Source organism: Cibotium barometz, chromosome 2 (genome assembly GCF_041138505.1).
Source record: "Cibotium barometz isolate CiBa-2024 chromosome 2, ASM4113850v1, whole genome shotgun sequence".
NCBI classification, from domain to species: Eukaryota; Viridiplantae; Streptophyta; class Polypodiopsida; order Cyatheales; family Cibotiaceae; genus Cibotium; species Cibotium barometz.
Window position 1 is genome coordinate 14,720,448 of NC_141047.1, and position 72,089 is coordinate 14,792,536.

Below are 72,089 nucleotides of genomic sequence, written 5' to 3' on the forward strand. Positions count from 1 at the left end.
GTGTTCCTTCTAGGACACGTATATGAGACTCAGCATTGCCAATCAAGCTTCCCACAAGGAAGAGTAATCCTCCTCATAAAGAGGATTTACAGGTGGTAATCTTCGTGCCATCTAGTAAAACAATGACTATGAAAGAACCATCAAAATAAAGAAGTAACATACACAAATCAGTAGAACACATTCTTTTAATAAAAAGAAAGAATACAAGGACTACAATATCGAGACTTGCTTTCCTTGAAGTTAAATAAAACAAGGTTACATTTTTAAAGAATGGGTTATCATTTGGGTTTGGATAAACTATGCATATCTAGCAACTAGGACCTAGTAAACTAAGATTGATTTTTAGGCTAGGTCTATGTAGTAAATCAAGACTATGTAGTAAACTAGATTTGTGTAGTAAACTAGGGGTAAACTAGGCCTGTGTAGTAAACTAGGGATAAAATAGGGTTGTATAGCAAGCTAGGGTGTTGCATTTGAACGAGTTTACACTTTGTAGCTATGTCTACCATGATACAACGTGTATGATATGCATGCTATAAAACAAGAGGCAAAAATTAACTACAAGTAGGAGGAGAAAAAAAGAGAAATGGTTAAAAAGTATTACTTAGCATATAAACCACGAGCCTAGCATGGCAATAAGACATGCATGCAACAAGAGACATCATAAACAATCAATATCCTAATAGCTTAAGAAAATCATATGATTGGTTGCAATAATTTGACAAAAGTGAAGACTCGACCACCACACAAACCTCATGACACAAATGCACACAACATTGCCTAAAGTCCCACAAAAATGAAATGTTTAAAGTTGTAGAGAACAAAAATCCCATGATTGACAAGCATGAATAAGAATTGAATAAGGAGTCAACATAAACTATAAAAATCTCATGATGTGATAAGCATGAATAAGAATTGAATAAGGAGTCAACATAAACTATAAAAATCTTAACCCTAATTGTCTAGGACATAGTAAAAAACAACATGATAAACATGAAGTATGAGATACCATCAATAAGCAAAACCTCCAACCTAACTGAAGATCAAAAGGTTGGAGCTTTAAGTACATCATGCATACTGATATATTACTAAAATACGATGTGTGACTTTTTTTTTCATATGCTTCATCCCCTTTAAAAAGAAAATGTTTCGATTAAAGAACTCATGGTTAACTTAACTAAAATATCCAAGGAAATACCATTTCCTTCATCACTCTGGAGTTTTTCGAGAACTATATGTCTACCATAACATGTCTACCACAACACTACATGTATGATACGATAAGGAGATTCACGATGCCATGAAATAAGAGGGAAGTTGGAAAATTGCAAGCAAGAGGAGAAAAGAAAGAAAAATAGGGGAAAAGATACCTATAATCATATAAACCAGGAGCCTTGCATGGCAATAAGGCATGCATACAACAAGCAACAGTATGAATAATCAATACCCTTAACCCAGAGAAAAAGCAAAACCATTTATTTATATTGCATGTGTAGACAATATAAACCATAGATGAAGTCATTTCATCATAAAACCATAAACTACTACAAGCCCTAGGTTTTACAAGGAAGAAAAATAAAGATGTAAGCCTCTCTCTCTCTCTCTCTCTCTCTCTCTCTCTCTCACACACACACACACACACACACACACACACACATTCAAAACCTTTTACAAATAGCATTAAGTGAATCATAACAAACAAGAGAACTTTGTAAGATCGCCAAGGGCAAGAAGCAATTATCTGTGTCATGAAGGGGTACTTGTGGAGCATGAGGATATGATGAAGAAGAAGATGAGGAGGGACGCTTATGACTAAGGTTTCATCTTTGCAAGCTATGAAAATCCACAGAGCTGAGGATAGTCAATCTGCTTTTTCTCTCCAAACCCTAGTTATGGGGCAAAGTACAACGCAACCCTAACGAGATGGCAAACAACACAACTCTGATAAGATAGAAAATCCTAAGGAGGATATCCAATTTTTGCCTCAACCTTAATCTACTTCAAACCCCCTAAAACATAGAGAAACCACGACACTACACTTCTTTCTCTAAGCCCCTAGAATAGAAAAACTAATGAGCTACCAAAACACAACATAATTTGATGCATCTTGAAATTTTCCCTAGTTTACTACCGAAAGTTGCTTGACCACACGGCTAAGAAATTCTTGATTTGACTTCCAGCCCACCTCCACCCTTGATCCCACTTAACGCCCTTCTTAAAGGCACCATGCCTTTAAGAGCTGAGAACAGGGGAGGGAGACCATGTTTGAGGGGGGGGCACACCATCTTTCAAACATGAAGTGACACTTGTTCATCGAGGAATCTTTTAGCTTTTCAATTAGAGGGATTACAATACAATAGGATTGCACATTTTGAAGGCATGTTGCTCTCATATTACTGGCAAAGAGGGGCCTTCCACAATATCAATTCTAGTGGACATTTGGGGCGACATAATACATGTATTGAAGGATGCTTGGGATTAGATGCAGGGTATTTCCACGTCAATAGAGAGTAATGGATTCAAATTTTTGGGGACTTGGGGTAGATGGAAGTTTTTATCTCTCTTGTTGTTGAAATTTGAGCATAATGATGAGCTAGGGTGGATCATACACTAGAATCAACATGATTAACAAAGTGATTAAGAAATGATTAAGACGTAATTAGTGAATAATTAGCAGATAGATTAATGTAGGCATGGATACTCAAAAACCAGCAAATTCTCATTAGGGCTATGTCTCAATTTATAGAGTTTACATCAAGCATCAAATCCCATTGATTTCTCCATGATTCACTCCCAGAATATCTCCACCTTTTGCCTGATTCTCTCCACCTCTTCTCTTTTCCCTGAATATCTCCCAGAATATCTCCACACTCCTAAATTCCCTCATGCTACCCATTATTCTCTCCCAGTAGATTCTTCTAACCTTTTCACAGGTTCTTTCACAATTACATCTCCTCTTTTACAGCCTCTATCCAAGAGCTTGTTTCCACACACACCCTATTCACTTGTATTTTTCAACACCTCCCCTCAAGTGAATAATCCTAGTACACCTAGACCCTATACCAAGTTTGCCTCCCTTTACTTGGTAGTCCGCGACCAGTGTCTACTCCTCCCCTCAAGTTATCTCAGCACACCTGGACCCTGTATCAAGTTTCTCTCTTACTTGACAGCCTGCGACCAGTGCCTCAGATCCCTAAACCCATAGTCCTTGACACTCTCTCTCTCTATGTGTCCAAGGCTTACTATAGTTGCCCGCAACCTTGACTAAAGTGCGCACACATACATCTACCACGTGGCCTACATCATCGGTGGCTCAGAGGTGGTTTTACTTTATTGGGGCAGGTTACATTGGGTTGTGGGGTCTCTCTCTCTCTCTCTCTCTCTCTCTCTCTCTCTCTCAGAGATTTTCACATGGCTCCTCACTCTTTGGAGCCTCACATCTTCTCTTTTCTTCAGTCTTCTTCTCGTGGCAGCATCTCTCCACGCGTCCGTCTCTTCTTTCAGTCTTCTTGGGGCAGCTTCTCTTCTCGTGGCAGCTTCTCTTCTCGTGTCCATGTCTTCCTTCAGGTCTTCTTCTCGGTGTGGATCCTCTTCTTGGGAAGAGATATTCTTCTTCTTTCATGGCTGGGGCCATGAGCTTGTCCGTCAGGTCTTTTTGCTCCATGTGAGCAACATGTTTCAATGTTTTGCTGACAGTTCCTTTGGGATTTTTATGTTTATTTTTTATCATTATGCAATGCAAACCCAAATTTATGCGGGAGGTCTTACCTCTTGCCTTAATCTGGACAAGGGCAGTGTCTGTTCCCATTTTTACACTGATAAAATGTGCCCAATACATAATGCGTATAGCATTCATTCTCATGCACATTCCAAATGCAACTCTGGCTGTGAATAATCTTGAATTTGAGTGAGATTTACAGGCATTAACCAAGGGTTGAATGCAAAATGATGATTTTCACAAATTTATCAGCACAATTTTACTAGAAATTACACTAAATTAAGGGTAACCAATTTGTACGGGATGGTTGGAGTATCAAACCAACTCCGATTTGCAATCTGAAGCTTTAGGGATCTGTATCAGATACCTAATGGTTAATTTGAACCCTCAATTGCACCAAAGTACAGTGATTAGCACTGATTAATCACTGATTAGCAAATTAATGCTCTGGTTTGTGTGCAGAAAACAGAGTATGCGGGGAGTCCAGATCTGGTGTCTTCCACTTCAAATGAGCTCAAATGCTTTCAAAGGCATCAATAGCAATGAGTCTAGTAGAGGATTAAGCCAAGAACCACAAGATTTGACCAAATAATGAAAGCTTAATCTCTGTTTTACCAAAGTCACCTGTAGATTTGATGAAGAGCTTGGATCTCAATGTAGACTTGATGAAATTGATTTCTGTCTTCACCAGCTTGTAGAGCATGCTTGATTACCCCTTGGGCTAGGAGGAATTAGCTCAATTTGATTGGAGCAAGGAGTAATGTCAAAAATAGCTCAGAAAAACGGCGCCTGTTAATTAGCGAAAATTCAGTGCTTCCGCCGGCGGTTTGCTGCGTGGAGTAGATAGGCTTGAAGCTAGGGATGTTAGCTATTATGTGCTAGAAGTTCTAGCCCTAATTTTGAGTGTGCTAGATGCTAGAGACCCTCCACTGGCTGGGGGTGAAGGGGAAGAGTGAAAACTCACTAAAAACTGATTTTTTTGCTAATTACTTACTAATCCTGATTAATTCACTAATGGGCTCATAAATCTGGTTGATTCTAGGCATGGCTCTGATACCATGTTGAAATTTGAGCATAATGATGAGCTAGGGTGGATCATACACTAGAATCAACATGATTAACAAAGTGATTAAGAAATGATTAAGACGTAATTAGTGAATAATTAGCAGATAGATTAATGTAGGCATGGATACTCAAAAACCAGCAAATTCTCATTAGGGCTATGCCTCAATTTATAGAGTTTACATCAAGCATCAAATCCCATTGATTTCTCCATGATTCACTCCCAGAATATCTCCACCTTTTGCCTGATTCTCTCCACCTCTTCTCTTTTCCCTGAATATCTCCCAGAATATCTCCACACTCCTAAATTCCCTCATGCTACCCATTATTCTCTCCCAGTAGATTCTTCTAACCTTTTCACAGGTTCTTTCACAATTACATCTCCTCTTTTACAGCCTCTATCCAAGAGCTTGTTTCCACACACACCCTATTCACTTGTATTTTTCAACACTTGTATGGTTCTCCTAGATGGTCTTGTATTCCCCCAAATCGGTTGTTATCCCTAGTCCTTCCTTATCTACCCTAAGGGCTTGTATTTATTACATGAGAGGCTTGTATTGTAATTTATAATTATGGTTAGCCTTAGCAGTGTTGATGGTCTTTTTGATAGCTTTATCATTTTGAAGGTTATTTTTCCTTTACAATGGAGGAGATTGCTTCTCCAGAGGGCCGACATAGATGTTTGTAATACATACATAAGCTGTCTCTAACAACTGCAATACTATTTGACGAGGATCAAGTATATTTTGCAACCATTAGGTCAAGATATTGTACCAAGAGCATCATTAGTGAAATGAAACCATCTTTTGATTAGTTTTGAGGTTGGGTACTTTTAAAAGGCAAAATATTGTACCAAGAGCATCGTTAGTGAAATGAAACCATCTTTTGACTAGTTTTGAGGTTGGGTACTTTTAAAAGATAAAATATTTTCTTGGTAGGATTGGTGTTTCATGGGCTCCAAAGCTTTACCCATCATGGCCAAGATGAGGAAGCCTGCGTGTATCATACTGTATCATACGCGCGCGCGCGCGCACACACACACACACACACATGCACAATGCATACATACATACATACATAAATATGACAAGATACATGCACACACACACACACAATGCACAATGCATACATAAATATGACAAGATACATGCACACACACACACACACAATGCACAATGCATACATAAATATGACAAGATACATGCATGCACATAATTAGAAGACAAGGGGAGATGAGATTTCCCAACTATAGTCGTTGTTTCTGACTTGGAGTCATTAGGAAACCATACATTTCTTGGTATTGCTTTGGTGAAGTTGTATACAAAATGAAGGGGCCTGCTATAATGTGAAGATGGCCAAGGAAAAGAGGTTTCAATTATCTAAAGGGATGCCAAAGACTTCTCCTTTAAGGTAGCAAAGCTTGTGGCATCATAAGAGCAGCTCTGCTGTCGAGTGGCAATCAATTCCTTATAAGATCTGAGAGACAAAGTTTGACATAAAGTAGTACTCTGATTTGATCTCTCTCTCGCTCTCTTGTGCGTCCATTGGCTATGCATCACTTTCATCACCTAATTTTTTCTTTGAAAAGGGCATTATGGAAAAGTCCTGAAGGACTCTCTCTCTCTCTCTCTCTCTCTCTCTCTCTCTCTCATGAACATAGATGCCCTGTGTGAATGATGGTTGTAGGAGGTGTTTGTGTCTCCTAGATCTTGATGAGTATGTTAATGCAAGTAGGGAAGGTTTTGTATATGAAGCAACAAGAGTTATATCTATGATAGCAGAGAGGGAAAAGGTAAATATGAAATTTTCTCGTGTAAATGGAGTTAATCAAAATGGCAAAAACTTAAGAAATGGAATCAATTAATTATCCGAGTTTTGAAAAAACATCCAAAGTTGAGCTTAAGGTGAGTGTGGGTGGACATATAGTAGCCGTGGGGATTTTTGGGTGTATCATTGTCACGTATCATGCATCGCTCTATTCATTAGATGAAACATCTCCTTTCCATTATGTCAAAACTCACTACCAATGCACTTTCAAAACTTGGCAAGTATTGTGAGAGCTAGATATGTAGGTTTGAGGTAGCAAAACGAACCCATATTAGAAATACTTTGGTACTGCTAAACAATGGGCAAGATTTGTCAGTACTACTCTCCTTAACAAAGGAGAGTATTATTGCATTGGTTTCTTTTTTTCTTTAACACTTGTAGTTAACTATAAGACTCTTACTTAATTGATAGATACTACCTCTCTCTCTCTCTCTCTCTCTCTCTCTCTCTCTCTCTCTCTCTAATAGAAACTACCTCTCTCTCTTAGTGTATCTGTTAAACGGATTGTCCATTCATCCCCTGGGGTTATTGGGGACACCCAATAATTTACTATGTGTCCATGCCCCCGCCCCCCCGCCTCCCTCCTGGGAGCGGGGGGCGCGCGGCGGAGCTGGCTGTCCGTGCGCACGTCCCCCTCCCGCCCCACGGGGCGACGGCGGGGCGACCGTGTCGCGGTCGGTCGACCAATGAGAGACATCTTTGGATAGTGATGTATATGATGCTTACCATGGAGGACCATACTAGCACGGCATGGAGGAGACGTCCACTCAATGCCCTCCATGGTGAGTACTCACCATGGAGGAACATACTAGCACGGCATGGGAGACGTCTAGTCAGAGTACTCACCATGGAGGACATTGAGGATATCAGCCACCACTAGGTTTAGTCCTTATGTGATCCTTGTTGGCAATCCCTCTATCGTGGCCATGTCAGAGTGCACGCGGGTGATTCCGTACATGCTTAGAGTAAGACATATGGGGTTCTCATGCATGTGTGTGCATGGAGAATTAGAGATAGCTAGACTTAAGTAATTATGGTTTTTTTATTTATCATTTTTCATTTATTAGTAAGCATGTGTGCTACTAGTGTGTACTCGTGGACAACCCACAGGTTGGAGAGAGTGATGGGCGGTGTAGTTCATATAGGCGGGATGGCTTGCTTATAGTACATGAGGTAGCGAAGCTATTGTGCGATGGACTGTGATGGACTGTGATTGCACTCCATTGAGGAAATTATTTTTGGGATTGATTAGTCTTCATGGATAAATTTAATTAATTTTATACAAACATTCATTTATTTTGCCCAGATTGTAATGTTTTGTTGTGATACACGTGAAAGAGAGCTTGTAAACAGCCTTAATTTAAATAAAGAGTCTTGGATAGGAAGTCAAGCATAATTTTAGGAAATATGCTCTCTAGTTTTGTAAATAAAGCCATGCCAATGCACGTGCATCTATTTCTGGCACAAGGGTTTTTCTTAATAAAGAAATACTCAAGTGTGGGAGTTCTCTAACACCTTGAGGGGCAGATTCAACCCAATAGTTGTGTGATGCTTTTATTTTGTCAAGTTATACTATGTGTTGGTGGTGGCTAGGGTTAATTCTTTGCAATCATCAAGGATACTTTAAGTCCAGCTATCCCTAATTCTACATGCACACACACGCATGAGAACCCCATATGTCTTACTCTAGGCATGTACAGAATCACCCATGTGCCCGTCATAACACATAGTGAATTATTGGGCGTCCCCAATAACCACAGAGGGTGGACGGACAATCCGTAATAGTATCACTCTCTCTCTCTCTCACACAATCTCAACATCTCTCTCTCTCTCTCTCTCTCTCTCTCTCTCTCTCTCTCTCTCTCTCTCTCTCTCTCTCTCTCTCTCTAACAAGGAGAGTATTGCTATGCATAGCACAACTTGTTTTGGTCTCATTGTGAACTCCTTGCTATACAAAATTTGTTTCTAGTGCATGAGTATGGTATGATGGCCAACAACCCTTGATTATAAACAAATAGTTCCTTTTGACACTGTGCTTTAATAAGCCATTGAATCGGAATCTTTTTGCAAATCTTTGTCGATAGCTACACTATTGGCATGGACCTTGAAGGGTTTATCCCATGAAGCGATTTCATATTGATACTTTAAATGCCTCCCATTTTTAAGGCATGGAAAGATTTCATCCCGTTTCGTGTCATTTCTATCTTTGGGTCTCGACTCCTTTTAGCAAATCCATGAGAGGTGTTGCCAGGTCCAAAAGTACTTTATGTGCCCATTATATGTCTGGCATAGACCAAGAAATTACAAAACCTCCAAGGGTGTCTAGGGAATATCCTAATCCAAAATGTCTTAGGTCTAGAAGATGATGTACTTAAGGTGGGATAACTCTTGTTGCTTTTCTCTTCCTTTCCATAAAGCTAATTGAGTTCCAAAAGCTTAAGAGCCTTTTCCACATTGATAGGCATATAACATAAAACTAGATAATTGGATTTGATTGTCATCCAAGAGTATAAGCAGTAATGAGTCTAACAAAGATGTGACATCATGTTATTGTTGGTTGATGAGGCATCGGTGAGACCAAAAGGTATCACCACCAAATTGTATTATACTCGCAAGCCGATTTTAGGAATGCTCATCTTGCAAAAGCAAATTTGGTGGTATCCATTCTCCAAATCACTCTTTGTGAACTACTTCGCCCCATCTAGTTGCTCCAATATTGGTGGCATAGGCAATTTATTCTAAATGCTTTTTAGGACTATGTAGTCAATAGAGAGCTCTGCCAACTTATCCCACTTTTGAACAAAAAGCATAGGTGTTGTCTATCAACATGATGAAAATGGTCTATAAAAGCTCTAAGATATGCATGCCCAACGCTTTGGATAAACTATAGGGAAACTTGCTTGGGGGCTTCCCTCCTTGTACCAAGTTACTATGGTGATCCTCGAGTTGATGAGAGGACACGATGGAGCCACAATGGGAGGTCATTGCCTAACATGATGTGATGTAGCACCAACAAAGTGCCTTCATGTGTGGGTCCGTTTGATATTGTTGTTGAAGATACTACTGCAAACTAAAGTGACTAGATTAGATTGCCCTAGATTGGTGAAATTATCCATTGGAGCTAATTCTCACACCACTCCCTCTCAGATGGCTCACCAGGCCTAGAGGTGCAAGATGAGTGCCATGCTCAAGATCTACCAATCACATCAAAATGATGCATGCTCAATAATAACCACAAACAAAGCTTAATCGCTATGTGGATGATTAAAGTGTGGACATGAGGTGAATTCGTTCACCCATTGTTGTGGGGTTGACCATCTGCATCAACTAATGCTCCCATTAAGGCTGGCACAGTGTGCCAAGGCTCGAGGAGCAATTACGTGGACTTTATTCTCTACTCATTCATAAGTAAAATAGATGACAAACTGATGAAGAGACTCATTAGCAAACAATGGTTGCACCTTTTCCTTGGTGAAGCTGGATTAAGAGCGGACCAAGGATGGTGCTACAATGCCCCACTAGTGGAGCCACCAAGAACAAGTCCTACTCCTTCAAATTCTACTCATATGAGATCCTCTAGAGCTCTCTGCTTGAGAAAGCAGTCATAACTGGCCATATTGGGTGGCACGGGCCAGTCCATCCTCTCACTTATGTCATTCCAAAAGGACTCCAATCTATCATACATATATCTATATATCTTTTCCCTTTTTTTTTTTCTTCTTTTGAAAAGAAAAGAATCGTGTCATCTTTATAACATACTTATCACCCGCTGCCAAAGAAGTCTAGATGATAGATCTCCTGGGTGAAAGGCTTTAAAGTCTTTTACAATCTGCTCCTTTTTTATGAGCTGCCAAGGGAGACCAGTAGTGAAGAGGTTTCATTGATGGAAGAGGACTCTGTTCCTGGCCAACCAAATAAACCATACAAACCAAACTTTGATGAAGTGTAGAGTGATTTGGAGCTCTTATGTTGCTACCTCCAAAAGTGATTGCAAACTTAGAAAATTTGTAGCTCTAGGTATCATATATAATCTTAATCAATTGCATCCAACATTCCTTCACTATTTTATAGTTCTAAAATGCATGTTTAAAAGGTTCTTGAGTGTGGCATCTAGCACATTTCCCATCTGCGAACCCTCTCAACATAAGTGTTGGAGCTAGGGGGAGGGAAACTATGCATACTTTCCACAAAAAGATCTTTTGTTTTACGGTAATGCTCAAGTCCCAAATACTTTTTAATCTAGTGCACCACCAATCAAAAAAAGGGGACGTAATTTTTACTTACAGACCAATGAGCTAAGTTTGTATCACCTTTGGAGGTGTGGGGCAAACTCAACCACGATGGAGGCTAGCACTTACAAATATATTAGCAAACCAATCACTACCCTATTAAAGCATTGACTAGAAGCAAAGACAATAAACAAAATAAAATTACAAAGGTCTAAAAAGAAAATGGGCTTTTAAACTCCTCATTTTTATGAAACCACTTACAATCCTAAACATTCCAAAAAACGGAAACATTAAAGAACAACAAACTTTGTTTAAAACCTTCCTAAAACAATAATCTTTTTGCACAAGAAAATTGATGACTTGGCAAGTTTAAGAATTCAAAGCATATTTTCTCGAGCAAATACGAGAGGATCTAAATAACTGAGAAGAGATGACAACATATTTAGCTATTTTAGAAATGTTAGAAGTGAAGTGAGGCACTCTTATGATATTTAAGTTGGAATACTCTGGTTGTAAGAGTTTATCATATATATCTACATCTATACAAACACAAGATTGGGAAATCTTAAGGTTCAGAAAAAAACAATGGTCATTATATGCAGTGTAATTAAGTTTGTAAAACTCAGAAGGTTTATTGTACTTTTGTTTTAATATTGTTATTTGAGAATACAACAAAAGTTCTTAAACCTCCCACGATTATAATTAACAAAAAATGTAAGACCGTAAAGATCTTATGAGCATACTAAGCCCCCCCCCCCCCCCCCCCTTACACCTCTATTGTGCTAGAAGGCCCCCTCACATTGTCTCACACCCACACACTCTCCTCTTCTTCTCCACCCGTGTCCATGCCTTCATGCCCTGCATTACTCCCTCACCCTGCTCTTCCTAGCTTCCTAGCACCTCTTGTTTTGCTGTGAGAGAGAGAGAGAGAGAGAGAGAGAGAGAGAGAGGTAACCATCTGTGTTTATAAGAGAGGAGGCTCCCACATGGATGCCATGCCAGAAAGTTGGGCACGCACATAAAAGCCTCAAAAAAACTTTCCTTTGAAATTCCACGTTCCACATGTCACCTCCACAAACTTAACTTTAAGCGAAGTGTATCCTTTACAAAACAAGACAAGATGTTTGGCGCACTATTTACTTCAATACATGCCACCACCTTAGTCTTACGGTGGCTTTTTGGTGAGCAATATTCATGTGCAATAGCAGATAGCCGCCCACCGTTAACGCCGCTGATTTTACTTTGGATCTTTCCCTTTGGATCCCCTCCACCTCTCTCTCTACCTCTCTCTCTCTCGCTCGCGCCTGGAGGATGTGCTAACCCTCTTAAGTAGTATTTGATGTATTTTTTAGTCTCTTAACACTGTATGGTGTGGTCTTATTTCTTATATGCTTATATTACTATTATTATTTATCACTGTGGGTCTTTTACATCCCCCCTTCCCTTTTCCTGCTTTGCTTGTTTTTAATGATTAATATTCTCTCTTCTTTTCATTATAATTATTTGTAAGTTCAGATTCTTCTGGCCTTATGATGGTATATATTTTCATTTATCCCACCTTTTGCTCCATTGTTTCAAAAGCAATGAAGATAATCGGCCAGAGCGTGTATGGCAAGAGCTTAACATGTGCAAGAAGATTCAAAATCAGAGGAATTTCTTGCCATGAATTTGTTTGTAAGGTTGAATTCTTTAAAGCTATTGTGATTTTTGGCATCAATAGTCTTCTAAATGATTTATCTGGAGGTTGAATTATTTAAACCTATTGTGATTTTTTGGCATCAATAGCTTTTTTGATGATTCTCTAGTAAGTTAGGTGATTGAGAATGAGAAAATCAGCAGAGAATTAAAATTCTCAGCAATTTAATGGAGGGTTTTGATGAAGAATAGTTAGGGGGGAATGGCTATGGGAAGCTTGGGCAGATTTAATATAGAGAGTTTTGGCCACCTCAGTTTTTAAGCATGAAGACACACATTGGTCATAATTTATAATTGAGTTTTGTAGAGACAATCCTATCTGCTGGTACCAGTTTCACACACACGGCTCGTGCTATCTTCATTTGTGAGATTATATCTTATGGGTGTTGGGCAAGTACATGAGGTACCAGATCGTGCTTAAATCTTCATCATGGTTGAATGTGGCTTTCACCTTCGGAGAATTGATAGAATATCCACTCATTGGTACATGTATAAAAATTTTCTCTTCTATTTTGGATTTTTTTTTTTTGGGCACCTGCACCTGCACCTATTCTTGGGATGTCATAACACCTGGCACACGCTGTGTATGCTGAAGGTGATAATCTTATACTTCATATTTGAACAAATTTGAGATTGAGTGTGCACTTTTGTCTTTGTTCAACCTGTGGTAGTTAATTCGTCATGTTTTTTTTAAAAAATGGACTTTCATTGTCATTAGTTGCTCTCTGAGTTCTTTGATTATGGTTTAGTAATGTACTTGTCTAGCTTTTAAAGCCTAAATTTGACAAGGTAGTTTCGGTGATTTTTAAAGTTTCTTAACATTGTTTGGTTCGGTCCTTTTCTTTTAAAGTTTTCTAGGGTGTGCCGTGGGAGAGTATTCATTCTCTTATTTGTGCTTGCTTGTTTTTCGTTGATTAATTTTCTCTCTCCTCTTCGTATGATTGTTTGTAACTTAAGATTTGTTAGGCCCTATGATGGTATATATGTTTAACAAGTGCTTCTAGGCATATACACATTGGCACAGGTCCAAGCGGGAAGCCAAAACCTTTGTTTAAGGCCAGGTATATGTCCCAATGGAACATCGTGCTCAAAAGCATCAAAGATGGTTCTCAGCCCATGCATAAATATACATCAAGATCAATGGAGACTCATTTGATTGATTGAAAACCTTCCGAAGATGCTCCTGCCGAGCCGTCTTGCTTTTTATCCAGTTCACTCGTGTTGGAAGATGGGACAATCACTACTAACTAGGTGAAGCTCAAGCTCATGGTGTGCAAGCGGTGTACTATCACGTAGTTTGGTTGTTCCCTTGTGCGTTGCCTAGAGTGTGACAACTTTGTATTTTTAAAGCAAAGGTGATTATCACTGAGAAACATGCTCTATAATGGCCTTTTGAGTGGTTGAAGTGTACCATCTTTGCCAAGCAGGCGTGTTTTGCATGCCGATTGAGCAGTCTCAATGGAAGCATGGCTTAGAGGCTATACACCTGGCACCAGAGCACTTGCTCATGAATTACTTTCAGATTTATGAGGACTCCTTGGATTCACAATATACTTTGGGAATTGTGATCATGTTTGTAAGCCATGTTCCCATGGGGACTAATTGGTGAAGCTTGAAAGGATTATTTCTAAGTACTTGGGGACTAGTTGGGTAGCATGCAATGAAAGGCTAAAAGGATTATTTATTAATACTTGGGTTTGTTGAGATTAACTTGTAAAACAAAGTTTGGGTATCTCAAACCCTTTTCAGCCCCCCCTCACCGTGGCCTGGGAGCATGTACTGTATTGCAAGAATGACGAGTACAAGGAAGATCCAGCAGGCGACTCGATGTAGACATTCATATTTGGGCTTTGTAAAAGAAGACGTTCCTTTGGTGCCCCTCATGGAGCACACATTTATGGTTTAGCTATGCTATTGTGAGAAAAACACTGAGAGATCACAAGCCTCCAAAAAGCTAAAAGAAATGATGGGGAGTCGGTTAGAGATTTTATGAGCTGATTGAAGTATTTAAACTCTCGCTGTGCACCACCTGAACGTTTTATAAATAATCATTTGATTTGATAGATTTATCCGCAGTCTGAAAAATGAAGAGATCTATAATGGCTTGGTCATTAGAGGGATCACCAATTGGGATGAAGGCACATCAAATGCGATTCAGCTTGAGGATAATCTGATGATAAAAGGATCAAAAGGCTCCATTGATTTAAAATCCAATGCATTTGCAGTCTCGAGATTCAGCCCAATAACTATAAAACCCATTGTGAAAGAGTAAACTGTAGCAAAGATGTATGTGAGACTTCTCTAAATCGGTTGTGCATTGACATCCTTACTTTTTCTTTAATTAAATAAGCAATGGTCTTTAATACAGAGAAACAGATGTGTATAGGAGATAAGCCATATAGAAGATAGAGAACTTGTAGCCAGAGAATCTCCACAACACCTCTTCTTCACAAAAGACTAACAAAAGCTTGAAAACTTAAAGAACACTTTACCAACATGTCATGTGCACATCGGCCTTAGTCAAGCCTAGGGGAGCCTTTCCGGAGATCTACACGCTCGGGGTATTCCATTAGTTAGGATGCGTTTGTTTATTGCATAATCTTCTTTGCAAAGCGATGTTGTACTAACTGGATTTGGCGTTTGTTACTTGTATGCAGCTTCCGGTGAGATTATCACGGAGGCAAAAGTAAGTACTAGGCGGGGGCAGAGTTACTTTGGAGTCCGGGTACATTAGCCAGGTATGTGCGGTATGTGCACATTAGTAACTCATGATAATTCGTGCATTTTGTAGGCGCTTCAAGTGAAGCCCAAATTGAATGGTCGTTTAATTGGCAAGTTGAAACGTCAAAGTGGGTAAATCTAGAAAGTTGACTCATTATTCCTAGAAGGTGTAGGACCTATTCAATGATAGTTAGGGGGCCACTATTAGGCATCTTGCAGAGCATGGTTGTTTCTCGTACTGGTACGAATCTATTCGTACCGTACAGTTCGTACGGTATGGTACCACACGATATCGTACGGTATGAGTTCCCCTCCCCACCCTACCTTGAGAAAAAATTTTCCAAATGCTAAAAAAAAATAGAAATCCTGTTGAATGAAGATTCCAAATGCCCGCAATACTTCGCAACTTTCATGTCCACTCAGTATTCCATACGGGGTTGCTGAGAGACCTAAAAAATCTGGCAAGATAGATTGGTAGTGTACACTTGATTGGTAGGATGAGAGAATCTTGCTACATCACTTGGAGATCCCTGCTAGAGGTAGGCTAGACAGTCAGATCCTCAAGTTATGTACGAGGGAGAAGATTTGGATAGGGTCATTTTGATCTATAGAGGAGTCCCTAAACCTATCACCCTAGATGCACTGCTCGTATTTGTGCAAGGTTGGTCCCTTAGTCATAAACGCTACACTGGGAGACCTTTTATCCATGGAGGCTCTTTTTTGGAGACAATTGGGAGATCAAATTGGGAGAGACACATCTCCATGTTCTGGTTCCTCAAGCAGTGTAGACTCCTCCTCCTCCCAACCTTCCCTCACATTCAAGCTTGAAGCTCCATAGTTTATAAGTGTTAAAAAAAACCCGTATTTTATCGTATGATATTCGAAAATTTCATATTGTACCAAAAATTCCCATACGGTATCATATTGTGCGGTATCATATTTTCGTACCGTGACAACCATGTTGCAGAGGCTGAAGGAAGTCGCCATAGGGAGAGAAGCAATACCGTTTTTGCAACCGCAAGGCTACTTAGACATCGTTGAAAGATGAAAGTGGAATCCGTCTTGATGACTATTAGTCTTATGGATTTTGTTATTGATGAGGCCAATGAGGAGCAACTAGATGTTTTGAATATGTTCAAGGCTTGTTTGGCTTCTTAGTGATATTCTAATAATCATGCACGCATATTTCTTGTGTTGAAGTGCTCAGATTCCATCTTGGTGCATCTCCGTCCTTATAAGATTGCCTTTAAGATTTACTCATGGACTTGAGTCTCTCTATGAGCCGGGCTCTGTAACTTGAGGTCTCTTTGTGTTTGCTAAAGTTACATGCCAGCTTGGCTCCTCGAAAAAAATGCCACCGTGAACAACACAAAAATCCGCTTGACTCCGAATGCCCATAGGAACCTCCAAAAATAACTAGAATGATGAGATGCCGGACACACTACACCCAATATCCCTTGCCAGTGAACTGTGAACACATCATGTCCTAGCAACCTCTGAACAATGAACTTGGAACACATCCTGTCCATAGTTTTTGCTACAAGCAATGAGCATAGAACACATCTTGTTCATAGCTTCACAAAATATTGAAAATGGAGCTACTGTTAGCCCCTTCTCAAAGTAGCAAGTGAGGAGAGATTGTCCCATATGGTTAGAGAAGCACACCTTCGATCTCTTGGGCAAGGACTGTCCTAAGAGCACCGGACGTGCTAGAAGACGAATCAGACTCACTGTCTTGAGTAGTGTGCTTGCCCTGTCAAAATACGCAACAGAGATGATAACCAAATTTGAGACCACAAGAGCAAGTAGATTGCAGAAAATAGAGAGCACAAGAGAAGGAGAGAGATATGCGTGTAACTCTGCTCTATATACACAAGATCTCGAAGTGTAAACAAGATACAATGGCAAGGGGGCTATGGGGCCATTTATATGGCCCCAAGAGAGTAGTCGGCCAGTAGAAGGGGCAGCTGACAGGGACTGTATTCTCCACGACCAGCAAACTGCACCAGTCAGCCAGTTGTATCAAGTCGGCCAGCAGTGAAAGGTCGTGGACCTGAATGATCAGTTGGCCAGCTCATGGTGATGAACCCATGCAGTCAGCCAGCTACTAGGACATGCTGCCATCACAGGGCAGCCACCCAAGCCATGGAAAACGGGGAAAAAATATGGAGAGTGGGGAAAAATGAGAAAACACCTACAAAGGGCGGGCACACCCACAACAGAGGCCCTGGTGTCTGATAAAGACAGGAGATGACTTCTAACATGCTCTTCTTCTTTGAGGAAGACTTGTCGTTGACCTTGGCTGTGGCCTTCTTCTTGGACTGACAATTCTTTGCCAAATGACCTTTCTTACCACAAGAGTAACATCGACTTCGAACTTTCTTCTGCACCGAAGAAAGTGCCTGATCCCCACCATAAGTCACCTGTAGTTACATGAGGACGGATTCCTCTTCCAGAGAAAGGAGCTTAGGTCATCAAAATCCAATGAATGGATTGTGACCTAGCAATGCAACACTCTCACATCATACTCCACGAGAAGCTTTGTGAGGATTAATGCAGCCAACTGAGGAGAGGACAAGGCAGCACCCATTGCGAGCAAACTGGTCATGGATGACCTTGCCCTTTATTAAGAACGCCTGCAGCTACCTGTAGAAAACACAAGATTGTAGAGCTGACCCTACAAAGTAACAGCCCGCATGGAGGAATCCCTAGCATAGAGAGCCTCCAACTTGGACCATATAAGCACTAGTGATGGTTTGCACAGCCGGTGAGACCTCCTTCAAAATGGTACGCACTAGCGCCGAGTGTGTCTTCGTATCACGGCTCTCCCAATCTTCAAGTTCCAATAGGAATGCATCCTCCAGATCTTGGGTCCAATGACGCGGGTTCGAGGGACTTTCGGGCTGCTTCTCACTGCCCTGAACAGGTTCCCAAAGACCTTTGTGAATGAACCAAGACCGCATGTTCAGCTTCCAATGAGCATAGTTGGATCCATCCAACTTGTCCTCCTTGCTCGTATAGGGGGGACCTCTAACGAAAGGGCAATTGTAACACGAAAATCTTATCAATCATGAAAACTGAATAAACACATAAGCATGCTAGATAAAAGAAAGATAATAGCTCTGCACAGTACACCACACTAGGGGCCAGAAGATGCCCCCCCCCCTTATGGTTAGATTACCAAAAAGGAGTCTGCTTCCAAATACAACTTTGTGGGTGTCCAGGGATTCTCCACTAGCTAGCATCTATTTCTTTCAGTACAGTATGAAAACAAAACATATACTGAATTTGATGTCAATCTTCAACACCAGAGAGCATTCCCGGCATAAAGCACATGTAGGACAACCATGGACAGCCCACATTAGTTCAGGATAGCCTTGCATCTTCATCTTCCTCTTGTTTGGCTCACATAGCAAGTCGACCAGCCTTGAAGGGCTATTTGCAGCAGTCCACCAGCTCTCAGAAGCCACAAGGGAAGTCGAGCAGCAGCAGTTCACAAGCTAGATGGTCTCCGATCGGTAGAGGATGTCTCTCCCACAAATCGGCCAGCACTTCCCTGCCCTGACCAGCAGCTTCTTAGGGCTGTTAACAGTCGGCCGGCATCAAAAACAGTCACTAGATGAAGTCGACCAGACTTGGCTACACACCTGGTTGAATTCCGTCGTGGTAGGTAGTGGTAGATGGCTGTAGGAAGCTGTAGAACCAGTCGACCAGCTCCTCCCATGCACCAAAAAGCTGGCGCCCATGCAAAACTGGAGTTCTCCCCCTGTAATAGAGTTCCATTGCTGAAAATAGCCCAGTCGTGTGCTTTTCTGGTCCAAAAGGGGACGCCTACAAGAGACTGGCCCAAATCTTGTCAAGTGGGCATCTATTGGCTGCCACGTGCATTAAATTGGTCCTACCCAGTGTGAATAACTTATAAGTTGTTCGGTCACTTATAAGTGAGTGTGGACCTGCATCCATAATTATTAGTATGTGAAATCATAAAGCTGTAAATTGGGTTTTTGGTCATCTCCCGTCTGTACATTATCTCACAAAGAGCCTTTGTTGTGGGTGTGTGTCACCAATTGGCCGACCATTTGATCCATCTCCAGGTTTTGAGTCTCGTTCACTTGAGGCCAGGCCAGTGTCTCATGTGAAGAGGCCAGTATTTTGCTGACATGGACGGGAGCCAGACTGGTGCCACCCGTGTGTTAGCAAGATGGTGTCGTATGGACGGGAGCCAGACTGGTGCCACTCGTGTATGACCTGGACTGTGTTCGACCCATGGGATTGTCACGCCATGGAAGAGCCAGTATTCGTGCCGTGTTTTGCCTATGGGACTGTCACACCATAGGGAAACTCGTGCCTGGAACTGTGTCTTACCTATGGGACTGTCACTCCATAGGAAGACCAGGTTTTTATGTTTTTATGTCGTGCCAGTTTTGTGCCTACAGATATTTTGTACTTGTTCCATGAACGGGAGATATGTCCATGTTACTATTTGCACATGCACACATATTTTGCATGTTTGAAACTGTTTTCGCATGACATGTATTTTTGTGTTTGCCTGCTTGACGTGTTACTTATTACTGAGCGAGGACGCCTTCCAGTGAGTCGTGAAGTCTGCTCTGTATATAGACGAGTTTTGTGTTACCATATTATAGTAGTGATGTGTGTGAACACACTTAGGACCGCCGGGGCACTTTTTCCCTCACTAGGAGGTTTTTTCCCCCGTGCATTGTATATACGCCCATTATCTTTTAGGGTTGGTTATCTTTCATTTTTGGCACTCATAATACACTACAGTGTTGTGCTCAAGCTTCCTCATCTTCTTGAAGTTGTGTGTGCATTCCTGCAACCCTAATTCCAACAATTGGTATCAGAGCAGGCTTCCTCCTCCCGGGCAGCATCACCGGCACCTGCCGCTTCATCTCCTCCGATTGCAACGAGGTTTCACGAGCGTCTGCAGGTTAGTATATGCCGTGAATTTTGATCTGAAGTCATTTCGCCCTCCGTTTTTGCATTCCAAGTACTGCGCAGGCAAAATCGTCCTACTGTGCAGATTTTCTGTCAAGATTAAAATCTGCAGGACAGGTGCCCATTCGTCTGTTTTGGGCTGTGCTACATAGCACAGGTCGATTTTATACAGGTTTACCTCTTACAGACAGCATTTACATCTAGTAGTACAGTCATTGGCCATGGCTGACAACAATGATGTATTCCGCATGTTGGCTGCTGAGGATAAGTTGGATGGCACCAACTATCCATTGTGGGCATATATGATGCGACATGTATTGGTAGCAAAGGGGTTATGGAACATTGTGCAGGGTATTGATGCACGTCCTATTGTGGCTGGGAATGCTGCAAACACATCAAAAACAGGTACTGTTGATGATGGTGCAGGCACAAGTGCTGTAGCAGCTGTTCGAGAACCACCACTTTCAGCAGAGCAGATTCGTTGGGATGGTAGAGATGCGCAGGCTCATGCCTTGATTGCGCTGTCTGTCAAACGTACCATTATCCCACATATTCGCTCCTGCAGGACTTCTAAGGATGCTTGGGATGTACTTGCCACATTGTATCAGGCAAGAAATGAGGCTCGTGTTGCTTATCTCCGAAAACAGTTGGAAAGTGAGCATATGAACGAAGGTGATTCTATGGATAGCTTTTTGACAAAGATCAAGGATTTCAAAGAGCAGCTCATTTCTGCAGATGAAATCTTGTCAGACAGTTCACTTGTGCAGACTGTTTTGAATGGTCTACCAGATTCTTATCAGGGTTTTGCTTCCACTCTTCGCTTGATGATGAAAGGCAATCCCAATGCCTTATCATTTGAGGAGTTAGTTTCTGTTTTGTTGCAAGAAGACCAGTCAAGGCAAAACAGGAATATTATGCGTGTCGCAGATCAAGCTTTCGTTGCTAGTCAGAGAAGCGGGAAAGGTAAAGCTGGCTTTTCTTCTAGTAAGCAGAAATCTGCAAATGCTGCGCAACCAAAGAAGGAAGACAAAGATGAGAAGAAGGGTGACAAACAAAAGACATTTTGCAAGTACTGTAAGGGAAATGATCATGTCATCAAAGCGTGTCCTAAGCTGGCTGCGAAAGAGGCTAAGAAGAAAGAGGCTGGTATGGCTGTTGCAGATGCCTCTCCTTCTAACAATGAATCTGCTAATGTTGTGCTAGATACAGAATGGGCATTCAATGCGCAGTGCAGTTATGACCCATCTTTGCATGACACATGTATGTCTGCAGTAGATTCAGATGTATGGTACTTTGACAGTGGTGCCACTAAGCATATCACCTCGCAGCGTAGTTTATTCACTTTCCTTGAGTCTGCTCCCACAGGGAATACTGTCACTTGTGCCAATAACTCCTCTTATCCCGTTGAAGGAGTTGGACAGATTGTGCTGAATGTTGCAAATGGCAACACCTTTACACTTTTTGATGCATTGTATGTGCCAGGGATCAAAAAGAATCTGCTGTCAGTCTCCGCATTTGCCAAAACAGGTTTGGTTGTAAAATTTGTGGATGACAGATGTACTGTTCATGATCTCTCTTGTGGTGACATCATTGTAGCATCTGGTTCACTATGTCGAGGGCTGTATAAGCTCAATATGGATGGCAAATGTGTAGAGGATTCAGCATGTGCTATTATGGATACGCAGGCTATTTCAGATGCAAAACTGTGGCATGCACGTTTTGGTCATCTGAATTTTGCAAGTTTGCTGCGCCTGCAGAAATCTGAAATGGTGTCTTCTTTGCCTAAGCTTGAGGCACCTGTCAAGCATGTTTGTGAGGGCTGCATATTGGGTAAAATGCAGCGTGCTTCCTTTCCCAAAGATGGATCAGTGAGAGCTGAACGCAGATTGCAGCTTGTTCACAGTGATGTTTGTGGTCCCATGCAAACTCCATCATTTGGAAACTACCTTTACTTCGTGACTTTCATTGATGATTTTACCAGGCATGCATGGGTATATCCTTTGAAGGCAAAGTCCGAAGTGTTTTTGTGCTTCAAACAGTTTTTGGTTATGGCTGAAAATGTGTCAGAAAGTAAGATGGGCACCCTCCGTTCAGATCGAGGGGGGGAGTATATGTCTTCAGAATTTAATGCATTTCTGGCTGAGCGTGGGATAAAACACCAATGTACAGTGCCGTATACACCACAGCAAAATGGTGTGGCTGAGAGAAAAAACAGGTCTCTCATGGAAATGGCAAGATGTATGGTTAAGAGTCAAAGTCTACCACATGGTTTTTGGCTTGAGGCTGTCATGTGTGCCACTTATGTACTAAATAGGTGTCCCACCAAAGCATTACAGGTTGTCACTCCATATGAGGCTTGGTATAGCCGCAAGCCATCTGTTGGCCATTTACGTGTTTTTGGTTGCCTGGCATATGCATTAGTGCCTGTGCAACATCGCAGAAAATTGGATGACAAAGCTGTCAAATGTATTTTTGTTGGATATAGTGCTGAGAGCAAAGGCTATCGTTTGTATCATCCACAGACAAAGCGCATTTTGGTTAGCCGTGATGTTGTATTTGTGGAAGATGCAGTTCAGCCCTTGGTTTCATGTACTAAGGAGACAGATATCAGCTCACGTGATGTCTATGATACATTGTTGCCTCTTTTCAGTGGTGCACAGTCAAGTGCAATACCTCATGAGGCAGTTTTTCAGCCTATGCAGGTTTTAAATGATGGCACAGATCAGCCTATATCTGATGCAGATGTGCATGATGCACTTGAGGATGAGAGACAAGAGATTGAGGGCTCTAGGAATATGCCTAGATGGCTGGTGCAAACTTTGCGTGACAGCAAGTTGGATGCCCCTTTGTCTAGTCGCACTCGTTCTGGCTCTCATGGTGCCTCTTATGCGTCAGATTGTTATGCATTGGCTGTTTCTAGTATGTGCGATGAAAGTGAGCCTGTTTCATTTGATGAGGCACAAAGTTCAGAAAATTGGATGGCTGCTATGCAAGCAGAATACGATGCTATTATGAAGAATGGTACATGGTCTTTATGTGACTTGCCCCCTGGCAAGAAGGCCATTGGCACTAAGTGGGTATACAAATTGAAGCGTAAGCCTGATGGCACAGTGGATCGCCATAAGGCTAGGCTTGTTGCAAAAGGTTATGCTCAAGAGAAGGGCATTGATTTTGATGAGACTTTTGCTCCCACATGTCGTATGACCACTGTTCGTAGCATCTGTGCATTAGCAGCTCATAATGGTTAGAATGTACATCAGCTGGACATAAAGACTGCGTTCTTAAATGGAGATTTGCATGAGGAGGTGTATGTATCGCAGCCTCGTGGTTTTGTTCAAAGAGGGCAGGAAAACAAAGTGTGCAGGTTAAAAAAGGCTTTATATGGTTTAAAGCAAGCTCCACGAGCTTGGTATGAAAAAATACATGCATATTTGACTGCACATGGGTTTCAGAATAGTCCAACAGAAAGCACTTTGTATGTTAAACGTGTGGATGGTGTACATCTAATCATTGCTCTCTATGTCGATGACATGCTGCTCACAGGACCAAATGAGAGTCATATTGCTGATTTTAAGGCTGATTTGAATGCCTCTTTTGAGATGTCAGATTTGGGGCATTTGCATCATTATTTGGGGATACAATTTAAGCAGTGTGATGGAGGTATTGCTTTGTGTCAGACAAAGTATATTGAAACATTGTTGCGGAGATTTGGCCTTGAAGACTGCAAGCCTATTGCTACTCCAATGGAGACAGGTTTGAAGTTGAGTCTTCATGATGCTGGAGATCACTTGGATGTCACACTCTATCAGACAGCTGTTGGTTGCCTCATTTATGTATGCATTACGAGGCCAGACATTCAGTTTGCAGTCTCACAGGTGAGCAGATTTATGCATAGCCCAGGCATTAAGCATTGGCAGGCAGTGAAGCGTATCTTTCGCTATTTGAGTGGTACTCGGCATCTTGGGTTGTTTTATCCCAAGGGGGGATCATTGCCGCCAGATTTACATGTTTTTTTCAGATTCTGACTGGGCTGGTTGTTATGACACACGCGTGTCCACGAGTGGTTTTTGCTTCATGCTTGGAAGCTCATGCATATCATGGTTGAGCAAGAAGCAGCCTACTGTGGCCACTTCTAGTTGTGAAGCTGAGTACAGGGCAGCTTTCACAGCTACGGTTGAGTGTGTGTGGCTCAGACGCCTTATGGCTGATTTGGGTGTTGGGCAGCCATCTGCCACCACCATCTTCACTGACAGTCAGAGCGCATTGGCAGTTGCGCGGAACCCAGTGTTCCATGCTCGTACGAAGCACATTGAGGTGCACTACCATTATGTCAGGGAGAGACTCTCTGCAGGAGAGATCAGTTTGGCTTATGTGCCAACACAGGATAACCTTGCAGACCTTTTCACAAAGGCTCTGCCTCGTGAAAAGTTCGAAGCTTTTCGCAAAGCTTTGGGCTTACTCCCTTTTGTGGATTCGTCCACATAGCTAGACACTTCCCTATACATGAGTGCTAGCTCTTGTTCACCACATCACTCCATGGGGGATTTGTTACCATATTATAGTAGTGATGTGTGTGAACACACTTAGGACCGCCGGGGCACTTTTTCCCTCACTAGGAGGTTTTTTCCCCCGTGCATTGTATATACGCCCATTATCTTTTAGGGTTGGTTATCTTTCATTTTTGGCACTCATAATACACTACAGTGTTGTGCTCAAGCTTCCTCATCTTCTTGAAGTTGTGTGTGCATTCCTGCAACCCTAATTCCAACATTTTGGTGCATGTAAACAGGTGGTAAGTATATCGCACATGTTGTTTTAATATTTTATTTCTAACCTTTTGTTTTATGAGGTTAAAGTGTTCACATTCATTTAAAAGTGGGCACCCCCTGTGGGCACCCACTTAGGGGCCAAGGTGGGGAGCCCCACTTAAGTGAGTGTGGGGGTGGGCATGGTCACCTACCCACACTCCTCACCCACATGCAAGCGTAGTGTAACTCCACCTTTAATTTTATAAAAGAAAACCTTCCCTTTCAAGGGTGGGCATGAAACCGCTTCCAGCTTCTTTCGTAAAAACAAAGACGGCGACCACCTCCTACGTTTGCTTTTCCCTGGAGGCTGGTTGCTCTACCGACTGCGCACGCTTCAGGCTGCCCACCATCTACTGGCGACTGCAAGCGCCTGTCTTTTCAGCAAAGCTGCCCACCGTCTACCATTCCCGGGCTGCTGTGTATCAACGTGTGCAGGCAGCGACTGTATAACATTGCTGCGCTGCTGTTCACCCAGTCGCATATATGCTGTCCAGGCTGCGCTTCTGTACCATCTGTGGCGGCTGTTCCCTCTACTCGTGGGCTGCCCACTATACAAGACAGCAGAACAAACTACAGGCGGTTGTATTGGCCTAGACAGCTGCGCCAGCTTATCATATGGGCGGCTGTTTACTTTGCACTACAAGCGGCTGCACCCATTCTCTTTCTCAGCAGGCTGCGTGAGCTCTCTATCAGGCGGTTGCATACACACAGGTTACACTGCCTTGTTCTCTTGCAGGCAGACATGGGCCATCTTCAACAACTATTGCACTTCCTTTCAATAGGCGGTGTTTTCTTTCTCCCAGAGGCTACATCTTGGTATTCCACTCCAGTAGCTACACACACGAATACCTCGGGTATTGGTCTACAATCTGCAACCTTCAAGTAAGTGAATTTCAGATTTAAGTAAAAGTATTTTGTGTTAAATTTGATAAGGGATTCCCGACTCCCTATACGGCCACACCCGTTCGGTGCCGGGTTGTCCAAGCTCTGTTGGAGAACCTTGATCCAAAGGTGCTGAGATCGGGAGAGCCAGGCGTTAGTACGAGAGCGCCTGTTTGTGCGTGGTCTCGGAACACCAGTGAGGCGCTCTCTACGGAGTCCAGTGAAAGCACAGGACCGTAGAGACTGGACCACGCTAGTGGTCATTCTGCTTCGAGCATCTACATCGAATTTCGACTTCGAGCCTACTTGTTTGGTACTGTGTTCATATGTACATGGACATCATCTGGTTCTTGGAACCCATGGAGCATTGTATTTATTAAATACTCCCAATAAATATATCATATATTGAGGGGGGGTCGGCCCGTTCCGGCCCCAGCACTGGTGTCCATCTTTCCATTTCATTTCATTTCAATTTCAAGTTGTATTAAGTTGTCCATTTCAAATTTGTGGTTTTAAAGTTGTGCTATTAAGTGTATGGGTGTCCAACGGAGTCTTCCCACTTGACGGGATCGGTTTCATTGGTATCAGAGCACGGTTGTTTCCCTCTTTTTAGTGGGGAAACGAACCTGTGTACTGGACATCCCGCTTTTAGCAAACTTAAAACACAATGGACAGCCAAGGCAACCCTTTGGAAGTGCCAAATTCGAGGGGTTCATCTAGTGCCTCTGGTGGGTCTGATGTCCTGCGAGGTAGACACAAGCCCCTTGAAAGGGTTATTGATAGTGAATCAAAGGGTCAACTGTCTCCAGGAAAGACAATTATGCTTGAACAAGAGTTTGATGCTATGAGGGTTGAAATGGAACATATGAGAAAACTTTTGCGGGCTGATGTAACTTTTGAATCAATGGCACGGGAAGTGGGCAAGAAACTAAGGGAGTTGGCACTTGCCTACCTCCTCCGCAAAGGTGATATTAAAGCGGGGCATGACGGAGAGCTGAAATTCAGAAATCCACCTCGTTTGAAGCAATGAGATCACGCATCTCAAAGGTTGAAATCTTTTATGCAAAAGGAAGAGGTGACAGTCACGTCTCGACATGCATCTTCTCCACAAGGCACAAAGCCTGACAGATATATGTATGCCAGTGCTCATGGAGGGCATGAAAGTCACATGCATGCAAGACATGTATCTCATGGTGACAGGTCTGCTTCCAGAAAAATTTTACCTTCTGAGTTGTCTCATGGAGAGACATTACCATATGCAGGTAAGTCACATTCATCTGAGTTTCGAGTTCGTGGAGCACATGCCACCGTGATGACCCCTGGATCGAAGCCATTTTTAGCAATTTTTAGGGTTTAATAAGGGTCAATTATGGTCATTTTGGATGTATTTTCATAGTATTTGAAAGCATGTGTGTGTGGAATGTCATGGTATTTGCATGCATCATGATTGTCGATGTTGTCCATTGGTGTATGCACATTGCATGGGAATGGTGACGATTAACATTGTTTTGTACATAAAGAGGAGGTTGTATGTAAGTGGGTAGAGAGAAGAGAGAGATCGAGGGGGAGAGAACGAGGGTTAGTATGATGAGTTTCGAGCTCAAGCTTTGAGGATGGTTAGGTGGGAACGCAAGTTTGGAGACCTTAATGTGGTTACAAATGAAAAGTTTCAAATTAAAAATGGAAGGGTGGGTAGTTTTAGCGCCCGTTGGTACCCGCCAACCTCTTGAGAGCATATAAGAGAAAGAGAGAGGGAGCGTTTCTTTCTCTGGCTAACGTGAAGAACAAGAGGAGGAGGAGAAGGAGGTAAGCCTGTTTGTTTGTTTGTTGTTAATGTATGTGTGTGAACTCTGTACATAAAGAGAGAGAGAGAAACGTGTGTGTGCATGTGGGAGGTCTCCATGCTCTCCAGCTAAAATGAGGAGAGAGAAGGTGGGGAACCATAGCAAGTAGAGGAGACACTGTGTGTGGGTAGAAGAAGAAGGAAAGAAGAGAGAGGGCAATATGGCTGCGCTATGTGTGTACATGCAAAATAGGAAAGAGAGAGAAAGAGATTTGATCACTTTGACATGGTGCATACTTAAAAGTAAAAGCATGAGAGTGTGAGAGAATGTATTAGATTGTGTGCATTATTCTTGTGTTTGTGTTTTAGGAGGAGGAAGAGAAAGAAAGAAGAAGAAGAAGAGAGTTCACGAGAATAGTGAGTAGAGAGAGAGAAGAAAGAAAGAAAGAGTTTTGAAGTGTGAAAGAGAGAGAGTGAAGAGTGGAGTGAAGTGAAGATTAGCTAAATGTTGAATGCAGTGATGCTGTTGCAGATTGACTGAAACGTGGAAGTGTTGGAAATATTGGTTCTTTTTCATTAAATTCTTGGAAACAATTTACACAAAAACCATTTTGACATTAAATTTCTTTATTCAGTTTAGAATGGTGAAGTTGTGTCTTGATGATCTGTTGGGTCGTAGTAGTTTGTTCTTTTCCATTTGTGTGTCTGTGTGGGTGTGTAAATAAAACATTGTAAATTATTTCATACAAAAAGATGTCTTTTCGGTGTGTGTTTCTAGGATTTAGGCTGTGTGGTTGTTATTTAGGACGCATTCACTGTTTTAGTGGGTATTTAGTGCGTTGGACTAGAGAGTAGGAAGGCCAGTCATTTTTTGGTGCCTTCGTCGAGAGATCACTAGCTAGTTAGTAGCTACGGGATATCTCGGCGCATATATTTTGCGTGTGAGAACCAGGGTTTAGGAGTTCAAAAAAAAAGCTTTAAAAAGAAACAATTGTTTTGTTTGTGTGATTTGTTATGTGTTTTTGTTGCTTGTTTCGGTTTGCATGTGGATTGGTTTTTTGTGTTTGTTTGTTTTCAATTTTAGGTACATTATGTTTCTTGGAAGTTGTAATCTAATTGTTTGAATGGTTAGTATGTGCAGATATGGTATTTTCTTTGCATTTTTGCATTGCTAGGTGCAAGAAGATGGGGGAGTAACTTGGGAACAGTGATATCATAGTATTGAAGATTGTTTTTGGACATGCAATTTTTGCTACTCAGAGGATATGCAGTGTTCCACAGGTGTATTTTCTCCGATATATTTGGTTATTTTTTTGGTATCACTTGCATGGTGTGTGTAATAATGGGGATTGTGAGTTGTGTTAATCCAGTTGCAATTGCTTGGTACTTGACTTATATGATTCTTTCTTTTGGAAAGATTTAGAGTTTATTAGTCAAGGATACTAATTCTATGAGTTTCTTGTTGAGCTCTGTAGTAGAAATTGGTCATTACCACATTCATCTTAACTAGGCATGTGTTGCATTGACTATATTTTTTCTCTTTAATGGTAGGTAGCAGCTTGGAAGTGCTTAAGAACTTTAGTGGAAGGAACTTTTCTCTCTTATTCCTGGGTTATAATGACCATAATAGTCTCGATTTTCATGATGAGCCTAGGGAGGGTTTTCAAATCATTGCCTTTGAAAAATGATGAAAAAAAAAGAAAAAAAGAGAAGAAAAAAAAGAGGAAGGAAGAAAAATAAAAATTCAAATGTATGTATGTGGTATATGTGGTCTATCGCCTTAATGGTTCTTGGTAGGTGAGGAGAGTCATGCAGGCAGGGTTGTCAGTACTCTAAACCGATGCCTTGGGCTGTTTTGGGATAGTCATCGCCATGTGAGCTTGGTAGGTTCTTGGAGTCAACCTAGCCGGGTGGCAAGGTCTGAGAATCGCAGCCTAGTTTTATATGGGGTGGTTGCCATTGTAGTGTGCATTTGGTAAAAATAAAAAATAAAAAAATAAATCAAGCGAAAAAAATAAAACGAGCCTACTACTCGCATGATTCAGAGGTATTTCTTTTGGCCGAGCATGCGTAAAGACATTGAGGCTTATGTGCGTGCATGTATTACTTGCCAGAAGGTGAAATTTGACAGGCAAAAGCCTCTAGGTTTGCTTCAGCCATTGCCTATTCCCTCGCAACCTTGGGAAAGTATCACTATGGATTTTATTATGGACTTGCCTAGATCCCAGCATGGGAATGACGCTATTTGGACTATTGTGGACAGGTTTAGCAAGCAAGCTCATTTCTTGCCCGTCAAGAAAACCATTAAAGCTGATCATATGGTAAAGCTTTTTCTTGCTAATATTTTCAAGCATCATGGTATGCCTAAATCCATTGTTGGGGATAGAGATCCCAGGACTACAAGCCTATTTTGGAGAGCTTTGTTTGATAATATGGGAACTAAACTTGAGTTTTTATCAGCTTATCATCCCCAAACGGATGGCCAAAGTGAAGCTGCAAATTCAACCGTGTTGGATTTATTGAAGTGTTATGTGGCAGATCAAAAGAGTGCATGGGAGAAGTATCTTTCACTTGTTGAGTTTGCCTACAACAATACGATCCATGCTTCCATGGGAAAGGCTCCGTTTGAGATTATCTATGGCAAAGTGGTATTGCCACCCATCCTTCGAATAAAGGATGAGATATTCGCAGCTGATGAATATGTTGGTGACTTGGATGTTGCCTTTGGTCAGGTGCGGACAGCCATTGCAAGATCTCAGGATAAGCATAAAATGGCTACTAACAAGCATATAAGGGACATGGAAGTCAAAGAAGGTGATTGGGTATTGCTGAAATTTGAGAAGGCTAGGCTTCGGAAGAGGCCAGGACGAGAAGGATCGTATCCTAAGCTTTCTCCTCGCTATTATGGACCCTTCAAGGTGATTCAGAAGATCAATGAAGTGTCCTACAGGCTTGCTTTACCTAGTCAATTGAAGATTCACAATGCTTTTCATGTGAGTCTATTTCGGAAATATGTGGGGCCAGATCCTGATGAGCCTGTCACAGAAGATCCGCCAGAAATTGAAGAGCTTGAGGAGAACCTCCAGCCAGAACAGATTGTTTTTCACAAGGAGCGAAAGCTACCTGCAGGAAAGCTTTCCAGGAGATACCTTGTGAAGTTTAAGAATTATTTGCCTATTTGCCTATTGATGCAAAGTGGGTAAATGAGGACTATTTTGTTGATTATCCAGAATTGTTGCAGGCATATCTTGAGGCTTTTCAGTTGAGGTCAACTCTTTAGAAGCCCGGGGGGATGTCACCAATTGGCCGACCATTTGGTCCATCTCCAGATTTTGAGTCTCGTTCACTTGAGGCCAGGCCGGTGTCTCATGTGAAGAGGCCAGTATTTTGCTGACATGGACGAGAGCCAGACTGGTGCCACCCATGTGTTAGCAGGATGGTGTCGTATGGACGGGAGCTAGACTGGTGCCACCCGTGTATGACCTGGACTGTGTTCGACCCATGGAATTGTCACGCCATGGAAGAGCCAGTATTCGTGCCGTGTTTTGCCTATGGGACTGTCACACCATAGGGAAACTCGTGCCTGGAACTGTGTCTTACCTATGGGACTGTCACTCCATAGGAAGACCAGGTTTTTATGTTTTTATGTCGTGCCAGTTTTGTGCCGACAGATATTTTGTACTTGTTCCATGAACGGGAGATATGTCCATGTTACTATTTGCACATGCACACATATTTTGCATGTTTGAAACTGTTTTCGCATGACATGTATTTTTGTGTTTGCCTGCTTGACGTGTTACTTACTTGAGCGGGGACGCCTGCCCAGTGAGTCGTGAAGTCTGCTCTATATTCTAACGAGTTTTGGTGCATGTAAACAGGTGGTAAGTATATCGCACATGTTGTTTTAATATTTTATTTCTAACCTTTTGTTTTATAAGGTTAAAGTGTTCACATTCATTTAAAAGTGGGCACCCCCTTTGGGCACCCACTTAGGGGCCAAGGTGGGGAGCCCCACTTAAGTGAGTGTGGGGGTGGGCATGGTCACCTACCCACACTCCTCACCCACATGCAAGCGTAGTGTAACTCCACCTTTAATTTTATAAAAGAAAACCTTCCCTTTCAAGGGTGGGCATGAAACCGCTTCCAGCTTCTTTCGTAAAAACAAAGACGGCGACCACCTCCTACGTTTGCTTTTCCCTGGCGGCTGGCTGCTCTACCGACTCCGCACGCTTCAGGCTGCCCACCATCTACTGGCAGCTGCAAGCGCCTGTCTTTTTAGCAAAGCTGCCCACCGTCTACCATTCCCAGGCTGCTGTGTATCAACGTGTGCAGGCAGCGACTGTATAACATTGCTGCGCTGCTGTTCACCCAGTCGCATATATGCTGTCCAGGCTGCGCTTCTGTACCATCTGTGGTGGCTGTTCCCTCTACTCGTGGGCTGCCCACTATACAAGACAGCAGAACAGACTACAGGCGGTTGTATTGGCCTAGACAGCTGCGCCAGCTTGTCATATGGGCGGCTGTTTACTTTGCACTACAGGCGGCTGCACCCGTTCTCTTTCTCAGCAGGGTGCGTGAGCTCTCTATCAGGCGGCTGCATACACACAGGTTACACTGCCTTGTTCTCTTGCAGGCAGACGTGGGCCATCTTCAACAAGTATTGCACTTCCTTTCAATAGGCGGTGTTTTCTTTCTCCTAGAGGCTACATCTTGGTATTCCACTCCAGTAGCTACACACACGAATACCTCGGGTATTGGTCTACAATCTGCAACCTTCAAGTAAGTGAATTTCACATTTAAGTAAAAGTATTTTGTGTTAAATTTGATAAGGGATTCCCGACTCCCTATACGGCCACACCCGTTCGGTGCCGGGTTGTCCAAGCTCTATTGGAGAATCTCGGTCCAAAGGTGCTGAGATCGGGAGAGCCAGGCGTTAGTACGAGAGCGCCTGTTTGTGCGTGGTCTCGGAACACCAGTGAGGCGCTCTCCGCGGAGTCCAGTGAAAGCACAGGACCGTAGAGACTAGACCACGCTAGTGGTCATTCTGCTTCGAGCATCTACATCGAATTTCGACTTTGAGCCTACTTGTTTGGTACTATTTTCATATGTACATGGACATCATCTGGTTCTTGGAACCCATGGAGCATTGTATTTATTAAATACTCCCAATAAATATATCATATATTGAGGGGGGGTCGGCCCGTTCCGGCCCCAGCGTTGGTGTCCATCTTTCCATTTCATTTCATTTCAATTTCAAGTTGTATTAAGTTGTCCATTTCAAATTTGTGGTTTTAAAGTTGTGCTATTAAGCGTGTGGGTGTCCAACGGAGTCTTCCCACTTGACGGGATCGGTTTCAGTGTGCTCGCGATAGTTGTCTACGGGACGCATACCAGACCACAAAGACGTAAAGATTGGTACGAAATGAAATGGAGGTACGGTACGAGGTCTGGGACGTTTTTTTTTCATGACAGTTTTGTTGCAGCGTTTCGTACCGGTTTGTATAGTTTCGTACCTGACCGGTACGGTACGATAAAAAAGGATGCTTTTTTGTCGATTTTTTTTTCTTGGCACCCACCCTTTGCTCGCCGTTGTACCCCGCTGCCCTTTCTGTACCCACCTGTCCTTTTTCGTCGGTTGCCCTATCTGTACCCACGTGTCCTTTGCTCAGGCCCCCAAGGCAGCCCGCTTGGACCCCATCTCTCTCTTCCTCTCCCTCTCAAGCTCTCTAGGGCCTACTACCAAGGCTTTTCCCCCCCTCTCTCAAGCTCTCTATATCTACTACCTAGGCTCTCCCTCCCCCTTTCTCTTTGGCAATGAGGTTTGGAGTCCACAGGAAAGGAAAAGCATGAGCTCCCTAGTTTGAAAGAATGAAAATTAAAGGAAGGTATGGTGCCATGATTTGTTTCAGGAACTAAAAAAGTAAAGGAGGGCTCAGGGTATGGTGCCAAGTCTAAAAGTATGGCCAAAAATGTACAAATATCTATTTTCCAAGTGTTTTTTAAAGTGGACCGTCCTTCAATCGAACTTATTTTTCAAAATTTAGCAGTCCCGTATTGGTACCGTTTTTTCGTACCTTCGTTTCGTACCTGACAACTATGGTGCCCGCCCAAGAGCATTGCTCAGTGTTCCTCCATTTTTCCCCACTTCCCGTGTTTTTTCCCTGTTTTCTGTGGATGTGGGGCCGTAGTGTGTTGGCTGGCTGATTTCAGATCTGGCCGACTAGATTGTGTCCTGGCCGACCTGCATATTCTGGCCGACCTGCTATTTTGTGTTGGTCATGGACATCTGGCTGCTGTCGGCCTGTTTTGGGCTGGCCGACTAGCAGCCTAGGGCCATATGTATCGCCCCCCCTCCATTATATTGGGTATTGTGTACCGGATCTTGTATATAGTGCAGAGTTCATACAGCTTCACTCTCTCTCTTCTGCGTTTTCTCTTCCACACATAGTTCAGCGTTTTTCATGCTGGTGGTTCTCTCGTGTTTTCTCATCTTCATGTTCGTGTCTTGCTACGTTGTGCTCTTAGCATTTTGCCTCATATCCACTGCATATTCCGACAAAAGAAGCACCAGACAGTGACCAAGAAGAGGAGAATGAAGAGGAACCTAACAAGGAGGATGACGATGACTAGGAGGATGATAACGGTAGTGATGATGATGGAGGATGATAACGGTAGTGATGATGATGATGATAATGACGATGATGACCATACGTTACCACCCTAGAACCAGGAAGGTCAGGCTGAATGAGAGGGAGAGTCTGGCAAGGAGCCAGAAACACAAAAGAAACCAAAACCAGAGCCATCCAAGGTGAAGAAAAAGTCATGAAAGAAAGCTAGTACTCGGAGGAAGGAAGCAGAGTCCTAAAAGCAGTCAGGGAAGGAGTCAACTGACAAGACACTGGACCAAGTGAGGCCAAAGGAACAATCCAGACCCGATCAATGAAGGATTACTCTTGCTAGGCCTACAAAGTATCTGTAGAGCTAGCCAAGCACGAGATAATGACTCTGGCTAGTCTAAAAGAAGGGGTTGCCAGTCAAGAGTTACCAGACTCAAAGAAAAGCTTACCAACCCCAAGGAGTCCTAGTCCTGGCAACCAAAAATCTTGCCAAGTCCACCATGAATGAACACACCTGGTACCGGCTACTCAACACCAAAGACTCGATTAACACCAGGTCATCAGTGGGTCTATGTGGAGAGAGCAAATTATGAAGAGGAGCTAACAACTACATTAAGGGTCGAGAAACTTAAGAATCTTCCGAAAGGTGATAGGGTAACCCACCAGTCAAAGCTTGAACTTTTGTTCAAGAAGACCCGAGACTTTTTGCAGGTATGGACTTTGCTACAGTGGCATGACATTCATAGATGTAAATTACCAGAGCATCCAAATGTCTGTCAGGTGTTAAGAAATCCATCGGATGTCATGGTATCACCAAAAGATGACAGTCCAGAAATAAGGCAAATTGCCAATGCAAGCCTTAAGGCAACCCAGTTTCGTCTGGAACTACTTATGGGTAATAAGCCCAGATGGGAGTGCATGGAGGAGTGTAAGTATGAGCTCTGAGGGCTACATGCAGAATTTGATAAAGTAAAGATGCAGTTTGAACTGCAAATGGAGGAATTAAAGGGGCTTGGAGACACTTTGGGGGAAGCAACCAATTCTATGATGAGCTTACTTTGTTTACTCAAGTTTACAGGACAAACACCTCTAGAAGGTTATCCATGAGATGCCAGATCAGCCCATATTAATATTTGGGGTCCAGCAAGAAGATGATGGGTTACCTGAACTCTCTCCTGTTTTATACCCATTCATCATGGAGCCGCTGGATGCTATTAGATATGTGGAAGTGGTCCAAAAGCTAAGGACATGGTGCATAACTTACAAAGATATGAGTCGCTTATTGAATATGCGAGAAATGAAATCCCATGAGGTATATGCAATACCATGCTATATTGTATCAATATGAATATATGGAACCATAAATGAAGAATGATGTCCACTGAGCAGGAATTAGCCCAGATTTAGCCAGAACAAATGCAATTGAAGACCTTAGACCTGTTCCAAATGTCTACACATACTATGGAGGGCTGGGAGGAGCACACAAAAGAACTGGTCCGGATAATCAACGACTTGCTCTAGCTTACTCTGGTAACCCATGAAGTGCCAGCACCAAAGAAAGCCAGAAATAAGACAGATCCAGTGCAAAGAGATATGGCAGAAGAAATGTTTCCTGCCAGGGTTGAGAACAAGACCTGTCACATAAGGAGGGATGGATTACTACCTTGGACCATTGCATGCAGCTAGCCAAGTTGAGAATTGAAATAGCCAACCAGTTCAGGGTCACCAGCTCCAAAACTGGCCGGAAAGTAGATCTCAACCCCAATCCCCAAGTTGCTTAAATAAAGACAGAGATGCCAAAGTAGGGGAAGAGATGTGGAGGGTGGCAAGGGGTAAGGGGTAAGGTCTCATGATCGAGTCTTACTTTCAGCTCTCATCCGTAAGGACACTACTTGGTACAAATAAAAATGTCTCATTACAAAAAGAGATGTGGAGGGTGGCAAGGGGGTTGGTGGCTAGCCAAGAAGTTGGAGAGGAGCTAGTGGAACGAGAAGCTGACAGCTAGTAGACAGCTGGCAGGGGGCGTGGCCTATATAAGAGCCACGTCCTACTCTGGGTTTATAGGGGTAGTGGGGTGGTCTTAGAGCCCCGTCTCACATTCAACCCTATTAAATAGGGTCATTAACATGAGATAGTTAAAATTAATGTCCTACTCTTCAGTAGCTCCCACAAAAATAGCTGCATAACACACTCATCGGTATCGGCTAATATTGAAATCTTCAATTTTACAACTTCTTTCTAAACAATTTGACTATTAATTGCGAAAGTACCCGAAATCATCGTATTTGAGTAATTTTCAACGTTACTTGGAGAGCATCTAAAGTTCCACTATTTTTAAGGGTTATTTTTAAAAACTTGCGTGAGACTACTCATTTATGTGATTAAGAGAGCTTCAGTCCCCTTGCTAATGCTACGTTAGACGGGGCTCTTACAACCCACTATCTACGTGTCCCAGGGCCCCTACTATTCCTACAAATCTTCTCAAAAACTCAAGGTTTTGTAGGGTCGAAGGATCTTTCCACTTTTTTTGGTGAGAGAAATGGCTAAGATTCCACATGCACACACTTGATATAGAACCTTTTCTCAATTACCTTTTCCTATTTTTGTGGAAGGTTGTGGGTGGGACACATATATAGTGGGGGGAGGCCTTCCCCCCACTAAATTAAACACAGCCCCCACTAAACCTTGGTGGGGCATGGCTCTAATGAGGGGGATTTCTCATTTTTGGGGACTTTTAACTATCCAATTGATTAGCCATTTTTCAACCTTGTACTTATTTGTAATCCATCTTAAGCCATTGAGTTCTTTGTAATATCATGTTTCTTGTATAGATGGTGTGGACTGGGTGGCCCTAAGATGTTGATTAGAAGATTTGATTGGGTTTTGTCTGACTTCTCCACTATTGGGGGTGTCAGATCCACTACTTGGGATGAGACAAAGGTGCATGGTGTCAGTTCTTGGGCACGCACAAGGCTTGCCAGTGGTTTTTGCTCACTCTATATTACACTCTAGAAACAATTTGCAATCTTTGGTATGGATTCATCACGTTTTATTGAGGCACCAAGAAAAATTAAAATTTCACACCAATTAACACCATGTAGCTATCTATCATGAGAACTTGTCTTGCAATATCATATTGTCAATCTGGAGCTTTGATTATGCCACCCTTCCATGTGCCTAAGAGTCCCCTAGATGTTTTGCTAGCATTGGAGATGGTTGTGCCACCAGTCTGTGTTTGGCTACCTTCAGAGGTATGTGGTTTGTTTGTGCCTTAGAAACTTGATGCAGATGCTAAAACCTTAAGTCATTGTTGATCATTAAGCTCAGTTTGCACTTTCATTGCATCAACAACTCTCATCATGGATGCTTCTTGCTCAACTTCTTCCTTGGTTTTGCCATCTGGCATAAATTCTTAGTCTGGGATAGTATCGGGACTATCATCATTGCTAACTGGTAGACTAGTAGCAATGCACTATTGTAACCTTAGTACGGGGAGTTGTCTAAGGGGCCACCCAAAGATAAAGAGTCATCAACATCTAGTTAAGGAGTCTTTACCAAGCTCAAGTCTATTTCTTGTGCAAGGGTAGGGTCAATAGCAAGCATGTCTGGCTTTGTAATCTCCCAACATGAGTGCCTTCATGATGGTTATAATCTTGGTAAGGTTGCCTAAGTCTCTAAGCACTTAAGGTGTCCTGCTTGTGTCTCGAGTCTTGCTTGTTCCAGGTCTTAAACTTGGGCCAATTTGCTAGGTGTGTTAGATGCAATTTATTTTCCTTGCTTCTTCAAATTTTTATTTTTGATGAACGCTCAAGTGTGTGTGCATGCAAGAGAGTGTGTAGGTAAGGCCTTTTCCAGATGCTAAAGTAAGTATAATGCCTTTTCCAAATGCCGTGAATCTAAATCATTAACTAATAATGTCCTTTAGTGAGAGCTTGTGGCACTACGTGTGTGTAATAATGCAAATAACAAAAAAACCACAAGAATGAACAATATATATATACAAAAAAACGCAACAAGAAATGCAAAAAACTGTGTGTGTGTGTGTGTGTGTGTGTGTGTGTGTGTATATATACATACATGAATGAACAAAAAATGCAAATTCAAAACCAAATATAACTTGACAAAATGAAATTGAACGATGATAGCTTGAACAAATTGAAAAACATAGTATAAAAATGCAATGAATTTTGTTTTTTAGGAAACTTAGTTTGTTTTGTTAGCAACTTGTTGCTCACTAGTAAAGGAAAGCCAAAAAAAAAAACACAAAAAAAAACAAAGCACAAAAATGCCCAAGGTGCATGAGCGCTTTAGCGGTTGACTTTCCTCAGTATCAACGGCGCCATTTATGTGTATTGCTTCTCACACCATGGGAATGATGGATGTAGTAGTCACGTGTCGTGGGGACTTACCACACCACCCTCCTGAGCATGCAAGAGCTCAACAAGAATCAACGGTGTAGACAAGCACGCTTGATAATGCTTTCAAGGTTGTGTCACCAACCTTGTGAATGAATCAATTCTCTTCGCGCTGAAACTTGGTTGCATCATTGGAAGAGAGAGCACACGAGAGCTCCCCGCCATCGTCGCTACCACATATGCACCAAAAAAGAAGCTCGACCCTCTCTCTCACTCACTCACTCATAGAGAGAGCACACTAGAGCTCTTACATACATAAGCGAATAGACATGACAGATGGAGAAATGAGCACTCTATTTGTTACATATGAAAATTTAGGGTTACAAATGCCTTTTTATGGGACTTTCTAGGTTTTCACTTCTAAGGTTCACACAATGCCTAGGGTTTAGACCCTTTAGGTGTCCAAAAAGTCAAAAATAGGTCCTAGGCCTCCAAAACTAAATTGACACCTAAACAAGTGTTGTAACACCAAAACTAAGATCTCATGATGCATCTTTAATAGACAATCAGCAAAGCACACACGTAAAATATAACATACATAACAATAAGACAGGTTTTTTGATGCCCGAGACTAAATACAATGAAAGTGAAGTGGTGGATGTCGTTGACACCTAGAAGGTCTCTGGTGAGGGTTAACATAATATATTTTGAAAATCCCAGAAGTTTAGATATTGGTCAATGAAGAAGCAAACTTTTTCCTTGTTTTTCCACAAATCACGTGTTAACATTTCTCCCTCACAAAATGAAAATCCTTGTGTGTAGAGTGTAACCCGAATACTATCTGTGTGTGAACCCTTGCTTCTAATAGAACTTTTTACATACCATTAACTTTTTTAATTGAAAAGATTATTAAAAACTTATATCCTTGGTAGCAACATAGAGGCTGTTATGAATCTACACACAGTAAGGGCAGATGGTCGGTGACTAGCACTTGCCAGGATGCGTTGTTATCACTTTGCAAGAGGGCGATGTAACGCTGACATTTTTTATACAACCAATTTGATGATGATAATCCGCACTTAATGGGGCTGATCCACACTTAATTTCCAAGAAAATCTAATTAAATATCCCTCTTTCCTTGCAAATTGTCCTCCCTTTGATAATTTTTCTCACAGCCCTTCGAAAATGTTAGCAATTGCAACAATGAAACTAGAGGTTCTTGAGTAGGAATGGCTATTAATACTAGATAAAGAAATTTGTTGGCAAGGTTACTCTCCTCAATTCCTTTCAAGGATGATGCATAAGAACACAACAAAACACACACACCAACTTTCACCCATATTCTTGTAGGTTCCACAGCTAGCCTAGTCTCAGGGCGAACATGCTTTCACCCACCTCTCACTAAAACACAGAACCAAGTACTAAGGTAGCAAAATATATGCTTAGGGCTTAGCCCCTCACCATGAAACCTACAAATTCTCTCTAAAAACCTCAGCCCATATACACTCATAAAAACAATGACACAAAAGATATCCTCACTCTCACTCTCTTCCTTCATAGATTGGAAATATTAACATAGAGAGAAGCAAGAACAAGCGTTGTGCCAAATCAAGAGAGTTAGAAAGAAACATATGAATGAGTATAAGAAGTAAGGAGGTTGTAACCAACTTCAATAAACTCAAAAATGCTCCAAAATCAGCAAAACGCTGACTGAAATCAGAAATTCAGTATCCTTCTCAAGTACCAAACTGCCTCCAAAGCCACAATCCACACAAGAAACGCCCTCTGCAAGTGATCTGTGTCCACTGGAGAAGAAAATGCAGCCAAACAAGGGCTACAAGAAAATTCAGGCCCAACCAGTGTCCACACCTTCTCTTATGAGGAAAAACGCTACCTTCGGGTCCAATAGATGAAGCCCAGGTGAAGGTAGAGCTACCAGCAAGATCAGTTCAGAAAAACGTAGCAACCATGGCTGCAAATCTGAAAACGCAGAGGTATTGGGGGCAGTAGAAAGGGCTGAATCTGGAAATGCAGAAGAAAGAGGTACACCCAAGCCTTAGATCAGCAGATCGGCATCAGAAAACCTGTAGGAGAAAAAACGCAGCATGTAGGCTGCTGCTGTCCTGCACAGAATGGGCGGCCAGCACTGGGGGGGGTAGATGCTGCTGAATACTGAAGACTTGCTGCAGAACTGCTGTAGACAACACCTGTAGAAAAAATGCAGCACACCAAGGTGCTGTTGCCCTGAAAACAGAGCAGAAAATAGGTGAGGAAAGGGGTAATCTCAGGGATCAAACCCTATTATGGATGACCACGGGCTGCAGAGAAAAAATATGCTTGGAAGAGGCAGGCGACCAGCAGCAACTCTGAGAGAAAATGCAAATCTGCTAAAAACGCAAAAACGCAGGAGGGAGAGGAGGGAGCATCCAACACTGTAGATCACTGGCGCTCTGATACCATGATAGAATGTGAAACGGAAGAAGGGAAAGTGGAAACACAGGAGAGAGAGTGAGAGAGAGAGAGATGGAGAGGAAACACAGGTGAGAACCTGCTCTCAATATCATCATCCAAAGGAATACATGTCCCGAGCAAGAGGGGAGAAAACCTCGTATGTGTGAGAGACTGCAGCAAACAATGCTGAGCAAGCAGCGAAGAATGAGGGAGGCAAGCCAGCTATATATATGCCCATATGCAGGCAGCCGACTAGGGAATAAATCCTCCACGACTGGGAAAATACCCAAGACTCCATAAAATGGGGAATAATATGGAAAAACATATGCGAGGGGTGACTAGTCCCTCAAGCTAACATGGTCAGCCCTAGAGGCTAAAATAGGACACCAAACAGGAAGCCAGCAAGAAGGGATGATGTCTAACAAAATGGGCTACCAGTTGGGATATTTTTAGAGATAAAGTTTATGGCAGGACCCATCTCTTAGATTGGGACATGTGGCAAGAAAGTGGACCAAAGTGAGACAAGTGGCTTGACACTAGTTAGAAAGTGGATCAAAGTGAGACAAGTGGCCTCATACTTGTCACTTCAGCTATTGTGTGGCTCTCCACTTGTCATTGTAGCCTTCTCTTGCCATTTTAGCTCATGGGAGGCCCAAATCTATAAATTGGAGCCCTCTCTCTTTATTAAAGGAGACTCTCTTGTTGCGCACCAGCCTCTACCATCGTTACAGGCTGCCCTAATGATGACTACTCTCTTTCTCTCTTGAAGGCTGCCCATGAAGAATACTGGCTGTTGGGGATTGTTTTAGAGGCTTCCATCGCGAAGAACTACTGAAGGCAAGGATATTTAATCATTTATTATGATTTTTAGCCATTGTACTTGTTGTACCAACCCTTGTACTTGTTGTACTAGCTAAAAGTGGTACAAGAAGGGACCGAGCCCAAGACATGGACCGACGTCAAGACTATGTTCAACAATAAGTTTCTATCCGCAAACTTTGAAGCGGAAGTGAAAAAAGAATGGGACGAGGTAAAACAGAAAGTTGGTGAGAATGTGGCAACCTATCTTAAGAGCTTTTCAGCTGTTTCACTAAAGTTTACTTCGTATACTCCTATTCCACCGCTAATATGGAAATGCAAAAGTTTGTGAATGGACTACAACCAAAGCTTATGCAAGCGGTGTATGTGGCTATTTTGAAAACTTTGGACCAGTTTTGGTTAAAAAGCAAGGAAAAGCAAAAAGTCAAAATGAGTTGACCACAAGCTAGGGGTATCATTGGCAAGAGGAGATTGAGCCGAACCAAAAAGCTAAAAGACGCTTTTCCAAAAAGCAACTCTAGGGCCAGAAAGCAAGGTAAAGAACTTTGAACAGAAGGTGAGTAATATTTTTATTATTATAAGTTAAAAAGAAAAGCAAAGTAAAAGAGGAAAGCAAAGTAAAAGCATCACTTTTTGGCAAAAAGCAAGCTCTCCTCAGGTATAAAAGAACCATGAGTCTCTCTTGAAAGATCGTTGAGAAAGGTGAGATTGTCATTGACCAAGGTTTGGAAGTTTATCCTCCTCCTCCTCATCATCAGGTCGCTTTTGTGCTTCTGTTGCCGCCAATTGCTGTTGTGTTTCTGAGCGTTGCCTTACTATACGGCTATATCTTCGCCGCTACTTGGGTTGTTGCTGTGCGCAACCATCCGTGCCGCTTGGCCATCACTGCGTGTACGCTTGCTTGCGCCAGCTTGCGCCGCCCTTGTCCTACTTGCGCCTCTGCCGGTTGCCACTTGCCTACCAGCCCGCTAGTGTCGCTTGCTTCATCTCCGGCTGGAAACTGTTGTCTGCTTCTGTGCCGCCTGTGACAGTTGCCGGGCTGCTGCCCATAGATTCGCCAGTAGGTATAGCGCTATGCCACCATCTGTGGATTGATTTGGAATATACTCCTACGTGAAGCCTCTCTTTGTGGTTTGCTTTTACTCCAGTTTGGGCATCAAGTTTACTACTGGATATCATACTCTTTAACATCTTCATGCAACCCTTGTATACTTGGAGTACAAGTTAGGGATTCCTTGGATTTGGATTTGGTACTAGCCCGATGAGAGATTCTTGTGGGTCATCCTCGTGGTGTGCTTGGCATCAGAAATCTCGTGCCCGGACATCGACTCCGACCCGGATTTCTACATCGACATATTTGTTTGATTTTGTATTCATTGATTGTATTGATCCTGTCTTGATAAGCCCGTGGATTGTTCGTGAATCAATTCCTAAAAGGGGGCGGGGTTTGAAAGGGGGCGGGGTCTGTTCCCCGCTGAGTGTGTGTGTATTGTGCAAAGTTCCCTAAACCCTTCTCCTTCTCCCTCTTCCTCTCCCTATCTTTATCTCTTGGATACATGGTTGAATCTCTCACGGCATGCTCGTTGGGCTTACAGCTCCTTTTTAGAAATGACCTCATTAATATTGAGGAATTGCTCCCGAAGATCTTGGATCTTCGTAAGATGATAACCATATTGTCACCATCATTCATGTCCAAGTTCTCAAGTTCCTTCTTGAGATATGCAACCGTGGCCTCATTCTTTGCTTGATACATGGTTTCAAGTTCATCCCATGCTTGCTGTGAGGTCTTGGAAGACCTGATATGTGGTATGATTGATTGCTTTACTGACAAAGCAATCAAAGCCATCATTGGGGCATCACGAGTATCCCATCTTTTTTTCTCTTGTGAGGGAGGAGTAGGTACTGCAGGTTGCTGAGCACCACGGCTAGGTGTGTTAGGTGCTATGTCTATAGGGCGTACATCTTCACCTGAAACATAGCCTTTGGCCACAAGAAGATTTTGGACCATGCAACTTTAGAGGGAGTAGTTACTGACATACAATTTGTCGTCTTGGGACAAAACTCCGAATATATCGGTTGTATTCCCAACCATAACACTAAAATATCTTTACCAAGAAATATGCAAACACTTGCAACCAAGTATGCTGTAAAAAGCACTTGTTGCTCGTTGGGCAAAAACCCAATGAACTGGAGTGCTATGCCAGGCAATCACAGATTTCTGAGCAAATTTTTTACCTCAATACAAGGCCGCAGTAATTATTGTGACTGTCCTGACAACACAAGCAATGCAAATCTTTGCACAGTCAATGCATAAACATCCAATTAAGGCTTGTAGAATGGAAAGCCCCAAATTTTTGTGCACGAGAGAGCTGAATGATGTGCCAATTGCACACAAATGTGAAAAGCCTCAAATTTTAATGCACCGTTGGGCTCAATTTTGTGCCAATTGCACATAGATTGCAGAAGCCCCAAATCTTTGGGTACCTTGTAGTTGCAATTGTGCAAAGCACGAATTTCGAAAACCCCCCAAATTTCAGCAAAGCCTACAGCGTGAATTTTTGCAATCAAGCAAGAAATTTTCGCAATTGCGTGCATGAAATTGCCCTGTTTGCCTTGAATCATGCAATCAAGCATGAATTTCAAAAAATCTCAAATTTTCACTGAAACCTGCATCTGAAATCTTCCTCTATACTGCTGCATGCATCTGGAATTTTCAATGATCCACAGCAGTGTGAATTTCTGCAATCAAGCAAGAAATTTCTGCAATTGCGTGCATGAAATTGTCCTGTTTGCCTTGAATCATGCAATTAAGCATGAATTTCAAAAAATCTCAAATTTTCACTGAAACCTTCACCTGAAATCTAGCCCTGGATTGGGGCAGACAAATACATGCTATCCTCCTTGAATGTGGGTTCGGTTTGGATGCTTTTGTGGGGAGTGTGTTAGTTGACATGTATGCAAAATGTGGTAGCATAGTTGACGCTTGCTTGGTACTCTACAGAATGCCCGAAAGAGATGTCGTTTCATATACGGCAGTGATTGCAGGGTTGGCTCAGCGACGGCAAGGCAAGGAGGCTCTGTCGTTATTTGAGATTATGCAATTGGAGGGGTTGGAGCCTGACAGGCTCATTTTTGTTAGCATTTTACAAGCATGTACAAGTTTGGCAGCGTTGGAAAAGGGTAAACAGGTACATATCGACATTGTTGATGGCCCGCTGGAGAGAACGGTTGTCAAAAGCAGCAAATGGAGAGGCAGCCGATGAGCAGGCAAATGGAGAGGCAGGTGAATGAGGCGATGGATGGCGAACAGATGAGGAGGCAGCTGAGGTGAAGAACACGGCGACGGCAGGACTGGCGGAGGAACAGCAGGCCGCAGAGTCGCTGGATGGAATAGCAGGATGCACGGTCGTCGGACCGATTGGTGCAGTTGGGGGAAGGTCTGCGAGCGAGAGGGAGAACCTTGCTTTGATACCACTGTTGGCTCAGGAGGGTAGCTGGAGCTGAACCAGGGTTTGGCACAGCATTACACACACAGTGAAGAAGGCACAGAGAAGATGATGAGATGCAAAGAGGTGATTGCATTGGAATGTGTGGAGTTATAAGTTCAACTCCATAATATCATAATACAACTAAAATAGAAGGTGTCCTTTCACACATCTCCAAGGGGAAAAACCCAAAGGGAAAAAGTGCCCTTGGTTAGCCCATGTTCGCATGTGGCTCTACTCATATCATATATGCCAATAATTTTCTCATGTAATATAAGATAACACAGTGGTTTCACCAAACAAAAAAAGAGTGCATGCGTGTGATGTGTGTGAGAGAGAGAGAGAGAGAGAGATAGAGAGAGATATTGTGTTTTGTTCAGATAGTATCAAGCCTATGGATGTTCGATTAGATGAGAATATGCCTCCACACACTGATCGAGGGTTTGGCTTCTATGTGTGTGTGTGTGAGAGAGAGAGAGAGAGAGAGAGAGAGAGAGAGATTGTGTTTTGTTCAGATAGTATCAAGCCTATGGATGTTGGATTAGATGAGAATATGCCTCCACACACTGATCGAGGGTTTGGCTTCTTTGGGCGTATGAATGGGTGGAGAGGCAGGCATTCATCGCTGATCTCTATATGGTCTCCACCTATCTTTTATCTGCATATATATGAATGTGAAGACTTTTCTGTAAGACCTCAAGATCAATTCTTTGCATTTTCTTATGGTATTCTTGAAAGCAACTATGATCAGCGTCTAAGTGATTTTTAATGGATGTAGATGGGAATTTTCTGTTTGCCCATGTCAGCGGTGATTCCTCTCCACAACCACCCGGGCATGACTGTGTTCAGCAAGCTTTTATATGGCTCAATGCATGTGAGGGCTTATGATTGGGTCGATCCCACTAGCACCTCACAACGTAAGTAGGCAGAAGATTCAATGCTTTGTATGAGTGTTTCAAGTAAGATCTCGACTAAAGATAATTTGATTTGCAGCAAGGCTTGCAAAGCTAGTGGTTGATAGGACTATGTTGGCCCCATGTGAGTCTGCTGTGTTGTACCCTACTAGTGGAGGAAATATACATGCTTTCACAGCAGTAACATCTTGTGCTGTACTCGATATTTTGGCACCCCCTTATTCTAAAAAAGATGGCAGGCATTGCACTTACTATCAAGATTTCCCGTACTCCAGCTTTGCAAGTAAGTAGAGTTCTAGCAGATGATTACGGCGAAGAGAATAGATTTTGTGCTTAAATTTGGCTTTTTCTGTCATTATTTTGGCTTGGATCATTTTTAACATTTGAATTTTACAGGTATGACTTTTGAGAATGTAAGTACAGATGGCGATGAGCTAGATTTAGCATGGCTTGAAGAGTCTGAACCTTCTGATGACCACGTTGTTGAGGGAGCTCCGTACAGGGGCCCAAGAATAACATGCTGACATGGGACTTTGGGAGGTTTTATTTTTGTATTAAAAGCAAAAATCATGTATATTTACGCTTCTACATCACACTAGGATGCACTATTTGGATATAAAAGCCTCGTAATTAAGAAAATGTCTCAGCCATTGTGGGTGTGTTCGTAATCTTTGTAAAATGAAGTTATGAGTAAGGATTTGGTATCAGAGTATTGTCTTGTTTTGTCCAGAAACCATTCACTCAGTTTTTACTTTTAGCACTGCTGACACCTGAGTTGCATGAAGCGTTTCCTTTCCGTTACAGCTAAAATTGATGTGGAAATGACATCAACTCTAGGAAATGGCTGGGTAGGCACAGTTGAAGTAAAGAAAGCAAGTGCTTGAAAGGAACACAATGTATTAGCTAGCTCGAGGTCACATGTGCATTCCATAGTTTCTTGAAATGGCGTTTCGGCTGCCCCAAAATGGTACACGGCCACTTCTGACCGTTTCCAGAAAGCAAAACGATGTTTCAGCTGGGTCATTTTTTTCCCCAAACCCAAAACCTAGCAGTGTGCCGTTTTTTCTTTGCATCTGTCTGTTGCAGTTCGTGCACTAATCTGAGCACCCTCACAGCTTAGTAGCTTACCTTGTGCGTTGATGTATGTGTTTTAGGCAAAGTTGTGTCTTTCAAGTTTCTGTACTGTATGTATGTATATATGTTTTTACATGTCTTTAACCCGAAAAATTGATGTGGTAAGATGGAGTTCCAAGGTGTTTCCATCTTTAGAAACATCTTTTTCTTTGAAACACGGAAGTGAGGTTTTTGGCATTTGGGGAGGAGTTTCTTGCAATGAAGGTTGACACATCACTACAAGTTCACAATGCTAGAGACTAAAGCTGGCTCTGCTTCTCATGCGGGTTTGAATTTTTTATTTTTGAATATTCATGGTTTGTAAGTAATGATGGTGCCATCTTGATTTTGATGTCATCAGTACCCGTACTAAACTATTTCATACAATTACAATTACCCGGATATTGGCGACACTTTCAACCTTTGGGTTGCATGCTGTTTTAAATAGCAACATATCATTGGACGCCTTGTACTTCACCACTGGGCAGTGATTCCTCTCTCTTTCTCTCTCTCTCTCTCTCTCTGTTTTGTCTCATAGGCCCACCATGGCTTTTGTAAGATGTAAATATTAATTTCTTCTCTCTCTCTCTCTCTCTCTCTCTCTCTCTCTCTTTTGCGCATGTTGCACATCTCACTTTGCATAGTCAAGGCCTCAATACCTTTTATCAATGAAGTTTTGACAGTTATTTTTAAAATTTATATGATGGGCTTTTGCTTCATGTCCCACACTTTCCACGTGAAATTTTTTTATAATCAGTGGTTGGCATCATAAATGATCTGTTTTCGATAAACTTCTCTTGTTGATGTATTTCAAAAAATTCTGACTTTAATTGATACGTAAGTTCGAACCAGTTACTAGCTACTCGTTCCAAGGATGGTACTTTACGCAATGCATTGGCACATAGAGAGAATAGAGGGTCAACAGTAGTATTCTTTGCATGACCAAAGCACTCTATGCGTGCTCATGCTTCTCAAGGTCATTCTGGTTTGCATGAGAGAGCCTTGTTTTCACTCTTTTAGCACTTTCATAAGAGAACCACTGCTGCTAATAACACTGTGACCTCCTTCCTTTTAAGGATTGGGCAAGTTGGTGTCAGCCTAAAGCTAATGCTTTGGATGGGATGCTTTGTCATATGAAAGGTAGATATGCATCTCCACCTTGCTTAGATAAGCAATTGTATTAACAACTCTTAAGTCTAGCTCTGTTAGTGAGATACTCCATAAATTTGTGGAGCTTGTATCTCTCAACCTCCCAATGCTGCTGCTCTTGTGCTGCATTGTCCCAAAATTTAGTTGAATTTGAAGTAGTCAAAGGGAATGGAGAAGTTAAAAATGCAATAACACATGTTAATTATGCGGTATTCTCCATTTCCTTGTGCCAACCTTGTTGGCAAGGTTTACCTCTTAAAAAAGATGCTTTGCTTTATCTTAACCTTTTCTCTTTCTTTTTTGATATCCACTACTTAAAGCTCATTAAGCATGCTAACAGGCTCTTGCCTAGTGGTTATCCTAGCTTCCAAAGTACCCTTTACAGACGTTAGGAGACGGGTTCAAACCTTGGCACGCACGTGTGTGTGTGCATGTGTGTGGCTGTGGGGAAAGGACCCAATACTTATGGAAGAAAGAAAAAAGCACATTGGACTTACTTAAGGTGCTCTAATCACTTTAAACATTTCACATTCTTTAAAGGCTTATTGATCATACCATGTTAGAGGAACCATATCATTAGTTTATCATAATTAGACGGGCAAGGCATAAGCATTATAAGTTAAAATGTGTGCGCTATGAAATGGTTAGATGAGCCACCATTTTATACCAAAAAAAAAGGAATAATTCGAAAACTCAAAGCATACGTATGATGATTTTTTTTGCAAAAAAATGGATAACTCTGTGTGTGCATTATAATGTTGTTGATTTTAATGTGTGTAGGTGCAATCTCAAGCGAATTTTTTTGCTAATTTTGTCAACTTGTTTGTGTTTCATTGTTATTTTTTTTTGGTTGGTTAACTTTTGGTTAGTAATTGTTATTTAAAAAAAAAAGTCCGGGTGGGATTCGAAGCCATATTAGCCAAGGACCGCCACTCTACCAATTGGCATTTTTCTTTTCAATTTTCCCTTCTTTTCTTCTTTATTGTGGCTTTATCTCTCATTAAGTTTTAATTTTTAATTAATCGACTAATTATCACACTCTCTCTCTCTCTCCCTCCCTCTCTCTCTCTCTCTCTAACTCTAACTCTTCCCTCACGACTCCCCTCTTTCTTCCTATCCCAACTCCCTCACTTTCTACCCCTTCCTCTTTTTATTTATTTATTTATTTTATTTTCAATATTTTAGATTATTAATCTTTATTTTTTGGATTTTACAATTTTTTTATTTTTTATGTTTAGTTTTAGCTTATTTATTTATTTATTTTGACTATTATTTCTCTTTTATCAATAAATCTAGATTTTAATTTATTTTTTTAATGATAAATAATACTAATAATATAATTTTTGTTTAAAATGATAATAATATTAATATTCGACTCTTGTTCTAGTGGTGGTTGATAGGGGTGGCTTGTAACTTGGAAATACTAGGTTCGATCTCCGATTGGACACTTGATAGTTACCTTGCCCTCGCTTTGTAGAAGATATGAGGGGTCGTTTACGGAGTACTTTGCTCCCTTCTTATAGGATTGTACTTGGAACTTGAAGCCTTGGCAACTTTTGAGGAATTAGAGAAGGATTTTGTAGCAACCTTCTCTAAATCATAATGTAGTGACCAAGATCTACAGTTTCCAGTAGAAAAGCGAGGAGGCGATACAAGATTGTGTCAGCAGATTGAAGCTATACATTGCTAGATGCCCACCTGAAGAGAAACCAAGCTCATTAAGGCTTATTTCTATCTCTATGCTATAAAAGGTATAAGAATTTCCATGAGTGTTGCCTTGATGCTATGGACTTTGATGACAACTTTGAGTGCAATCAAGGACAAGGCAAGCACCAAGTTAGATGCTTCAGACATTAGCTCCATTGAGGGGAAATCTGAGAAAACGTCAAATAGCCGAGGTAGCGGCTAGCAAGGTAGAGGGATTATTCAAGAGAATGCTGGATAGAATGATGCCAAGAGGAGCTTGCTATAGGTGTGGAGGCCCACAATTGGTAGCAGAGTGCACGATTCTTGAACCTTTGAAAAGAGGTAAAGGAAGAGTGATACTTCTTGAGCGTTTTGGTAAATATTTTTGTCGTCATCAGAACTTACTATTTTTGGAAATCACCAATTTCTGTTGGGAATATTGTAATGTTGATGCATGGATATACTCGGGATAGGAATTTTTCGGGAGTCAAAATGGGCATCCGGAGTAGCCTTAATTGAGCTTTAAAGTTCAAAAAATGCCGAGGTAAACCCAGACGTCTTCACCGAAAAATCTGTCGCGACGAACGTCCCCGGGCAACTCCTGGGCGCCCATCGTGGGCCCTACCACTATCGCAGCCGCCCAAATCCTCCAGTTCACACCTAAATGGGTACGCACCTCTCCAGCTCGTACCCTCCAGGTCACTCTCTCCTTGGATGTCCACTAACCCTGCACATGACCCCCACCCGAGTGCCTCCCAAAAAAAAACCGTGGGAGTTCATTCTTATAGTTTAAATATGGAAAAATGTTACTTTTTACCTGATTAAAGTGCTTAAGTGTCCTAGAGTGTAAGACTAGCCGCCGTGAATAAGAGATTTTGCTCCCAAAATTTCTATGATTCTCTTTACAAGGACTTTTGACTAAGAAGATCATGGTTTTTAAATGTTGTTTCTATATTGAAAAGGATTGTTTATGAAAAGAAGGAATTTGCAAGTTTATTGAAATTGTTGTAAGCACTGCTTCATTGTTATGATAAAATGGACATCATACCATGCTTCTGAAGTCAGGCAGAGGTGTTACTGAGAGGCCTTGCGCTAGTTTGCAGTACTCCTCCATGCTGGAAATTTGACCCCACTAGTGAGGTGGATGAGCTGCCATGCATCTTTGGCAAAGGGCTAGTGGTGCAAAATAAGTGCCCACCAAGCGAGTGACATGGCCTTTCAGGGAAAGGGGGGGCTATGAGCTCCTAAGATTAGGAATGATTTCTCGTTGGTTATACTGAACATGGATATGGAAGCCTAAGATTAGAAACGATGTCTCCTTGGTTATGGTGCACATGGATATGGAAGCCTGGATCTGGTTGTAAACCAGGTTTCAAGGTCTCTACTGTAAATGATTTGCTGCAAGAAGTGGTTTAGATGTAAATATGGTTGTTTTCAATTTCATGCACTAAAGGTTGTTTTTAGGAACCGTGTTGAATTTTTATTAGTAAAGGAATCTGTTTTATGTCTTTCACAGTGTGGCAAGACCTAATCAGGTAACAAAAGTGAATCAGGTGAGTGGGTGGAAAGTGGTGGATGGATGCCTTGACGGCGTCATCCTATGGATAGGTGGACCCGACTAGTTGGGTAACTTTCTGGTCAAAACATGGAACACATTGATAGATAATGTAAGAACTCAAGCAAGTTTTATTTTAGGGGACCAGGTCAGTGGGCGGCGCCATCCTATGGATGGGTGGACCCGATTAGTTGGGTAACTTTCCAGTCAAAACATGGAACACATTAATGTAAGAACTCGAGCAAGTTTCATTTCAGAGGACCGGGTCAGTGGCGGCCGTGCCTCGCTCGGATAGGGGAACAGGCGTTGGCTTCCATGAATCAAGTGCGAAACTTTCTCTATCCTCAATCTTGCACATTGAGTGCCGTTCGATCCAAGGATAAGATTTATTCTAGAATGACTACGTTTCCCCTATGAGATAGAGTTAGTTCCCTCCATTTACTTGTATCCTTGTATTTATGAGAGATTGAGGTGTCATCAATCGACTATCAAGAGGTCTCCCATGACCCACTTAGGGTGGGGAACTTACACGTGGTATCAGAGCAAGGTTAGCTTTTCCTACATTAGACTAGTTGCTTATCATGAAAACTTTTTTCTTTTGCCTAGCCCCGACACTGAATGGTTGTAGGAGAAATGGACCCTTACTCAAAGTTCTTGGTGTTTCAACTTATGTATAAGGCCCCTTGTCATTCTCCAAGCTTTGAGTTCCGTAATATCATGATGCATATTATGGACAAGTTGATCATCCCTCACTTCACGAGGGGATGGAATAGGGGAGAATGGTGGAACCGTTGATCTTCATATTTCATCATTCGAGAAAATTGGATTTGGCAATATTTCCGTGGACTTGAAGCGAATCCATTATGTTGAGGAGTTTCTATTTTATGGAATCCCCCATAAAAAATGTCTTATGTAATATGTAACAGCTGTTGATGGTGAGCGGATCTTGCAAAATATATGGTTATATGACCAAGTGACTAAGGTTCTATCCAGTTGATGGTCTCCAATCCCACCCCAATTGTCACACCATCAACGCCTGTGCCACCCAAACAAGAACCAAAGGTTCATCAAGAGGAACTTGAACAAATTGATCCTGAAAAGTTGGTAAACGTCATGGGAAACAATGATTCTAATGCAGCTTTGTAAGTCACTTGCAAAGGTGTCACCATCATCGGAGTTCTTGATGGCGGCACTGGACCAAGTGCCCTCATTAAGCATTGTTTGGAGAAAACGGCAAAGCCACCCATGGAGACGTCTAATCTCAAGGTAAAACTGGCGAATGGTTCGCTCGTCCTAGCCATAGGCATGCTTCAAGATCTAAAAATTCGACTATTTGGACACACAATTATGTCTGTTCAAAAACAATTTGACATCCATGTGATAGATTGGCCACTTCTTGAGTGACCACATCAAGAATTGCCTTCGTGCGGTGGAAGAAAAGCTTTCAGCAAAGTCAAAACTTTCAACCAAAGTCAAAACCTTCAACTTGTGAAAAATCCCAGGGCAACCAACCGAGCATTGTACTTTTCTAATGAACCATCAGCTTTGTATTTAGCTTTCCAAACCCACTCAGTACCAATTACCTTACATTTGGATGGTCGATCAACAAGATCCCAAGTGTCATTCTTCATGATGCTATCGTACTTAGACTGCATTGTCGCCTCCACTTTGAATCCACAAGTGCTTTTATCAAAGTGGTTGGCTTATGCATAGAATCCATAATCTCAGCCACCATCAAGGCCATGTTGACTATGTGTTCTAGGGCTCATCTCTGCTCTATCCATCACGATGTGTGAAGTCCGTTTGCTGAAGTTTTTGGGATCTTAGATTGGGGGTTGCACTCGTCAAATAGCTAATGCACCCACTTTGGAAGTGGTTTTCCTTATGGTGTTGTAGCCAAGTGATGTTGTTTGGGGAATAGTCTTCACCGTTTGACATCTCCTCCAAAATTTTTCCTACTTGGTTGAGGCACATGGCAGATTATTTCTCCGTTTGATGATAAAGTCTCGATAAAGTAGACGGAGCCCTCTTCTCTACTGAATATGGTTGTTCTATAAAAACCACATCTCGACTGATGACAATTTCCTTAGTCTCTGGATCATATAGCCAGTAAGCCTTTGATTCCTGGTTGTATCCAAGAAAGATAAATTTCTTGCTTTTGGCTTCAAGCTTTGTTCTTAAAGTATCTGGAACATGCACATAGCAATTACACCCAAATGTTTTGAAATGAGCAACGGCATTAGGAATTTTGTGGACCCAAAAAGGGCCTCCTAAGGATTCCTAATTTTAAGGGATTAGAGCTTAAAAAGTTGGGCTTAAGGGAGACAAAGGCTATGATGACCCCTATTTTTTGCCTTGCCACATCAGCCATACCCCCCTAGTTTCACTTTTTAAAGGGAATATTCTCATACTCTCTCTCTTACTTTTTGACTTTTCTCATACTTTCTCTTTTTTATCTTCACTCTCTATAAATTGAATCTTTCTTGTCAGTTTGAAATCTCCTTTCTCATTAACTCCCACCATATCTCCCTTCCACATCAGCAAAACATTCTCGTAGTTAGGTGGGCCCCAAAAAGTGATTTTTTTATTTTTTATTTTTTTACATTTTGAGGTGGAAAAAACACCACCCAACCAATATGTATAATGAAAATAAAATTTTTCCTCCAAAAAGCTTGTAATTCAAGGGTCACGTCAGAAGCCTGTTAGGAGCCAGTATATCCATAACTAACTGTCAGGTCCCCACAACCCCATAAACATAACTAACTGTCAGATCCCGAAATTATGGGGTCCTTAATTTTTCTGATAAATGTAATTTATTGATGAAAAACTCCATGTTAGTATATTTGTATATCAAAAATATCATTTTCTACTTAGAAAAACGGATTTGTGTTAAACCTGCAAAACAGCAAAGTTTTAACAGTCTCTCTCACTCCCTCCCTCCCTCCCTCTCTCTCTCTCTCTCTCTCTCTCTTTGCTTTAGCTTCTTCCTCTGCTTAGCTATGGAGCCTTTGCAAGCTGTGTGTATAGCCCCTTGTGAAGCTAGAAAACGGAAGGTTGATTTACACATTCGTATTCCTGAAGAGTATGGCAGCTCTAACAAAACCCATCCTACTGATGTACAATCTATCCAAGCTCGTAGGATAGCTAAGGAGAAAAATATAGATCTTTGGGTTGATGGGCATCTCTATCTAGTTGACCCTCCATTAAGAGCAAACCCTCCTTTTCGTAATTTATCATCTTTTATGCAATTTGTTGGTGAAAGAGAGCTTGGCTTGTTAGGATACTGCAGAAGATTGACTACAAGTGGAGCTTGGCAAACCCATATTCTCTAATCTCAATTGCAAGCATCACAATTTAGCCTTTTACAATGTCAATAAGGACTTAAAACATCATCAGATAAAATGAAAGAGATTCTCGCAAAGAATGTGAAGAAGGATGCAAAGATTCAAAGGCTAGAGGAACTTATCAAATGACCCAAAGCAACGCCAAATGGTGCTCGTGATGAACGCAAAAAGACATTGGCTCTGGTATAGAATCTCTTGCATTTAAAGGTGGAGCACAGAAGAAAAGGATTCGTATAACAAAGTAAGTAACATAAACTTTCATTATGCACTCAGTGATTTAAACAAAATAGTCATGATTTGTGTTCTGCCAGGAATTTTCTGCAAAAGAGGTGTGTGGTTCTAATGAAGAGGGATGGAAGGATTTGGTCAAAGCCATTCTGAATACCAAGGATATTCTCTCAATTATTACTGACCCTCATCATCCTAAAATACGCCAAGCTGTTGTCAGCAATGTAGTGAGCGAGATTACCACCTCCATCGATTCTTCATTAATTCAACATGCTTGTGATGCGGCTGGAATCAGCATGAAAGGGTACCAAGCAATCCGTTAGGTTATAAAAGATGCACTTCTAAGACAAGGAATCACTGGCACTTTATTTCCTACACTTAAGGTGATTCACAATGTCAAGCGTATCAATAATGATGATGTGCCGTGAGTTATAGGACAGTTTTATCACGTTGAGGGCACACTAACATTAGACATAGGGTCGAGCAGAAAGAAAATCAAGACAAGTACATAATTTCACTATGATGTTTACAATAACATCTTTGTTCATATAGAGAGACTACAACAAGCTATGGTGAAGTTCTATGGTCTTTCACCAGAAGGTGAGAACTTGCAATTGCTACAATTCATGTTTTTTAGTAGAAAATGAAGATTATTTTGTTTTGAATATTGTAAATTACCGTTTATTTGCAGTTTTGGGGAGCACACTTTCATTTGTGCTCAAGCTAGATGAGTGCCAAATTGTGAAAGGTTGAAAGCTAGAACGTATGAGCATTATGCTCACGAATGAGGCCATGATTTGTGCATGGGAAAAGACTACCAAACCAAGTTTTAGAGTGCAATCTGAGAAAGAGGTCTGGTGGCTTGGTGCATTTGAGGTACTGAAGGAGACACATGAGGTATTGACATGGATGTTTGAAAGGACTCCCTGGATAATAGATGTAATCAAAAAGCAAATTGATGGTCAACTTTTAGATGTAGAAAACATAGGAAAGTTCAAGGTGGATTGGCATCTTAGGAGAGATTTGAAGACAATTAAATGCATGATATGATGGGTTGTGCTCAAGGCGCGACATCAAGATGGCCTTGTCCATACTGCAATGCTCAGATTGATATTCCTAGGCAGAAAAAGTTAAATGGAAAAGGTATACAGAAGGTTGGTTCTGTTGGGAAGGATGCCTCGAAAGGTCCCAAGAAAGGGAAGAAGCAACAAGAAGATGCAGTAGATCCAACCGAGTCAACTGATGTGATGATGATGAGGAACAACCAAATGCAAGATGGGTGGAAGGTGTCATGTCTCCTGATATGCTAGGAGAACCAAACAGGAATTCAAATTGGAGCCCCATCATTAATTTTTCACTAAAGAATATTCACTTTTGCACACTTCATGCATTCATGAGAATCTGTGATCGATTGCTTAGGTGCAATATCGATTATGCATTCACAATGCCTACACAAGAGAGGAAAGTTGTAGCCCTTGGTAAATTAGAGCATCTTTTGAATTCTCTGGGCTGCCATGGCGGAAACATGAAAATTGGAGTGAATAATCAATAACATGCTTCGCATTATGAATCAAAGTAGCACAAGAACGAGCATCATTCCAACAACATATCATAGAATTCACCAAAAGTGTGCTAGGTGAGTAAAGTAACATACTATATAGTAAGTTGTACAGTAAAAAAATAAACTGGTGTTTTAACCTTGACTTTTTCTAATTAAATTCTATTATCATGTTGTGTACAGCACATAGTTTATGCACATGGTGCGTATTTCATGAACAAGTATGGATCGCTCGACACATGTGGAGTACCCAAGGGATGGAGAAATCACATTATAAAGCAAGAGGGGTTTATTTCAAAAATACAAGACATGGAGGCGGAGCTTCTGTAGGAGGAACACGTACAAACTATCTACAAGAGATATTCAATTGGTTTTATCGCACAACCTTTGGAAGGGTATTGGTTAGGGAGCGGGCCCAACAATCTAAGCTTGCGCAAGAGGCACGCAAGGCTACAAAAAGTCATGCGCGACTTGAATGGTTGCAGACCAATGCTCCCCATAGGCATGGTGCTTGTGCATGAATGAGGAGACAAGGGAGGCGTTGGGTTGTGCATGCACTAGCATAAATCTAGATGTAATAAGGCTAAGAAAATAAGTTTAGTTAGGTTTTTTTTCCTTAAAAAAACTATTAATAGTTTCTTCTCTCACTTCATTTTCATTTCACTTTTTTAGAGAGCTTGAGCTCAAGATCTACGTAGACACCCACGTAAGGACACCAGCACATCACCACGTTAGCATAGTCGTACATGGATATGGCACGCACCAAGAACACTACACATGTTACCATGCCTTCACAAAACACAATGCAAGGCACCCATCGACCACATACTGGCGACACCACGGAAGAGAGTGACCCCTTGGATTCTAGGACATGCCCAATGGGATCACCAGAGTCCAATCCTCCTCCCACAGTAACACTAGCGCACACACATGCAGGCCCTTCTAGTGGGAGCAAGCGTGTGAGTGAAGAAGACCCCACAATGCAGCCACCCCAGAGATCAAGACAGAGAGGCCAATGATGAGCAGTTCGACTGGGTTGGTGAAAACATTCCTACATTGCACAGCACCATAGGTGGTAAGACCCTACTACCAGGATAGGGTCCCCTACCTACCCAGGAGGAACTTGATACACAGGTACCACAGCAGGAGGAGGAGGATTCAGACTATGAGAGAGACCAAGAGTAGGTTCCTGCAAGTGCGCGCAAGCGTAGAAAGGTCAAGCTCTTCAAGCCAAGGAAGTCCCAACCTCGCCAACGCACTAACACAACATAGAGAGCTCCAAGGAGAAGGATGCGCCAAGGGCATAGGGCTCTACAAGAAATTAAGTTTTATCAGAGGAACACTGAGTTGTTGATTCTCCAACGATATAGAACAGAGCCCCTTTTGCTCGTACAGTGAAGGAGATTCTCCAACGATATAGAACAGAGTTTCGTGTGCAGGGGATTGTCCTTGAAGCATTGCAAGAAGCCTCCAAGGCTTACCTTATTGGGCTTTTGAAGACACCAACCTCCTTGCAATACATGCAAAGAGGATTACCATATCTACCAAGGACATGCAACTAGCTCGGCGCATTCGAGGCGAGCGAGACACGATCTAGAGATCTTAGATGTTAACCTTTTTTTTGAAGCAACTCTTTTGTTTCAAACCCCCCTTTGTAACAAGCCTATCTGGCTTTCATTTGTAACCTTTTGATAATTAAAATTTTAAGTTTCTCTTACAATGACTCGGTGTCATCATGTTTGTTTAACATGGAGTGTCTATCATATGTCAGTTTGTCACCCAAGGCATTAGAAATACTCCTGGGAGGACTGAGGAAGTTGTGTCAGAATAGTGCGAATTTGGCCTCTGCAACAATGGTGATGTAGGCTCAAAATTCGCACTATTCAGGCACTTCTCCTCTAGCCACTCAAGATCATTTTTGATGCATTTATAATGAAGTTGAGCACACTAATTGTGAGAAATAGTAGTTTATAAGATAAAAATACCTTTAATCATGTGTAAAAATATAGTGTTTATCATCCAATGCATCAGAATTGCTCCTGGAGGACTGGGAAAGCTATGCCAGAACAGTGCGAATTTAGGCTCTGCCAGCGCGGTGCAAGCTCAAAATTTGCACTGTTCTGGCACTGCTCCCCCAGCCACTCAGGATCATTTCTGATGCATATATAATGAAGTTGAACACACTAATTGTGAGAAATAGTAGTTTATAAGATAAAACACCTTTAATCATGTGTAAAAATATAGTGTTTATCATCTAATGCATCAAAATTGCTCCTGGAGGACTAGGGAAGCTATGCCAGAATAGTGCGAATTTAGGCTCTACAGCGGCGGTGCAGGCTCAAAATTCGCACTGTTCTAGCACTGCTCCCCAACTCAGGATCATTTCTAATGCATTTATAATGACGTTGAGTATAATAATGAAGTTGAGTACAATAATTGTGAGAAACAATAGTTTGTAAGATAAAAACAGCTTTAATCATGTGTAAAATTACATTGTTTGTCATCCACTGCATGAGAATTACTCCTAGAGAACTGGGGAAGCTATGGCAGAACAGTACAAATTTAGGCTCTGCAACGGCGGCGACGGTGAAGGCTCAAAATTCGCACTATTCTGGCACTGCTCCCCCAGCCACTCAGGATCATTTCTGATGCATTTATAATGAAGTTGAGCACACTAATTGTGAGAAAGATTAGTTTATAAGATAAAAACACCTTTAATCATGTGTAAAAATAAAGTGTTGATCATCCAATGCATCAGAATTGCTCCTGGAGGACTGGGGGAAAGCTATGCTAGAACAGTGCGAATTTAGGCTCTGAGGCTCAAAATTCGCACTGTTTTGGCACTGCTCCCCCAGCCACTTAGGATAATTTCTCATGAATTTATAATGAAGTTGAGTACACTAATTGTGAGAAATAATAGTTTATAAGATAAAAACACCTTTAATCATGTATAAAATTACATTATTTGTCATCCAATGCATCAGAATTGCTCCTGGAGGACTGGAGAAGCTATGCCAGAACAGTGCGAATTTAGGTTCTGCAGCAGTGGTGGTGCAAGCTCAAAATTCGCACTGTTCTGGCACTGCTCCCCAGCCACTCAGTATCATTTTTGATGCATTTATAATAAAGTTGAGTACACTAATTGTGAGAAACAATAGTTTATAAGATAAAAACAGCTTTAATCATGTGTAAAATTACATTGTTTGTTATCCAATGCATCAGAATTGCTCCTGGAGGACTGAGGAAGCTATGCCAGAACAGTGCGAATTTAGGCTATGCAGCGGCAGTGCAGGCTTAAAATTCGCACTGCTCCCCCAGCCACTCTCTCAGGATCATTTCTGATGCATTTATAATGAAGTTGAGTACATTAATTATAAAAATAATAATTTATAAAATAAAAATACCTTTAATCATGTATAAAAATACATTATTTGTCATCCAATTCATCAGAATTGCTCTTGGAGAGCTAGGAAAGCTATGCCAGGAAAGTGCCAATTTGGGCTCTACAGCAGCGGTGTAGGCTCAAAATTCCCAGTGTTCTGGCACTGCTCCCCTAGTCACTTAGAATAATTTTTGATGCATTTATAATCAAGTTGAGTACATTGATTATGAGAAATAGTAATTTACAAGATAAAAATACCTTTAATCATGTGTAAAAATACATTATTTATCATCTAATGCATCAGAATTTCTCCTGAAGGGCTGGGGAAGCTGTGCCAAAACAGTGTGAATTTGGGCTCTACAGCAGTGGTGCAGGCTGAAAATTCACACTGTTCTGGCACTACTCCCCCAGGCTCCCAGGGTCATTTCTGATGCATTCACAAAAACATTGATGGTACAAACTAGAAAAAACAATTATATACTTGATGAAAATAAGTTTGCAAAAATTGTATTGTATTCATAATAAGAAATGATACATCATCTTTACAAAAGCTTTCTTACAATATTGAGCTTCCTTCTCTTGTTATTGGACAGAGTGTGCTCAAGGAGTGATTGGGCTATTTCTTGAGGATTCTCTATGCCTATGCTTTTGTCTATACCTATACGAGCAAGAAGCTTACCCCTAAATTCAGAACTAAAAACATCGAAGGCAAGGGGTTTTTTAATCAGAACTATACATTTGGTGCTTTGTGCCATAGAGGCTACACAGAGCACCTTAGAGAGGGCTTTCAAAAAAAAGAGAGTGAAGGCAGATTGAGGGGTGTAGTCCCTGTGTGGATAATGGCGATGCTATCCACAAGAAGTTGACCAAGATAGTGCGCCAACACAGCATCATGTCCATGGACCTTGGCCTGGTCTCTGCCTGCCGCCGCCTCTCCTAGCAAATGCGTCAATTTCAACCACCCTCTGTAATCAAAGGAAAAATCTAAATATTTTCCTATACATAATTACAAATGTTTCTAGGATGTAAAAGGTCGATTATTACCTCTTGCTCAATGTCTTCTTGTGCCAAAGTGTCGGTGGGGGCGGAGAGGTCAATCGAGGACTTAGCCTCATCCTTTTTTGGTGCTTTTGTCTCCTCCATTACTCCAGCAGCAAGGGTATCCTTTTTAGCCTCTAGCTTGTCTTGTAAGGTTGTGAATTCCTCCTCTGGAACTAGGTCTTGCTCCGCGGTCTCAACCACAGTTTCCTTGACCAAAGCAACTGTCTCTGCGATAGATTCTCCAAGGGGTAATATAGCACTATCTAGGTGAGGACCGAGGTTGGACGTATCAAGGTCCACCTCACCATCGCGTGCATATAATGCCCAAGAATTCATCCATTCTCAAGCCAGTTGTCTTTTCAAGGTCATGAAGAAATAAGTATTCTTCACCTTCCACCACAATGGTGCTCAAGAGATTGATCTCAAGCTCTAGCAGCACCTTGCTCTCCTCGTGTGTGGGGAAGATGGCCCCGTATCTTCTACTACAGTGGGCTGTTCAGCTGCAGATTGTGCACCCTCTGGAAAGTGCTCTGATACAAGCTACTCTTCTACACCAGCACTCGTTCCTACTGCCTTCACTTCCTTGTCATCCCTCAAATACCCTGCCAATTGCAATGTAGGCATCTCTACCTCCTCATCCGAATCCTCATCGCTCGCTGAGGCACGCAAAAGTGGCGAGCCACGAGAGGAACCTAGTTCCTAAATTGCCCTTCCTCCCCAACCTCTTCACCTCCTGCTTATTGAAGGTATAGTAAGCTCCTGCTGCGGGGATGCAGATGTCGATGAAGCGTTCAAGGCGCTGGATGTAGGGCGGGCATATTGTTGAATGTACTTAAGCAGCTCAACAGGCACCCATCGATCATTAGGGCAATGGGGAAAGGAAATGGAGTGGGGAGCCAAGTATTGCTCCATGTATGCAATCTGCGTCTTATAATGTTGGGACGCAAGGGCGAGCAACTTTTCAAAGTCGACTTCACGACGAGAGAACATGACAAAGAGCTCGCTCTTGCCCGCCCACGGGGTGGTGGAGAGGAACTCACAGAAGTTGTCAAAGTGGGTAGCCATGTGAATGCAAAGAGATAGTGTGAGCTCGTGCTTGGTTTCTATCGCGTGAAAATGAGAAAGAAGGCACCTTTGGCTATTTATAGTTAAAATTTAAAGTTTGGTCTTTTCACACTAGACCGCTAGACAAAAAAATTACAGTTTGCAAAAATATTAATATTTCAATTAAATAAAAAGATTGGTTTAAAAAGAGCGTGCCTACAAAATTACAAGCATGTCATCTAATCTAAAATTGTTATAATGTCTTCATTTTTTGCCTCCTTGTGACATTTACTTCATGTTGATCTCCATCTTCTTGTTGACTTGAAAGCTTGTCATTGCCTTCACCTCGATTCTGAAACTCTTGCCCCTCACGTGCATCAAAACAGAGGCTATTTTCCCATATACTCAGTTCATCTTCAAGCTCTTCCACATGCCTACTATGTGTTGGTAGGGCTATGCACCTTGCTGCTGAAAATTCAAGGTCCCCCATTTGCCATGATTTTGAGACCATGGTTGTCCCCTCCTTACGCTTCCCAATCTATAAAAATATAGAAAGTGGCATAATAACTAGAAAGTGTAAGGGTTAACTCTAGACATGCAGTGGAATCAGATATACCTTTCTTCTCATCAACTTGAAACTTGACTCTTCCACATTGTCAAAGCCCATGATGCTAAAGTGTTGATGAAGGTCTGTTAGGCTACAATGCTTGCTTGCTGCCACTCGCTCAATCCATCCATTTTGCATCATCACAGCTACCTCAAAATAGGCATAATTTCTTCTTCTGAGGCTTGAAGTGGGATCTATGTCCCGTGCTTTTGCATCCATCTTTGGTAGTGCAGATGCATGTACAAAATCTCCTTGTAATCCTTGAATGAGGTCAGACTGTACATCCTTACAAATATACATTATTTTTGTTTGGTGCATTGGCATGGAATTGAACATGTGCACAAAAACATGTAAAGGACAAAACCAATTTAGCCCTACTGACCTAGATGCCTTTGAAAACTTGAGTGATGTCTTGATATCACTTACCATCTTAAACTTTAAGCATAAGATGGTCCAAGCATCAGGTTTGGGCCATTCGGGATTGTTAAGAGGGGGGTTGGGGATCTGTCACGTAGGCTATAACGCCTGTGACCGACGGCAGACCGGATGGCTATATCCGGGGTTCAGTGGGAGAGGACACCCATGCGGAGTCATGGGTGGCCAGGCTAGTGTGGACAGCAGGCCACACACTATATAGCCTAGGGGATGAGGGGCAATCCTCATTCTTCCTCTATGGCTGGGTGGTGAGCCAGAGGCCGACCCCTCTTGTGGTAATGCTCGTAGCGGCGTTACGGGAATGTAACACTGGTATCAGAGCGTGGTTCGATGGGATTGTCAGAGCCCGCGCGTGACCGGGAGCCCACTCGATGGTTTTCGACCATTCGTCTCCTTATCCTTATCTCAAATGGAGGGTGTGGAGGGAGGCAGCTATGGAAGAATGGAGGGGAAGAACTCTATCTCTCTCTCTCTCCCCGTCACACACAGCAAGGAAAATCAAGTAAGCAATTTGTGTATTTTGCTGCGTTGAAGCTTGTGTGCAAAAGAATTAAAAAAAATTTCATTTTCTGTGTGGAGAGGCCGGCACAGGCCCACTGTCTGTGACTTGCGTTGAGTGTGGGGGAAGGCGAACAGCAGCCCCGTACCTCACAAGGGGGGGGGGGGCTTGCCTTGGAAACGCGAGTTGGGAAATGCACGGTGACTTGCTACAAAACCCTTACAAGCCCGAGCCCGCCCCTGCCACCACGGACGGCAGCGAACCGACCCATCTCTGCAAGCTCTACTTTACAGTCGCCTCGTGAGAGAATACCACTCTCACTGTGTGTAGAGCCTGGAGGGGGGCGAAGAGCAGCCCCCAGCGAACACTAGCCCCACCAGCCTGGGGGGGGCAACTGATGACCTCCGCAACCAGCAAGGCCAGGCGGCGATAGCGAGCGTGTGGAGATGAAATGGGAAGCTCGCGTCAGCGTTGAGGGCCTGCGCCAGACTTGAAATGTGCTGTCCTCTACCGCTGTTGTAACTGGTGAAAGCCTGTGCCCGTGCGGGAGCGAACGTGCGCCGTCTGAAGGGGGGGCGAAGAGCCCCACGGTCGCCAGCCTATGCGGCGGCCAGGCCAACCCAGGCGGCCAGCGGCGGCCAAGCCAGCCCAGGCGGCCAGCCCAGCGGGCGGCCAGGGCCACAACCAAGGCGGCCACCAGCGGCCAGAAAAAGAGGAGAGAGAAAAAAAAATTCTTTATTTTTTTAATTTATTTTCATTATTCAATTTTAATAAAAATTAAAAAATAAAAAATTCAAACAAACGCTCTCTCTCGGCTGGTGGGAAAGGATAATTCCCGCAGGAAAGTTAATCCCGGCAAGGCACAGCCTCTCGATAATTTTTAATTTTTTATGAACACTCTGGGAGCGTAGCCTCACCAGATTTCAGTTTACACTTTTGCGAACGTCGTCTTGCTAGAGTCAAAGTTTTTGTTCGAACAAATTTGTGTTTGTTCTGTAGTGACAAACAAATGTATTCTTCTGTAGACACACCCCACGAAACAAACCCAACACGGCCGTCGCGTCGTGTGGCCGTAGTGCCCGTTTTCCACGAAAGAGACCCACCGCAAACGGCCGTAGCGTCGCGTGCTAAGAGAGAGACAAGTCCCACGGCCGTAGTGCCGAGTCCTTCGAGAGAAAGCCGTTCTATCGCCGTTGTGCCTAGTGAACATGTCTATGGCCGTAGCGCCTCGAGAATAACACATGTGGTGATCACACATTTGGTTCGAAGAGACTAAATGAAAGCGGAGCATACACTTAGTATTGACCATCAAAGTCACGTAGTTTGGCTATAGTGTAAATCTGAAACCGCTGTGTGTTTTACTTGGGCTAAGACCGGCAATGGCGTCAGTTGTGCCCAAATTAGACGAAGTGCTTATCACGAGAAATCTAGGTAAGCATAATTGAGCCGTAGTGCTCATAACCCTTCACAATCTTTTAACAGATGCTAGAAGATTGCGATAAACTTTGGCAAATGAGAACCATGTACAAGCGTAGTCTTGATGTGGTTATGCCTCGTGTCCAAACAAGTTGCTTACTGTTTGTAGCAACAAGAGAGCTTTGGCCCGTAGAGGCATGCTAGCCCTTGTTGGTAATAACAAAATAATGTCACTACTTGGGCCTAGAGAGTAGTGACTAGTTTGATTTAGTCACATACATTGCCTGGTAAAAGTAATCCCTAAGATGTGTATTACTTGGGATAAAGGGGCTAGCAGTGCTGCTAACAGTACTCAATTGAATGGTTTATCTAGGAGTACTAATCTGAATGATTAGCATACGCCTAGATAATAATAGCAGATTTAGGATTGATTTGTAGAAATCAAAGGTAAATCTGAAGGGGTATAGTCTGGAGATGTCATGCTCAATGCCCTTATACAAGTTGATCGAAGAGAACTGTTCTTAAACTTACCAGCATGGTTTTCTCTTCTTTTTATTACCATGCGTCGACATCCCACTGCTCGAGAGTTTGTGGTGATATTTCGAGGGGGGAAAGAGCCTTTTTACATGTCACATCAATTGGTTTAATGGTAATTTGATGGTATGGGACATCAAATTCTCACAGAATCGATTGTAGTCTTGGTGGAATGGGACGCCAAGGCTTGTGCATGTAACTTGACTCTTTGGCAGGTCTGTATGTACACTTGTCTGTAGTGATAAAGTGTGCAAGATAAAATTTGAACTTTGAAAATTACCAAATATAGCCATAAGTTGGGATAAAACCCAGTTACAGAGTTCGGAGAAGCTTTAGGTAGCAAGACCATGATGGTGTGCTAGTGCTAACAGAGTGATTTAGTTCCAGAGTGATCTAAATCTAGAGGTTAGCAGTAAGACTAGTTGGTTGGACAATTTCATGCATGGGGGACGTCCTATAGCATTTTGCAAGCGTAGTCTTGCCTATGTTCAACATAAGTGTGCGATTGTGAGCACATTTTAGTTGCTACCATATGAATTTGGGAAATATATTACTTTCCTACATAAACAATTGTAATATTGCATGACAGGCTATGTTGCTTACAAAGTTCATGTGCGTGTAAACCCTATGAGTCGTATGACCCCTGGGAATGAGTGGAGCATTTCTAGGATTTAATAAGGTTTTACATGGCAATAGTGAGTAGTATCTCACTCCAGACGAGCCTGGTTGTTGTTAGTATCGGATCCGACATATGAGGTGTACATAAACTCGGGCTAAGTTAGGATAGAAGGCTAAGCCGGAGAGCTTAGTGGTAAATCCTACTGTATCTGGTGAGTTTTGACTTAACCAGAGTGTTAAGAAGTAAACTCAAAGTCTGGGGTTGAACCGGAGTGTTCGGAGGCAGACATATCTTTTGTTAAATCGGTGAATTTAGCAAAAGATGAGCTTGGGGTGAACCATGGTACCCAGGAAAAAAGCTCTTCACACTAAAATAGTGCACAATGATTTTAGGGTGATAAATATCCATCGCAGGAATGTTTTACAACTTTCCATAGATGATAGATGAAGACCATGTACTTTACGGAGTTAAAGTACATAGGTGGTGACTTCGGTGCCACATTTTTTGTAGGAAGTCACCAGTGGTGTGGTTAGGTCAGCCGAGACTCCACAAGACCTATGCACTAGTTTTTAAGTTGACCTCTATGATAAGGACGTCCAAAACTTCGTGTTGTAATACGAGAGATTGTACTGCAATGTGCAATGGAGGGGTCAATTTGTGTAGTCACTTCTTAGCAGCAAGTGACTTAAGCATCTTGTTATAGATGCTTGTATATGGTACTCCCACTCGGGGGAGGTACGCCATTGGGTACGGAGTTACTCACAGACTAGTATGGAGCTACTAGTGTGATGGTAGTGGGTACGTAGTTACTCACTACTAATACATAGCTGCTAATAAAATTAAGATCCTCGAGTGAAAGATACTCTAGATCAACATTTTAAATTACCGAACCACATTCATGAGTATCGAGGTACTCCTAAATATGTTGACGTTGCTCAAATCGAGGGACCGATTTGTTCGATGGTATGGAATAACAAGGAGAGTGGAGTAACTTAAAAGTTACACATCACTAGTCCTAGTGAGTTGTCAAGGTCATCCGTAGTTTGATGATCCCCTCTACCTATCAGATAACATTCAATTTTGCAAGCCCTGGCATTTAATCCGTAGTGATTATGAGTTTGGTGTGAGATATGGTAATGAAGTTCTTAAAAGAGTACTCGTTTATTTGCTTGTCATTGGTTATAGCTTGGTAGAGATTGCCACCTGTGATGGGTAGGTAGCTTTGCCGCTATAATGAGGAGGCAGCAAATAATGTTCTCATAGTTATACTTCATACCAACACCAAACAGGGATATGATGAAATTCCTAAGTTCATCATCACGAAGTACTGTGATGTTTGCATTTATATTGAATGTATGATATAATGAGACATTGGGCTTGTGTAATTACCATCAATTATCTAGCAACCTATGGCTTCGAAGCAAGCTCAATCATTATCTGTGGATTGATAATGTGGTTATTAGTAGTTTGGAATTTTTCTTGATAGATGGTACAACCCACCCAAATAATTCATAAGTGTGTAACCACTTATGAAGGGTAATAATATGCAACAATGAAGCACTTTGTTACAAGTGTGAAACCACTGATCTGTTGCAATACAGTTTATCAATAGTATCACCATATGTGCGTAAACACTATACCACATCTTCATTGCAAGATGTTTAAAAGTTTCTTGGAAAGACTCAAGAATATAACATATGATATTAAACACGGTCTAGATTTGTTCTTGGACCTATGACACTAGCGCGTAGTCCGCTTGAGAGTACAGTTTTTGAGGACAAAAAAAACTTTCTTGAGGGAAAGGAGGGATATCCTCAAATATCACATAAACTCGAATAGTTGTGTGAGTCCAGACAATACTTGAAGGGATATGTCTAGCAACAAAGAGTTGTAAGTGAATGGATGTAATTCCAGACACCCGTAGTGGTGCAAGAATCTTTATCAAACATCTCCACATACTATATGGTCTACCCGCATATATAGTATGGCATAAGAGATAGGAAGTTTGATTGTTATATTTGAAGGGAAATCTTCAAAAAAGTTACATTTACTCTAAGTTAGAGTGGAGTTTAACCATCCGTAGATTGATGGTAGTTAGAAACTCAACAAAATTCTAGAGCATATGCTTGTGTAAAGATGTTACTCTAAAAGAGAAAGTATCTCTCAGCTTTGGAACTAATCCTTGTGATGCATGATTAGATTGGCTCTAGTTTATTTCTCCTATGGCCGTAGAGCTTTCCAAGGAGAAGTTTTAACAAGTTGGTGATGCAACATGGTAGCGTAGTCTACAAATATCTAGTAGCATAGTCTAAGAACTTGCGCTACTAGAGTGCTCTCCAGTACATTAGCTTCTGTGCTAATGACATGATGCAAAATCAAGGCATGAAATTTGCCTTAAGGTTTTGGTTGAAATACCAAATCATGGCTTGTGTGAGCATGATCCTGTCTTTACAGAGGTCTGGCGCGCTGTACGCGTACGCACTTTGTCATAGCCGCGCCCACCTTCCTCGCCGTCACGTAATGCTAGTCCGGAGAGACTGGCCGTAGGTGCGGCGGGTAACGCGAGAGTTAGTCCGGAGAGGCTAGCCGAGCCTTCGGGGTATAGTTTTGATAATCCAAGTGCGGGTCACCCTGGGATTCAGAAGACCTATGCACTAGTAAAAAGACAGTTTTATTGGCCTAGTTTGTTTAAGAACGTCCAGACTTATGTGCTGAAACGCAGTAAGTGCCAGGTCAATAAACATGAATGTCTTAAGGTTGGAGGACTACTCCATCCGCTGGAGATTCCTCAAGGGAAATGGGAAAGCATTTCCATGGATTTCATTACCGGTTTACCCAAGACGAGTCGAGGGAATGACTCGGTGTGGGTAGTAGTGGACAATTAAAATGGCAAAGTTTATTGCCACGAAGAAAATTGTTAAAATGCCAGAGTTGGCAAAACTCTTTATTGAACATCTCTACAAGCTATATGGCCTGCCCGCAGATATAGTGTCGGATAGAGATAGAAAGTTCAACAGTCATTTTGGAGGGAAGTCTTCAAAAAGTTGGATACTACTCTGAGTATGAGTACGGCAGATCATCCGGAGTCTGATGGTCAAACTGAAAGAGTTAACCAAATTCTAGAGGATATGTTGCGTTCTTATGTTAGTAAGAAGCAATCTAATTGGGAAGATTACTTGCCATTATTGGAGTTTGCCTATAACAGCTCCAAACACTCAGCGACTGGATTTACACCATTCATGTTAATGTATGGATTCCAGCCGAGATCTCCAATGGCTGTAGGCCTAGAAAAGGAGAAGATTCAATCTGTCAAGGATTTTCTTGAAGATATGGATGATATGCTCAAAGCTGTACGCGAGAGCATTCGTAGCGCACAGGATCGCGCTAAAACATTTGCCTATAAAGGACGCAGACAAGTGACCTTTGCAGAAGGTGACTTTGTATTTTTAAAGGTTCCTGCGCAGTTAGCAACCATGAAAACGGGAAAGTGCGATAAACTTTCTCCTAGATATTGCGGTCCTTTCAAGGTCCTTAAGAAGATTGGGGACGTAGCCTATAAACTTGAGTTCAAGGAAATCCTTGACAGATTGAATCTTCTCCTTTTCTAGGCCTACAGCCATTGGAGATCTCGGCTGGAATCCATACATTAACATGAATGGTGTAAATCCAGTCGCTGAGTGTTTGAAGCTGTTATAGGCAAACTCCAATAAGGGCAAGTACTCTTCCCAATTAGATTGCTTCTTACTAACATAAGAACGCAACATATCCTCTAGAATTTGGTTAACTCTTTCAGTTTGACCATCAGACTCCGGATGATCTGCCGTACTCATACTCAGAGTAGTATCCAACTTTTTGAAGACTTCCCTCCAAAATGACTGTTGAACTTTCTATCTCTATCCGACACTATATCTGCGGGCAGGCCATATAGCTTGTAGAGATGTTCAATAAAGAGTTTTGCCAACTCTGGCGTTTTAACAATTTTCTTCGTGGCAATAAACTTTGCCATTTTAATTGTCCACTACTACCCACACCGAGTCATTCCCTCGACTCGTCTTAGGTAAACCGGTAATGAAATCCATGGAAATGCTTTCCCATTTCCCTTGAGGAATCTCCAGCGGATGGAGTAGTCCTCCAACCTTAAGACATTCATGTTTATTGACCTGGCACTTACTGCGTTTCAGCACATAAGTCTGGACGTTCTTAAACAAACTAGGCCAATAAAACTGTCTTTTTACTAGTGCATAGGTCTTCTGAATCCCAGGGTGACCCGCACTTGGATTATCAAAACTATACCCCGAAGGCTCGGCTAGCCTCTCCGGACTAACTCTCGCATTACCCGCTGCACCTACGGCCAGTCTCTCCGGACTAGCATTACGTGATGGCGAGGAAGGTGGGCACGGCTATGACAAAGTGCGTATGCGTACAGCGCGCCAGACCTCTGTAAAGACAGGATCATGCTCACACAAGCCATGATTTGGTATTTCAACCAAAACCTTAAGGCAAATTTCATGCCTTGATTTTGCATCATGTCATTAGCACAGAAGCTAATGTACTGGAGAGCACTCTAGTAGCGCAAGTTCTTAGACTATGCTACTAGATATTTGTAGACTACGCTACCATGTTGCATCACCAACTTGTTAAAACTTCTCCTTGGAAAGCTCTACGGCCATAGGAGAAATAAACTAGAGCCAATCTAATCATGCATCACAAGGATTAGTTCCAAAGCTGAGAGATACTTTCTCTTTTAGAGTAACATCTTTACACAAGCATATGCTCTAGAATTTTGTTGAGTTTCTAACTACCATCAATCTACGGATGGTTAAACTCCACTCTAACTTAGAGTAAATGTAACTTTTTTGAAGATTTCCCTTCAAATATAACAATCAAACTTCCTATCTCTTATGCCATACTATATATGCGGGTAGACCATATAGTATGTGGAGATGTTTGATAAAGATTCTTGCACCACTACGGGTGTCTGGAATTACATCCATTCACTTACAACTCTTTGTTGCTAGACATATCCCTTCAAGTATTGTCTGGACTCACACAACTATTCGAGTTTATGTGATATTTGAGGATATCCCTCCTCTCCCTCAAGAAAGTTTTTTTTGTCCTCAAAAACTGTACTCTCAAGCAGACTACGCGCTAGTGTCATAGGTCCAAGAACAAATCTAGACCGTGTTTAATATCATATGTTATATTCTTGAGTCCTTCCAAGAAACTTTTAAACATCTTGCAACGAAGATGTGGTATAGTGTCTACGCACATATGGTGGTACTATTGATAAACTGTATTGCAACAGATCAGTGGTTTCACACTTGTAACAAAGTGCTTCATTGTTGCATATTATTACCCTTCATAAGTGGTTACACACTTATGAATTATTTGGGTGGGTTGTACCATCTATCAAGAAAAATTCCAAACTACTAATAACCACATTATCAATCCACAGATAATGACTGAGCTTGCTTCGAAGCCATAGGTTGCTAGATAATTGATGGTAATTACACAAGCCCAATGTCTCATTATATCATACATTCAATATAAATGC

At 42.0% G+C, this 72,089-nt stretch overlaps 1 protein-coding gene across 1 annotated transcript; it reads left to right on the top strand.

Annotated features, from left to right (window-relative positions):
* Positions 1-15,187: 15,187 nt before the first annotated feature.
* LOC147640690 (plant cysteine oxidase 1-like) lies at positions 15,188-47,029 on the top strand. The gene is made up of 5 exons (XM_086808732.1): positions 15,188-15,269; positions 45,927-46,099; positions 46,190-46,328; positions 46,405-46,608; positions 46,722-47,029. Exons 2-5 carry the CDS (start codon positions 45,941-45,943, stop codon positions 46,847-46,849), a joined length of 630 nt encoding a protein of 209 aa, XP_086664858.1. The 5' UTR covers positions 15,188-15,269; positions 45,927-45,940; the 3' UTR covers positions 46,850-47,029.
* The last annotated feature ends 25,060 nt before the right edge of the window (positions 47,030-72,089 follow it).

Bases quoted from the DNA above. Each gene is read 5' to 3' on its own strand.
- LOC147640690 (XM_086808732.1), top strand. From the start codon at position 45,941: ATGGATGTTGGATTAGATGAGAATATGCCTCCACACACTGATCGAGGG. The intron at 46,329-46,404 runs GTAAGTAGGCAG...TTTGATTTGCAG, and splicing joins TCCCACTAGCACCTCACAAC to CAAGGCTTGCAAAGCTAGTG. The intron at 46,609-46,721 runs GTAAGTAGAGTT...TGAATTTTACAG, and splicing joins CCCGTACTCCAGCTTTGCAA to GTATGACTTTTGAGAATGTA.